Below are 72,089 nucleotides of genomic sequence, written 5' to 3' on the forward strand. Positions count from 1 at the left end.
CAAAATTTCAATGTACATTTAACTGTGAAGGAATTTAAAATTATAACAATAGAAGAGAAATTAGGAGGTACTATTAAAACTTTCAATAAAAAAATCTTAACTGGAATACACTGAATTAAAAACCACAATTGATGAGGATTCTTCCAGGAAGCTTATTTAAACCAAATATATCTAACAGACAAATCTTCAATAGCTGCTGGTGCTATTGGGCAGTTATACTCTTAAATGGGATTCTTTGGATTCATTTAGCAGCAATCCAAATGTATCTTCATTATCATACAGGATATATCTTCCTCTTAACCCAAGTCCTATTGTCCTGAAGTTGCAAAATGTGTGAAATATTTTACTAATGCTTAAATTACAGAGTGAATTGGATATTATACCAGGGAGTTTATGACAAAGTGTCTGAAAGTGCTTGTCAAGGTGCAGGTTGAATCACCAAATGCTTCCTTCCAGCCCTGCATGGATGACTGGCTTACAGAATATCTCCCTGACTGAGGGTTGTCCTCAGTGCAACAGCTCTTAGCATAACAAAAGGAGTTGTGTAGCAGCCAACACGGATTTGTCAAGAACAGATTTCATCAAACTAACCCAGTTCTATTCCATGACAGGATAACAGGACAGAGCAGCAGAGAAGAAGTAGTATCATACATCCTTACTTTAATGGGGATTTTTATACTCTCTCAGGTGTCATTCTCTCAGCTATGCCAGTGAGCAATGGTCTTGGTGAAACTCCTGTTGGATACAATTCTTCTGGGTAAGTGTATCCAAAGAGTATGTGGGAATGACTCTTTGCCGGGATGGAGGGATGTAACAGGTAGAATTCACTAAGGTTTTCCTTGGGCCACAGACCAGGCCTGTTAGATGCATTAAGTGATATAACAAGGACCAAGTGTATTAAATATACAGACTATGAAGCTGAAACTGCTTTGGAAAACACAAAATATCACCAAGATGCCAACAGCGCTCTGGAGACAACCATACATTTTTCCAGTTTATCACAGCAGTCTTTGTGTACTTGCTTAAATTGCATTGGTCTCCAAATGTAGTCTGTTGTCCCTTGATGTTCTTTAGCAGAAGAAAAATGTAGAAATGAAATTATCTGTTTTCGTGTCTATAGCTGTTGGACAGGAAACAGTAATCTTAAATTGGAGATAGATGTCAAGAAAACACTCTAAGATTAGAGACATTAAAGATCTGGAGGATCTAGAGCTTGCATGTTCTTCATTGATTTCAGGTGGCTGAATCTGTCAGGGTGGAGGTCCCAGCTAATCCCTCCTGCTCTGGCCCCACAGAGGTAAGGATGCTCCAAGTCCCTTCCCTGATCCCAGCCATCCAACTGGCTGGTGAGTGTTCCTGGTAGGTGCACACACACATGTACGTGCAGAGTACAAACATGCCTGTCCACATGGATGCACTGCAGTCAGAGCATGCTGCTGGTACCAGTGCCTGTAAAAGGCTCAGATGGTACCATCCTGCTCCTTCTCTCCTTCCTGGAAAGGACTGAAACTTGCAACATATAGACAAAAAATACATGTCTCTTTAGCAACTAACCCTCAATGCCCAGTCTATCTGATTTCTGGCCCATGGAGCTATGAGCTCTTAAGAGCCCAGTCCAGCCACTGGAACTCAGATCTCTTGTCAATGTAGTTTGCTAACATTCTCATGCGCAGTACAGAGACAGTACATCCACATGAAAAATAAGGAAAATCTGATAAATGTCAAGAGTGACATCATAATTGTCAGTTGCAGTAATAATAATTGTCAGTACAGGAGCACTAGACATTATCCTGGAGTCCACTTAAGGTGTCTTTACAGGCAATGTTATCAAACAACTTTACTAGGCAAGAAAATAAAATTTTATCTTATCGCTAAGTCGTGTTTTTCTTTTCAAACTTTATAAAGAAAGCGATACATTATTAAAACCCAGTCAATGTGTTTGGTTTTTTTTTTGTTATCTTTGTACGTGTGTTTACTTGTTTGTTAGCATTTTCCCCTGGTGAAAAGTGTTCCCTAAACTAAGAATAGAGACAAGTGATAGATCTGTGACAGTAATATCCTGATTCCCACATGCTGAATACATATATGGCAGGCTGAACTAATGAAAAGTGTCCCTGCCCACAGCAGGGTGTTTGAACTAGATGATCTCTAAGGCCCCTTCCAAAACAGTCTATGAGTCTATAAAAGGTTTAAGGGCTCTTGTCATTGCAGAGATTTTGTCTTTTGTGTCCTAAGAGTTACAAAAAGTGAGAGCAGAATGAAAACTTACAGCAGGAATCTGCAACTTAATGCCTCAATATTTGGTTTTGTTCCTTAAAATGTCAGTGAAAAAAACTTTTACAGTGAATGAAATAATCAGAACTGACTTGGTGAAATAAATAAAGGAAAAGCAAACCCCTCCTAAGTTTCAGACATTTACCCTCAGACATAGCTTTTCCAAGTTAAAGGAAAAGCAATTTTTTAAGCACTTTTTTTCCACATTTTGGAGTTATGCTTTTCAACCAGTGTCATGGTCTTCTATTATTTTATTTACTAGACACTTTACCTTTCCTTGCTGACATCCTACCACAGAGAAACAAAGGATTTATTTGCTTTTTCCATTTTCTAAGAATATGTGTTTACATACATTGCAGTCCCTTCACCCAGAATTTACTTGCTCGTTCTGGGTGTGGAGAATTTCAGGACAGACACATTTTGCTGAAAGGACAGTGGCAAATGGCTGAATTAATACTTCTGTGGCCATATTCCCCTCTGCAGTATTTGGGTGAGATGGACAGAATTCAGCTAGCTAGGCTGGTTACTAGCACAAAGTGTGTGACAACTTGCACAAAGCTCAGTGGAGTTAGATCAGAGTTAATCTGAAAGCTTCCACAAAGTTTTTTGCTCAATATTTAAAAGTGACCTTTAAAAGGGAATTTCAAACATGTGTGGTTTAGTTCAGGAATACTATAATAAGCACTATACTTAATTTCTGGAAATCCCAACCAACAGTAGTACTTAAACACCCTATTTTAATTTCCACAGAAATAATTTCTATGCTCCTAAGTTACTACTTGCTGCAGACAGGAATGGTTTTCCAGTGAAACCTGGCAGGATGTCAGAATCCTTCTCATTTTGTGTCACCTTTCAGACACTGCTGGGTTACAGACTCAGGGGCAGTGACAGCTCAGGCTGCCCAGCATGAATATGCTCTGAGCACCTCTTACACTGATGTGGTCTTTATTCAGAAAAGGCTTTGGGAAAAGCAACCATAGCGATTACCTGTGTTCAAAAGCCAAGCTGAGGCCCTGCAAAGGAATGTTAGGTACTTGAGCAAGTAATTGCAACATGCCAGTGGGGGCATGTGTTACCCCCACCTGCCTTATTTCCACCCAGGGTGCCCATGGAGCTACTGGTAGTTCAACTTCTGACTCTTTAAGCAATCTAAATACCAACCTGCACATGAGTAGCTTTTAATTTTTCCTCAAAGAATAGAAAATCAAAGTGTTGTCTAAAACCCTGATCCTGCAGTTCAGGACATGATCTTTGATAATAAATATGCAACATAAATATGACTTTCACCTCCCTTCAAACAGTAGTTCATGGACCACCTACCACACAGCCAATGCCCTGGATAAATGAGATTCCTTCATCATTCCATATTGCAATGTGAGCTCTACTGGGAGAGCAGCTGAAAGAGCTTCTTGCTCTCTTGCTCCCACCCCTCCTCCACATCTATCAAACAGTCATATGGTCCCTGGTAGAAACCCAAAAGGAAATAAAGTCATATTTTTGATCAGAGCCAAAACATTGTTTTAGAATAACAGCTGTCAAAACCTGGCCAAAAATCTTGACTTTAACGGTGTATAAAATTTCAGTCTTCAGTGTGTACAATGATTTGTAAAAGGGTCAGTGGCATTGTCTAGGATTATAAGGAAGCACTGCTGAAAGCATTTAAAAGATCAGGGGGGGAAAAGTTCCTTGTCAATCAGCTTCTCAAACATTCAACAATTTTTTCTCCTTTCAGTAGTAAACTGCACTCAGCACAAAAGTCTTTAGTCTACATGCAATTAAGGACAGGGCAAAACTAGGGAAACATGCTGTGCATCAGGCCTGAACTGGAAAGAAAAAAGATTTCAAGCTATGAGTTTTACTAAGGTATGTTCCAGAATTGTTTTTGTTAAAAGACAATAAGGGCATTGTCTCCTCCTCCTCCCCCTCTGCAGGTATTCTACCTTATTCTCTTCTACTTTGTTCAAAAACATTACCAATCCACAGCATATTAAAGGAATCATTGTTAGGTTGTGGACTCTTAATTCTCTTTCCAGACTGATTTTCCCAACCATCACATGTGCCTGGCATTTTTTTCCTGATGTGATCTATATGAGTCCTTCCAAGGCTCCTAGCCAAATGGCCAGCCTTCACTGGGGAGAGGCCACAGCTGCCTGGCCCTCACTGCAAAGACGTGCGCTGGAGCATGCCTGGCACAGCTGTGCTGAGTTTATTCACTGGCAGACATTGAAAGGAACCTTTCTGGCTGCAAAAGGGGCAGGAAGGGTCTATCAATGGATAGAGGTTAACAGACAGAGAAAACTAGGATTACCTCCATGTTTTGATTAGAGTCAGTGGCTTTTCATTTGTTACTTAAAGACTGGAAGAAGCTGGGGAATATATGTACCCCAGCTTTGACAAGGACAAGGTTTGAACCATTGTTTTCATAGTCTGCACCTACAAGGTCTTCAGACTTATGAGTAAGTTTTATACTGACTCACTTGGGATGCGTATGGCACACTATCAAAATTTTTTCACTGTCCAAAGAAAAAGGTTTGCATTTTTATTATTATTATTATGCAATTATTTTGGCTCGGGTGGGGTTAATCTTCTTCACAGGGCTGTGTTTTGGATCTGTGCTGAGTACAGTATAGATAATATAGAGATGTTTCTGTTATTACTGAGCAGGGCTTACACAGCGCCAAGGTCTTCCTGCTGCTCGTACTGCCATGTTGGCGGGGAGGCTGGGGATGCATGGGAGGTTGGGAGGGGACACATCTGGAACAAGTGACCCCAACTGGCCACAGGGATATTCCAGACCATGAACTATCATGCTCAGTGTATAAAGTGAGAAGAAGAAGGAGGAAGTGAGGGATACTTGGGGCCATGTGTTTTGCCTTCTCAAGACTCTACTACGTGTGATAGGACCCTGCTCTCCTTGGAGATAGCTGAACACCTGCCTGCCTATGGAAACAGTGAATTAATTCCTTATTTTGCTTTGCTTTCTGTGCAGCTTTTGCTTTCCCTGTTAAAGTGTCTTTATCTCACCCACAAGTTTTCCCTTCTGATTCTCCCCTTGATCTTTCTGGTGAAAAAGAGAGTGAGTGGCTGTGTGAAGGCTGGTTGCTGGCTAGGGTTAAACCACAGCATAGTATCAGAAAGCTATATGAACCACCCATGAAAGACCTGTCTTTGTTAAGTTCTTGTGTGTCATCTATATCACTGTAGATTTTCTGCGGTTATTCTTGGCAAAAAACTGCAAAGGGCTTGTTTTGTGATAGCAGTGTTGAGGCATTTTCATAAATTGACTCAGTCATATTATGAAACAAACTGTATTTGCAGTATGATTTTTTTCTTTAAAAAAGTGTTTTCAGTGTAATTTGGTTCACAAATGCAAGTTAAAATTTCTACTGGCAACATTTTACAATGCAGACCTGTCTGTGGCCATTTCTCTCAAAAGGGACAAACTGCAAGTTAATGTAGAAACTGCTAGTGCTGCAATCTCAGATTTGAGAACTTGAAAGTGAGGTTGAACTCATGTTTTCTAGTGCTTAATCATCCACTTAGAATTGGAAGAAAAAAACTCCAAACAAAAACCACTTCATCTCTCCAACACTAAAGTAAATGTGGTTGTCTTAAGTGGACTTTCTCAGCACGTAATTGCTCAAAATTTGTAAACAAGCCAGTTGTTGCCATACAAGATGGAAGAGGCTACAGCTCTGTTAAATTCTTTCTGTTGTGATAAAAGGTTTTAACAAGGCAGTAAATTTGTTTCTGTCAGCTAATAATCCTAACCAGATACAATTTTTAATACACAGTTTTATTATATGTAAAGGACAGACCTCTTAAATTAGAAGGTGCCACTTTTACAGCCAATTATTAAAGGCAGTGTGATGTCTTTATTTCTTTGGAAGAGAGTGATCGGCTGTATTAACTGATAACATGTTTTTTATATTTCTCATCTTTTATATAAGTTTAGAAAGTCAAACTTTCTCAGGCAGCAACATGCAACAAAATGAATTATGATTAGAAGTTATCACAGAAGACCTAGCTGGACAGAAAAGCATTTCTTTTCCCCAGTAAAATAATGGGATTAAAAATCCCCTCAATTTTTCCACCCCAATTTTCCATCCTAGTTCTTCATTAAAGGTGATCTCTTGTCCTTTGAAGAAACAAATTCTTCAGAAGCGATGCAAATTGTACAGATGTATTCATATCTGGTAAAAAAAAAAAAAAAAAGCTTTTTTTAAAAATTCAGTCTAAATTAAAAAAAAAACCAACATGGGTGTACATAAGTAATTTGGTGGATAAACTCTTTTTGACAGATCTGGTTTAAATAAAGAATATGAGTCCCTGTAAATTAATCTACAACCACCTTTTTTTTGTTTGTTTGTTTGTTTTTCTTTCACTTTGATGGACTTTGCTTAAACAATCATGTTTAAAGAGTGGAGTAATCTTTTTGGCATAGTGAATAATTTCAACAGTCTGCTTGCAAATTGCCTGAGTGAACTAAATCCAAGTTCACAGAAATAAAACATTATGATAAAAGTTTGCCAATAACTTTATTACCCAAAGGCTGGTTGTACACAGGCTGTTATGGAGCAAATGCTCCACTGAAGATTCAGGTGTGATTCCAACATCTGTGGCCAAACTCCTATGGGGTAGACAGGACAGATGGGGAATTCATGAAAACTCTTGGATTTCTCTCTGTTGTGGTCAGTGATTAATTGAGTGACACCATCAGCGTCAAAGTCCTGGAACTGGGAAGAGGGCTGAGAGGTGAGCAGAGCATTGTAGGCTCTTAATATCTACATGGAGTGAAACACTCCCTATCTGTCCAACTACATGCTATTTTTCAGTCTACTTTTCACCTAATATTCTACCTTCTAGAGAGAGAGAGAGAAGACACTATTCCAGCATAAAAACATAACAGCAAATGTTAGAAGGTCAGGGGTACAATATCTTCAGATGGGTTTGGTGACATAAAATTCTACATGGAACTACAATTCTGAGCTCTGCTCCCATGATTTAAACCATTTTAGTGGCAATGCAGCCTTAAGGACTCCACTCCTCAATTTGATTTCCCATAGTTCTATAGTAAGTATTAAGAATAAGTTGAAGGGGGAAAAAAACCTCTTTTTAGCTCATAAAATTTCACTGAATTGGTGATGCTGAAAAAGAAGCAAAAATAAGGATAGGAAACAAAAGAGGGAGAAAAGCTGAAAATCAAGAGAAAATTAAATACAACCTTCACACCAGATTCCAGCATTTTGTTGCCACTCACAGCATGCATGAATTTCATTATTAGAGACTTTGCTACAAGTAGTATAGTTTTGATAGTCCTAATGGAGTTGCTTACATTTTCTAGTATGTTGTAGTAAAGTGCTGATTCTTATTAGAATCATAGGATAAAATAATTTGGAAAACACTTGTCCTAGGGTGACTTTATGATGCCTGTATCCCCAGTCATCTGTTCTGCTTATGTTGGATATTGATTTCTGTGCTTTTAAAACTAGACCTGAGAGCAAAGGAGGGGGAGAAGGAGAAGTGGTGGAATGTCTGAGGCTGCTGTATTTAAAAACACAGAGATAAGAGCTTCAGCTTTCCATCTTGTGGACTGTGTTTTCTGCAGCATGGACAGACAGTGGGAGAAAGCTGTCCTTTGCTTTTACTTAGTTTTTTAGCTAGCTGAGGCAGAGAAGTTGCCCATACTGTGGCTTTTCTTCCTCTTGGAACTGATCAGCCTTTCTCTGGATGAAAAACCAAGAACACCAGGACCTCATGCCTGTGGCCCATTGGGGCACGGAACGTGGCGATTTCCACAATAGGAGGGACTGAAAAGAGACTGAACTGAACCACACTCCACGAAAAGGACTCCCTCTGAATTTGCCATATCTTCAGAACAGTGAGAGGTTCCATTGTTTAATATTATTCATTTTCTCATGTTTGTGAATACTTTGCTTGTTAAATAAATAGTTTTTTCCACTTTTCTGGAAGGAAATTTTTCCCAAACTGGCTGGGAATTTGGTTTCTAGAAGGGACCCCTTCAGAGATTTCCTCCCTAAATTCACCCTAAACTAAGACAACACCTTAATGACCATCAAGTCTAACCATTAACCAAACACCACCAAGTCCAACACTAAGCTATGTCCCTAAGAACCACATCTACATGTCTTTTAAATACCTACAGGGATAATGACTCCAGCACTTCCTGGGCAACCTGTTTCAGTGCTTGACAAACATGTTGGTGAATTATAGGACAATAGCCAACAGCTGTAGAATTCAGGCTCTGGTTTCACAGAACTTTTTTGTACATTATGAATTTTCAAGATTGAAAGAAAAGATTACCTCTATACCAAGTAAACAGGCTTCCTCTGTGCTCTAGGTCAAATTTCAGCTAAGGTACTGATGATTTCCAAGGCAGATGATCACAATGGAATAGTAGCCATGGAATATACCCACTTACTGGAAAATATCAAATGCTAGAGAGCCCACTCCTCTTTTGTGAGGTTCCAGCCTTCACCCAGAAGCAAGATGAGTATCAGCATCACTTCTTCCTGATAAAGGCTGGTCTAGGCTCAAAAGATGTACAAGCATTCTCTTCAATTGCTCTAGGTGATCATGTTCCAAGGAATCCAGATCAATTCAAGGGAAATAAAGAAGACTGAAGAATAGAGTTATGCAGAAGTAAAATATAAAGAGGTAATCTGATTAAAAGAACAAATCAAAATCCTATATCCTCTAAGAAAATTGCATAAATAGTGAATTGGTGTTCATTATTTGTGACAAAGACCATGCATCAGATCAAGGTCATGTTTTGCTTTGTACACAGTGAAATGGAGAGGACAGAATATGAGAGACGTGGAGAGGACGTATATATAATAATGGAGAGGACGTGGGAAGATGTGGGGAATTCTGCAGTGAGTGCAGGCAAAGAACAAGGAGTGTCCTGGCAGAGAAGATTATTGTTTGTTTCCTTGTCTGCTAAAACTGAGCTTCTGAAAAAAAAAACATAAGCTGTCTGAAAACATGATCTAAGTAGAATATCAAATTGAGGAGAGGTGGAGAAAAAGTCTTATGAGATAACATGCTTCAAGCACTTAAGAACTTTTCTTTTTAGTTTGGAATTTGGCTTTAAGTTCCATAGAAGAGTGCAAAGTAAAACACGTTTCTGAAATGCATTGTATTTCCCTTTGATTCATACAGAAGGCCATTGTCTATGGGTTTCTGGTCTCCTAAGGAATGGGGACAAATCTCACTTTAGGGGGAATTTCTAATTCCAAGAAATAGAATAATTAAAAACTTTGCCTGGCTACTCAAGCCCTTTAAGAGTAGACTAGACAGACTGTTGATTTTACAGCTTCAGTTTCAGATCAGATGCCTGGGTTTGAGCAGGGTCATTAAAAAGCCACACCACACCATTTGCAGAATCTAAAAGGAATGACTCCCAAAAGCAAAACCTAAAGGGCCACATGGGGCAAGGCTAGTACAGGCTGGTTTGGGAACCTGGTAGGTGCCTGTACTCCAGCTTCATCCCACATTCTGACTGCATATTTCAACACTTAAATTTCACAGAATATGAAAAAAGTTGAGTTGAAAGGGACATTTTTAAAGTTATCTAGTCTTCCCTGCAATGAGTGTGGCTTATGCTTTTTATCCAAAGATTGCTTAATAAAAAATCCATGGGAACAGGGATGAGGATACAGTCCCAAGAGAGTGCCTTTCATACTAGAGAGTGAGAAACAGGCCCCTGCTCACTTTGCTAGCTCATTCTGTATCCCCATGAATCTTACATTTCTGATTGCAAAATGGTCTAGATTTTTTTTTTTTTTTTTTTTTGTAACATCCCGTGTAGGTTTCCAGCGTGATCTTACTCTTAAATGTCCTGTGGCTTTCTTGTCTACTATCTGGAGTACAACTAAGCCAATTTTTTGCTACCCAAAGCTAAAGATTGTATTTTTTTTCTCTCAGCTGTACTTTATTTCCAGCTCCAATCATCACATAGTACACATTCAGAACAAATTTAACTGATGCCCTGCATGTACACAGTATCTTCCTCTGAGATGTTGTTGAAGTTGAGCTTTTATCTGTCAGTTTTCATCTATTATTTGGTAGTTAAGAGAGATACATACAGGATTTCTTGTATAAATTATTGAATTTGTATTGGGTGAGTCTTAGAACTTTAGGTTGGAGATGTTAAATAGGCTAGAGTTATCACTGCTGGCTTTCCTCAGCAGATGTGCAGTCTCGCAACAGTTATATTTAGATTTTGACAGACAGCTTCAGCAAAATTTGTTGCTCTTTTTGGGGGTTTAACAACTATTATGTGGTTTGCAAAATTATGCGAAGCTCCCATAGTGTGTTGAAGTTGGGGGCCCTTCTCTCTGAAATTAAGCAACCATAAAATCTAAAATCAGAGAGATTTTTGGGTCTGGAAATGAACCGATATTTTATCAAGCCTTTTTACAAGAACAGGAAAAGAAAACTCTTGCTTTTCAATTTTCCTTTCTATCCCAAACCCTCATTAGCTGCAGAGCAATACTGCTTAAGCTTCTGAGCTCAGAGTTTCCAGTTTGGTTTTGGCAGATCTGGCCTAAAATACTCTGTATCTTACTCCCTGATCATGCATGGAAAGGGTAGGTGGATACTTTGTAAACTGAGAAGCCAGAAAGCTGATATAACAGAATCCTCCTGTGATTTCCTGGTGCCATGTGGCAATACTGATGAAAACAGGTTTTGCACCTAAGAGGTGCACAAAAAGAAACCCACTGCCATGAGCTTGTGGGGATGCTTGAACCTCCACAGTGCCATACAAACACAGTTGTGTGTCTTCTGGCAGAGAGCTGTTCTAAGCCAAATCCATTCAGAAAGCTCCTTAAGTGAGATGTGGCATGTCTGCTTCAGCGCAGACATGCCCTAAAGTAAAAAGTGCTCAACTAGAAAGATTAAAATGTGGAAGCAGGAGAAGACGAGAGTTCTTGGGTTCAATGTTCTCTTAATTAAACCACCAGCAGAGTCTCTTCAAGGGCCAAGCATCCTAAGATTCAACATATTCCTGTACAGTATGAGCATTTCATTCCCTTGGTATTAATAATACAAATGTTTTCATGAGACCTACTAAAGTACGTTTTTTCTTTCTTTCTTTTCTTTCTTTCTTTCTTTCTTTCTTTCTTTCTTTCTTTCTTTCTTTCTTTCTTTCTTTCTTTCTTTCTTTTTCTTTCTTTCTTTCTTTCTTTCTTTTTTTCTTTCTTTCTTTCTCTCTCTCTTTCTCTCTTTCTTTCTTTCTTTCTTTCTTTCTTTCTTTCTTTCTTTCTTTCTTTCTTTCTTTCTGCCTTTTAGAATGGGACAGTTCAGGTACTAGAGCTGTGCTGTGCTGTATGAAAACAAATGATAGACTATTCCTATGAAGGAGAAGAATTTCTTTTGAGGAATTAATACCTGGAAATCAGATAATTAAGATGATTGCTCCAGTCACAGCAGGACCAGATATGTCTTCATAAGCACTTTGTCACTTGCCTTTTATTGAGTATTTTTTTTGTTTTTTTCTTTGTAAATATGGGCACGACTCCTTGTCATCCCACTGAGGAATGAAAATGAGCTTTGAAACCTTTACAATTTTCAGGAAATTAATGTCTTGATTTTGGTCTCCTTTTTTCTTCTAGTCTCTGTGGGAAAGCTATACCTATCTTTTCCTATTAACAATGCCATCAATACCCAAAAAAGTCTAGAAAACTGCATTCTAATTCAAGCTGATATTTTTGCATACATATTTTTCTATTCTGCATATATTTTCTGTCTCTTCCAAGTCATAGGGGCCCAAGATTGGTTCTAGAGAAAAGGTAATGAAAAGCTTATGGACTGAGTGAATAGTCCTTGAACAAAGATATAAGGAGAGAGAGAAAACACATATGTTTAAAATGTTTTCCTGGACATTGATGCAGCTACACATAACTGAAAGGAGGAATTTCATGATGTTAGAGGAATTTATGCAAGTTCTAGTCCCAGTATAGATGAAAAAAGGCTAACACTGCTCAAAAGTATATTCTCTTAATTAATGTTCATTTCAAGAAAGAAAAGTTTCAATCCTATTTGATGTTATTATGATTACTTTGAAAACTTTCAGGTCAGACTATGAGGAAAAGAGTCACTACTTGGATTCCAAAGGCCTCCTTAAAAAATTCTCCTTCAGGATGCACACTTGAACTAAGGGAGAACACTTAATGACAGTAAGACAAAAAGTCACACTTTTACCACAAAGGGATAGGTTCTTCTGACTTGCTCTGTGTACTGAATCACTTCATGGGATCTACTGTTGCCAAGTTTTGCTTACATGCTCATTAAATAAGCATGTTTTGTCTTGCATTAATATTTTAAGGTAGCATTTGCTCTGCTGCAAGAGCCATGCAGTCAGTTTTGCTTTCTTGTAGCCTATCCAATAATATTATAGGTCTCCAATTTTTTTCTTGACTAAAATTCATGGGGTGGGATTTTGGGAGCCATAATAGACCATGCAGTAATGCTCTGATCTTTTGCTTAGCAGGAATACTGTGTAGCAATTTTTTATAGCTGGAACCTGTCACTATTGAGAAGGGAAATCTGCTCTTATGCATTAGCAGTGATTTTGAAAAAACATAATTTTTATGAGATGTATTTGATCTTTGTGTGTGTATCTACTACTACTGCAGCATTTTATTCAGGCTCAAAGAAATAATTCTGGCCTATTTTTTCTCAACCTGTGAAATTTTTTCAGAACATTTAGCTTGGAAGGAAAGCTTTATGACAGTTAAAAACCAAGTTTGAAGCTGAAACAGCCTTATACCTGGACCTCATCAACTCTAATATGTAGGGGAAAAAATATACCAGCTGTCTAACAGATTTTGGGGGGAAAAAATGATAATGAGAACTACTGTGGCACTAAAAGAGAACCTGGACCATTAGTTTATCTTTCTGTGAAGAACAAGTCTTCAGTTTAGCAAATAGGATACATCTGAGACATTTTGACATATAGTTAGCTAAGCAACACAAAATAATAGTAGTAACAAATTCATTAATAAACAGTAAAATGCCATAATATTCTCCAGGGGTTGCTTTGCAGCTCCCAGTTACCAGTGCACATACAGGAATGGTATCTCTAATCTGAGGTTGTCTCTGAGTACTTTGTCACCATCATGGACTGGTGCTCTGTTTTTTCTTTGTACTGTAATCAGACATAAGGGTAGCAATTATTATTTTCAGCTGTAAGATGTGTAAAATAAACAATATTAGCACCTAGGTAAAGTTCACAGAAAAGCTGGGATTACACATATAATTCCAGGGAGGACTTAACATTTGGGGCTCTCCAAAGAAGAAAATCAGTCAATAAAAGGACAAATGACTCAACAGGACTAAGATTATAATTTTTACTTCAACGGTGAATAAGAAAAGAGACAAGGAGCAAAAAAATAAGCATTCTTCTAAACCACCAGAGCTTGTATATGTGATTCTAAAGACCCTTTCTTTTTACTGTGTTTGGTAGAAATGCTATGGAACATATGACCTTTTACATACTCATATGGAGAAAGATGAGTTCCTGCAAACAAAACAAAGACATTTTCAATGAAATTAAAAGAGAGACTGTCAATTTTGAGAAATCCCAGTCCAATGTTTACTCCTCTGGAAAAAATCTAGACATCAATTTATTTTATTAATAGTATTTTTAAATATATATTAGAAAAAAATAATATTTTTCATGTTATAGGAGAAGGCAGTTGTTACTTAAAACTAGACTTAATTCTACTTTACTGCAGAAAGTGAAACAGGCCAAGTGGGACTCTGGAATCAGCACACAACATTTTCCATGAAAGTTCATCTGAATTTTTTAATAAAATCATTAGAGGTATCAGTTAGCCTTTTTGTTTTTTCTGTCACTTGTGTGGTCAAATGCAACTCTGGCATAAGTCCAGTTAATTTATAAGGTGTTCCATTAGCATGGACTGCTTTGCTTTTAGCTAATTTGGGGTTTATTAAAGAGGGACGAGACAAAGGGCTGACCACTCAGTGTTAAATTTCCTGAATTATAGTTGGGTTCAAGATTTGTTTTCATCACAAATTATTCAGATACACCATTCTTTCTTTCAAGTCGATTCAACTACTTGTCTGGTTTAGTGAATCTCAAAGATTTTTTTTCTTTTAGATAGAGAAGATATTGACAAAGTTGGGCCCCAAAAAGAGCTAATTTCTGTGTTCATGTCTCTGAATCTTATCAGAGGACACCAAGTCCACACTTTTATTGGGTTCCTTTATCTCTGAACACATTTACTATGCATGAGCTTTGTTTCATTCTGCTTGAATAAATAGAACCCTTCTCTCTCATGTGCAAACACACTAATGAGTAATTGAGCACCCATAACTACTACATCAGCCTTGAAGGAAATCTTTGACACAGTGGTATAGCTCATATATTACTGTACTGTGGGTTGTGGGCACTGTTATTGGAGCTATTAGTACTGAAAAACTTTTCTTAATTTATGTCAAGTCCTTGAAGTTTGTCAGCTTCAGAGATACCAAACAACCTCATAGTTATTATTTCACATTGGCAGAAACATGGAAAAAACATATGTATATGTTTGCTGAAGTTTCATCAGTGCACAAAAATAAGTGCATTTAAGGAAGTCAAATTTGTGTGCTTAAAGTTGTAAAGCCAGCTTCCCAAAACATAGGCATTGCAAGTGATTATATTAACAGGCTTCTCTCCTAAACTTTATGTTTATTTAAAAAAATTTCACCAGTCTTTCAGAAACATCAAATGAGTTAGCAAGATTCACTAAAATTCAGTGCCTAGGGTCTTCCTGTAGAAAAGGTGAATACATCTCTAGTTCAGAGGTGTTTTACTAGTCTGCTCTGGTTTGGTTACCAGATGGAATTAAATCTGAGTGACAGTCTGCCCATTCATTCAACTTTTAAACTCCCAGGAATCCTATGTTTTATTTAACTTACCTATATAAAAATATAGACTACAACAGAAACAAACAAGACAGTCTGTATATTGCAGGGCAATATTTGGTGATACAAAGAAAATAACTATAAAACCCAAGTGTATATAACTATATACCCAAGTGTATAATATCATGAAGTAAATCTCTTTCCTTATCTTCCTTTCAGTCAAATTGTTTAGACCCTGGGATACATGGAATAACTTCACCTGTATAAAGTCACTAAAAATAATCTAATGTGATCTAAATCTATGATTCATAAGTAGATTTTCCAAACTTTGTTTTAATATCCACTTCTCCCTCTGTCCCATGTTTCTGGGAGAGGAAATCACATGTTCTAATTTTACTTTCACAAAGGAGTGGATTAGGGCCAAAACTGAGGTTCTTTCACTGGCATTCTTGTTTGAACCAATATGGATTTTACATCTGAACGTTGGAATTTGTGGCTAGTTTTGGTGTTTGCTCATTTCAGTTGCTCTCCCCCAACTGTTAGCTGCTCAATAGTTTGCTGAGGATCTGGAACCACAGCCGAGATTAAAGATCTTTGTATCTCACTTTTACACACATGCTCTCATCCACACACTTGAGCATGTCTTGAAAACCAAATGCATTATTTGCAGTGTGCCAAAAAGAATTGGTGCTTGGCAAGCTTCAGCATCCTTTTTTTTTTATTTTCCATACCTGATCCTGGCATGCTTAAAACCCTGGAAAGTCACAATTTACATTCAACATAGGAGTACTGGATGACTGAGCAGCCGAGCCATACAACAGGATATCCAGCTATTGAGTGCTGCTGTCACAGGTGGCCAGCAGTGCAGCTGCAAAGAGCTTCCTGCCAGGAGGGCAGAGTGGGTCCACAGGAAGAAATGTTCCTTTCCTCTTCCAATCTGTTTTCAACTATAGAGGAAGGCCAAGGCTCACACTCCTACAGTGGATGTGCCTACGCAGCATTTTTCAGCCAGAGCAGAATCTGAGCTAACTTTTCTAACAAAAACTGCCCGAAGTGGAGCAGATCATTCACAGGGCTTCAAACAGTGGGGAGCCCTACCTTTACCACATAGAGGCTCTTGAGAAACATTTTATCTTGATTCTATTACTGCTGTGCATAATCGTATCATCATTTTATATCTCACTTAGGAGCAGTCAGTGATGTGCAAGAACAGGACAACAAAAGGAGAAACTACCTTCCTCTGGAGATAGCACAAGTAGGCAATTCATATATTTCCTCTTTCGTCCCACAATCAGCCATAAAAATGCTTAAAAGAGCAAAATTGCTTCCAATCAATTGTGGATTTTTACTGTAAGAAAAGGAAGGAGACAGATGACTTCAGTCTGTGAATTTTACAAGCTAACGCTGCAAATCCTGCACACTAAAATCCTGGTTAACTAAAGGCAATGAAAAAGGAAGAGTGTGTTTGTTTGTAGCAGTGTTAACAGAAACATGCATAAATAAGTAAGTTCACTGTATTCTGAGGAAACCTGAGCTTCTTCCTTAGGAGTTCTTGTGCTGGAGAAGCACCAAGAACAGAGATTGTGTAAGGAAGGGCAGGTTTCTGAATACTGTTAGTAAGGTAAAACTTTTATTGAGACTAAATGAGAACAGTTAAACAAATGTCAGACAAGAAGTTGAGCATTTTCAGTGAATATATGTAGGGCTCATCTATCTAAAATGAAGAGCAATTGCAAATTTCTTTAAAACTGGGACATTGATGCCAGTCTGAAAGACCAGTGAGATTACAGAAATAAAAATTGACTGATGTCAGGAGATTTCCTAGCTCACATCCTACAAACTCTTGTACTGCTGAAGACATGAACTCTTATCCCCAAGAGGTCCTGTAGTCTACTGTACTCATAAGTGTCTACTCTGTTTCAGACTAAACTTCAATTTTTAGGCTGTTGATCTGGGACTCTCAAACTTATACTGCAAAAAATTTTTGTTCTCCAAAAGGTGAATTATCTATACCCCAGAATAGCTCATATTAATCTGCCAGGGTACTTGGAAAAGTGACACACAGTCATTATTTCTAAAAAGGCTGTAATTAAGACCAGTTATTCCAAGACACCATCTGGGAATACAAAAAATATCTTAATGGACTTACTGAGCATAATCAATTTCTTTCATGATTAAAGGGCTCCCATCTCAACATTTATCACATTCATCACTGGAAAAATCTAAAAATGCCTACTGGTGAGGGCAGATTCCTAAAGGACTCATGGAACTGAAAATGACACAAACCTGGATGTCTTACCTTACTATACTAGAACTCTGTCTGTTAAAAAACTAATTTAAATAAATAAATCGTCAAATATTTTGACATGGCTGCTCTGAAAATTGTATTTTTAAAGGTGGATGCCGAGACCCCAAGTATAAGATAAAATACATTAAGTAATTTACAGTGTAAACACTACAGAAAACAGAGGAATTACTTTTCAATTGATATTAATGTACCTGAGAGAAAGATCTAAACCTTAGAAGTCCAGCATAAGGTAACAGTGTACATGAACAAAATGCATAAGACTAATTCCTACATTCTTCAATGCTCTCTCTACTGCAATTTTAGAGAACAATGTTCCCTAAAGATTATTAACTAGAAACTCCTTTAAAATACAATCTCCCACTTCCTCTGAGATATAAGTAGCCACTGGCTTTCCCTTTGATTTGATAGCTACTAGGTACCTTCCAGCTAGTTTTAGCTTGTCATATACAAATTAGCACTGTAAGTCTGAGAGTAAGCTGCTTCTTCTCTCATCTTCACATCTTAGATGTCAGACAAGTAGATGAGGAAAGCAGGCTAGAACTATGACATTTCAGGCTAGGACTATTTCAAATTGCATGTCTTACAAGCGGTTGTGTTATAACTGACATTTTTTAGCACTGGCAATTTTGAAGCTTGCACCATGCAAACTTCAAAATTACAATGAAACTCAGTTATGCAAATAATGTTGGAATTGTGAGACAGAGACTGTCTGCAAAGACCCAGACTGGGGACAAGTCTGTGACTATTCACTGAGTTAGCACTCAGTTCAGCCTAGCTCCAAAGCATGTGCTTCAATTCCACTGACATCAGATGGTATTACACTGGGTTTAAAGCACCCTTCAGACGTGGAAAATGTTTCTCTGAAATTAATTATCAGGTTGGATAGTCATAATCCACTTTGATTTAACTATAAAGTTGTTGAAATTGGTGGATCTACATACCCACGTGTTTTTCAGATTTGCAGCCTTGCTGTTTCCTTAGTGATATAAAATGACAATGAACAGACAACACCTGCGTGTCTGGCATAGCCAGTTTTGTCCTCATTATTGTTTCTGTATGACCAAGGACAGATTTTAGAAACAGCTAGGTTTAAAATCAGTCTTCAGTAGACATCGGATTATATCTTTATATTGGGAAAAGAAGGCATCCACTTCACAGTATTCTTTATTATTTTGCCTTTTTTTTTTTAACCTCTTTTTTCTTCTAGAAACCAACAGTATTTTAATAGAAGAACAGATAATTCTTGCTCAGTAAGGGAAATAAAGAGGAATAATAAGGATGTTTTCTTTTGTGTGAAAAATTGGTAATGGTAATTAGTTTAGTCAAGGTGCACTTAGCACAGTAGAGCATGAAAATGCAAATATATGCAACCTAGTTCACCATTCTGTGACTCTTAGTCATCACATAAATTATTTGGAAAAAAAGGTTTCACAGATATCAAATGTATTTCATACTAAGACACTGGATCAATAAGCACATGAAACATTGTAAACTAGCATCTCAAAGCTCCCCACATTTTGAAAGCCAAATTAATCCACTCCATAAATACTATTAAATGTCTTTAGTATATCACCAGAAAAATAATCTTTCTTATAAGTTTTTGCAGATTTTATTAATTTGATACAAATCAAGAAAAACAAACCAGTATGGTAATTATTCATATTCTCTATGACACAGCCATGAACCTTTTTTGCAGATTTAATTAACCTTTAGTGTCACTTTGGAAAGATAGTAGAATATAATGACTCCCTGAAAACATCTTCTCAGGAAGTCTACTGGGAATTAACAAAGCCTGCTCATCTGAAATTATTAGAATTGGCAGTCTATCAGCACTGCTTGATTTTAAGATTGCTGGACAATTTTCCTTATAAAGCTCTTTGTTTCATTTCAGAAAAAAAATATAGAAATTTGATTGAAGACATTTTCTTGTCTGCATACAAGTTATGAGTTCAACATACAGACTGAGAGAGTGAGTATCATCTGTTGACTCCTTGCCTATCAACTATGGAAACTGATACTGATGCAAGCTACTAAAAACACACTAATGATGCCCACCACAGATGTGAAAACCTGATGATTTTTCATTTTTTGATGAGCCTCAAAATACAGATAAATTAATCAAACAATGTAATTACTTTTTTTCCTTGGTACTCCAAATATAACCCTTATAAATTTGGACACACTGCATTTAACTGAATCAGAATTACAAGATTATCTCTGGTAACATGTTCTGGGCCAGTGGGAGCTGAGTTTTGCCAGCTGGCTTTACTGCTGGGATTAATTCCTATCCTGAGCAACACGGTGCATTTTGCAAGTATTTAGAAAAGTCTGGCTAAAAAGCCTTCTTAAAGTGGTAGTTCACACAGACTAGATAAGGGCCCATGATGTTGAAGGATACTACTTGCCTATGAACTCTATGATTTATTTTCTCTCAGTGTGGAAATTGTCATGAAAAGCAACATGCAGTAAAATATCTCCTACAGAAATAGAGTTTCTCCAAAATTTTTTGTGCCCACATTTCTGAATACTCCTTTAAAGTGATCTTACATTGCTCAATAGTCGTTAGAATGTCAGATGGATATAATTTTCCCATGATGGAAACAGGGATATTATAATTTACCTTAACAGGTTTCAATTATTTTGATTTTTCTGCTTTGCTTTGCCCTAAAAACATTACCTTGAAAAGTGTCCAGATTTGGCTCTTTCAGTACATATTTAACTATTCGTAACTTTCCAGAGAGCCTGACATTTTTCATCAAGGGTTGCAAAAACCTGCAGTCAGTATGATTATGTTACTTTTTATTGGTTTTATTCATTGAATTTTAGCAGAGAAACAGGCACCGTGTATCACTTCCGGTAACTAAATGACAATCAAATGAATGATCAGTTTAGTGCTGGAACACAATATGACCAGATCCAACTGAGTTTTTAAATTCCTGAGAACAGTGTAAGGCAATTCTCCCCCTGAGGGTCTAAGAAAATAAAATGTGTGTGAGGAAATGCTGTAATAAACTGGTAATATATTTCCAGAGGGGATACATAGGAATTTTCCATACATCCTCCTAGGATGGCAGTAAACCAGACTCAAGAGCAGAATGGAAGACATTTCCACAATGAAAAAAAAAAAAAAAAAAAAAAAAAGAATTAGCTGCAGAGCAAGGACAGAGGCCCAAGCTCCCAGCATGATTTTCTGTTGGGTGATGCTGTCAGTTGTGCCCAGGGAGCTGCCCAGATTTGATGACTGATGTTGGCACAGAAGGAAGTTTAAAGCTCTACCAGTCTAGTAGAGATAGATTGATGGGCATTTACTCATCTCACTCTCAGAGAATATAATGCAATCTACATCTACATTGCATATTTATTGGGTCAGTAAGCCACTCCACTTACACAGAAATTGCTGCTGGTCACCAGAAAAGGCGACTTTTATTTTTCTTTCTTTTTTCTCTTTCTCCTTTCCTTTCCTTTCCTTTCCTTTCCTTTCCTTTCCTTTCCTTTCCTTTCCTTTCCTTTCCTTTCCTTTCCTTTCCTTTCCTTTCCTTTCCTTTCCTTTCCTTTCCTTTCCTTTCCTTTCCTTTCCTTTCCTTTCCTTTCCTTTCCTTTCCTTTCCTTTCCTTTCCTTTCCTTTCCTTTCCTTCTTCCTTCCCTTCCCTTCCCTTCCCTTCCCTTCCCTTCCCTTCCCTTCCCTTCCCTTCCCTTCCCTTCCCTTCCCTTCCCTTCCCTTCCCTTCCCTTCCCTTCCCTTCCCTTCCCTTCCCTTCCCTTCCCTTCCCTTCCCTTCCCTTCCCTTCCCTTCCCTTCCCTTCCCTTCCCTTCCCTTCCCTTCCCTTCCCTTCCCTTCCCTTCCCTTCCCTTCCCTTCCCTTCCCTTCCCTTCCCTTCCCTTCCCTTCCCTTCCCTTCCCTTCCCTTCCCTTCCCTTCCCTTCCCTTCCCTTCCCTTCCCTTCCCTTCCCTTCCCTTCCCTTCCCTTCCCTTCCCTCCCCTTCCCTCCCCTCCCCTCCCCTCCCCTCCCCTCCCCTCCCCTCCTCTCCTCTCCTCTCCTCTCCTCTCCTCTCCTCTCCTCTCCTCTCCTCTCCTCTCCTCTCCTCTCCTCTCCTCTCCTCTCCTCTCCTCTCCTCTCCTCTCCTCTCCTCTCCTCTCCTCTCCTCTCCTCTCCTCTCCTCTCCTCTCCTCTCCTCTCCTCTCCTCTCCTCTCCTCTCCTCTCCTCTCCTCTCCTCTCCTCTCCTCTCCTCTCCTCTCCTCTCCTCTCCTCTCCTCTCCTCTCCTCTCCTCTCCTCTCCTCTCCTCTCCTCTCCTCTCCTCTCCTCTCCTCTCCTCTCCTCTCCTCTCCTCTCCTCTCCTCTCCTCTCCTCTCCTCTCCTCTCCTCTCCTCTCCTCTCCTCTCCTCTCCTCTCCTCTCCTCTCCTCTCCTCTCCTCTCCTCTCCTCTCCTCTCCTCTCCTCTCCTCTCCTCTCCTCTCCTCTCCTCTCCTCTCCTCTCCTCTCCTCTCCTCTCCTCTCCTCTCCTCTCCTCTCCTCTCCTCTCCTCTCCTCTCCTCTCCTCTCCTCTCCTCTCCTCTCCTCTCCTCTCCTCTCCTCTCCTCTCCTCTCCTCTCCTCTCCTCTCCTCTCCTCGTTGCTCTTTGGGGTGTTTTGGTTTTTTTTCCTAGTGTTTCCAGCTTTAATTTACACTCTAGTGAACTTAAAGAGACACAAACCAAGAGTCATCTTGTTTAGTTTGCTTTCCATAACTTGTTCAATTGACAAATCAAGATATATTTAACACTAGTATAATTGTTCCCCTTTTCCCCATAGCCTCCTGACTGGAGCATTTGGGATACAGGAAATATCTACTCAGATTCCCTCTTTGCTGGAGGGGATTTGGACACTCAGACCTCATCACAGTCTCCAGAACTAGTACACTCTGAAGAGGTGAGAGAAGGGAAGCATTCTTCTTTATACTTTTGCATGGTTTTTACTCACACAGTTTTCATTCCTATTTTGCTTCGTCTTTTGAGGCAAGTGATTCTCCTTACATACTGCATATAAGTGCTACTATGCTGGACATGCAGTTCTTAGCTGGATTTAATGCCAAATACCACTATGGAGTACAGAAGAAAAAGTGAAACAAAGACATTTTATTTCCTTCAGCACATGTTCCTTCAGATTTCTAAACACTGAGACATATGACATAGGTAATCACTGCAAAACTAATTGTATGCTATTAACAATGGCAGCACAATTCTTGTTCAGATGTGCTTCAAGTATTTGCTGGTGAAGTTGCCATATGTTGAACCATGTCTGTCTTTGCAGTTGGTTACCAGTGCTATTTTGCTAATTTAGGAAGAAAAAAACCCACAAACTCAAGGATTTTTACAGAAAGCCCTGGGATATGAGCTCAGAGATCGACTGGAAGGTTGAAAATTCTCTGCAGCACGTAAAAGGGAAATGGTCCATTAGCTTTGAGACATTACTATTCAAAGGGAGAGAGCAGATGAATGCTTGAGTTGTATAAAAACTTAAAACTGTTGAAGAAAAAACCATGATGTTTATTTCTGACAAAGTAGCAATTATAACTAACATGAATAGAAATTAGAGTAATACCACTTGCTACCAGTTGAGTTCCTTTGAATTTGCTATTAACATATTAGTAGATGTGATGATAGTTATAATGTCTATCAGTACATACAGCTGCTAAATTTTTTATGAATTAAAAGCTTTTCACTACTGTTTAAGTGGAAGACAACATTATTTACTGATTAAAAACACATCTTCAGTTGTTATGTTCTTGTGGCTTTTGGTTCTTTTATATCCTTTAATTATGTCATGATATTGTCCCATATATTAAGTAAAGAATTTATTTTCATGATTACATTATTTTAAAAGGACAATAAAAATGCCACTTCACATGCTTAAACAAGGCACACAGTCATTATGTTAATAAGACATTGAGTCAGAAGTTATTAATATTGCCTTTTCTGAGATTAAAAATTGGATTAAAGAATCAAAGCAACAAATCACTGGGGAATAATAAAATATGTGTTTAACTAACAGCTACTAGAATTATATAGTGCAACCCTATCCAAGTCAGGAATTTCCAAAAGAAATTCCCAACCCATCTATCTCCTCCAAAAGCTGTAGGTCAATTGCATTAAGAGGTGTGAGCAGACCAAATTAATCATCTTTACATGTACCACTTTTAAACTATAAACAAATCATTTTCCTGTACCTCAGTAGCATTGTTCAGTTTATCATTTCTTGTAAATGATCACCCCAAAGCTTCCTAAAATTGTTGAATCACTCTGGCTGAGACCCTTGAACTGTGACATGTGGATTAATTCCAGCTAGTGATATGTAACTGTAGTGGCATCTTTGCACATGATCCTCAAAGAGGCATGTAAGTTATTTGCACTACTGTTTTTTCCACATAGGGCTTTATGTTAAAATGTCTAAAATTAAATATGCACATTATTATATTTAAAAACACAAATTACCCTTAGATGTCTTTGATCAAGGTGGTTGCTTTCAAGGAGAGGTAGAGATTTTCCCTTGAACCTACTGTCAAGCTCCCAGTATTTATTATTGCTAATATTTAATCCCATCAGTATACGCTAAACATACTTTGTGAGAAACTTTGAAGAAGTGGCACATGCCACAAAGACAAAGTATTTTCTCTAAAATATTTTCTATATTTGATATTTGTGTTGTGAGAATATTTTTTAAAGCAATCATTGTTTTATGGTTTTCATGTTTTATGTCCTCCTAAAAGAAGATAATTGAAGCCAGAATCCACCAACATGATCACTAGGAATGTGAATTAATATTTGCCGAAAAAGTAAAGAAATATTGCAAAATGTTTCTACTTCTCCATTGCTGACTTCCACACATACTCTCTGAGGGAGATATGGAGAGCAATTCTTACAAAGACAACAAATACAGAATACTTGACAAGATACTTGTTCCTTCATTTGTATTCATATTTGATTATGATAGATTTGAAAAGAAATATTATGATGATATCTTACCTCTGTTTAATTCTAATATGATGAAAGTCTGCATTGTTTTTTTTTTCTTAATTACTTTTATCAACAATTCTGTTATTTTTAGAAAGGGTATGCACAAATGTAGGGAAACTCTACCATATTTTCTACCATAAATTCTCTTGATAAAAGAAAGTTGGGAAGAAATCCAACACACATTCACTTAGCATTTCTATGTAAATCAACAATGACAGACACTGATTTTTTTTTTATATGTGACATCATGCAGAAAGATTAATTTTACCTGGAATACAACCAAAAACCCCTGGGATGCTTATCAGCCATCTTCAGTGGAGGAAATGATAATTTCTTTTTATGCAAAACAAGCAAATATCAGTTGTTTTCACAGCTCTGACCTAAGGTCTCTCCTGCTGTATCTTACAGTGCTTTTCATCTGTTTTACTAGACCAAACAGCAGGTGTGAGGCAACTGAAAACAATGGCAAACTGAATTATTTCTTTCACTTCCATGAGAATTTCTCTGATGTGCATTCTTGGAGAGGAATTAGTTCAAGGTCAGCGTTACTGTCATGTTAAGAGGTTGTTTGCCACAGATGAACATTTGTCAAGATTGTGCAAATACTAAACTGCCAAAGATGTGCAAGGATAAAAGAAAAGCAACCAGCAGACCTGAAAGAAATTACCCTGATATTATACAGAGCTGATAATTTTGAAGTTAAATTTTACATCTTTACTGCTAGGAGGCAGGAAAGCCTGGTTGCTAAAATATTCGAGACAATCTTGCATGTATTGAAGGTGCAATACAACTCGCCATGCATTCACAATTCTGTTGGTGAACAGGCTGCAAAAGCATGAAAAGTTTCAGGCTGTGCAAGGAGGAACCCAGCCACACAGTGTTCTGCTTTTAGAAATGCTCTGAATGGCTTAAAAACATAGAGGATCTCTGGTGAGGGAAAGATGGAGCATGATGCTCTTGACCACAGGGTACACAGGTGGTTGAGCTCTTGTGTTCTGCCCGTTCCACTCTCCATGTGTGACTGCATAAGGAGGGTGGGATGTGTACAGTTGTACTCAGAAGTCGAGTGAGGTGCCTGTCTAATCAACGTGGATGTGCTTGGGCTGGATCTCAGCTCATTCATGTCCAAATTATGAGTCAGAGAGCTAGCATAGTGTTGAACCATGTGGAGATCTACAGGTAAAATGAGCCAGGCTAGGGATGTCCCAGATCAAAAGGAGTGGCAAGAACAAAGAAGGAAAAAAAAAAAAAAAAAGGAAGAAAGAGCAAAACACCACTCCCCCCCACCATTCTTGTAAATTGCAATGTAGATCTAACATACCTGCTGACCAAAAAACCTTGCACTACATCATGTAGATACATGAAATGTATTACAGTTTTATTGCCTTCTGCCTGAGTCACAGTCTTCTTCTGTGTTGCATATGATATTCTCATCCTGTCTTTTTGGGTCCAACAGATTTGCAGGCTAAGTAGATTTTCAGACCATTTTTTGGACCTCTAGAAAAATGTATGAGAGATTTTCATCTGTTAGAGGAAGCAGAGTGGGAGTAAAACATTCATGTACCCACAGATGAAGATGTCAGATGTACCCATCACTGAAAATAAATGCTGGACACAGAGCACTAGAGCAAATATTTCCATGTTTGAGGAACAGAAAATACAGTTTTGGTTTGTTTTGATTTTCAGGTATTATTTAACTAATTTATAAAACAGTCAGTGGGTGCTGAGTTCATGAACTGCTTTGTGCCCTGCTTTGCAACATTTACTTTTTAGCCTGTGGGTTTTCATTTAGCTCTGGTTCCATTCTGCTGTTTTTCAAATGTAGTCCAGATGACTGTCCACTGCAGACTGTTAACTAAAGAGCCAATAAAACACAGTGTTTAGTCAAGTTGAGCCATTTCCATTAATCAGACTGCATAATCTTCCACTAACAAAGTAATGCTGATTTTATAGACTACTTACATAAAGCCTAATAATTCCCCATTCAGCTTAAGCTAACATATACTTTAGAATGGATTATGTTCCCATAGTTAAAAAGAGAAAATGGTGGTATTTTCAACATAATTGATACTGACAAGAATTAACAGTTCCTTTCCATTTGCCTTTATTCCAAGGATTACTGTATAAATGAATTGCTTTCACATTATATAGCTGAGCTGGCTCAAACATTCTGACTCAAGAAATCCATTTGTGCTAGTCTTGAATCTGTTTCTCATAGACAGAAAGACAGAAAGACACTGAAGTTTCTATCTGTCTGTGTCTGGCTAAAGCAATTCAGTACTGTTCATCTGTCATATTTATCATAAAATTTTGGCAAGTTCTTTGTTATTATTTGCTCTTCTTTTATCTTTCTTTCATTAATTTTCAATAAATTATTTGAGAAAAAACAATATTTTGCTCTCCATCTCTCCAGCAATTTTCTATTAGATGATATCAAGATATATTTACAAACTGAATAAAACAACTTCCCTAGCTATCATTCGTATGTGTTGCACTACAGGCATCAAAATAACCAGAAAGTTCAGATGGCTTTATTATGTATAAGTTCTAAATCTTAATAATAATAATGATGATAAGAATAATATCTGCAAACTTAAACCCTCTCAGTTACAGTGTGTCTTATGCTTGCATTTACAGACCTATATATACTTTGGCCTAAAATCTCATGGGCAAGAAATAGAATGTACCAATTTAATTTTCTCACCATTGTCTTTACAAATACATGTATACAGTTATATAATGGACATAAGTATTATTTAAATGTAATTTTAATTTCTTAACTTTCATTGCAGTGGCATTTGAAAATAGCCATGGATCAATTGACTATTTTTCCAGATGTCATGTGAAGTTAGGATACCTTTTTGTATTTTTTGGAAGTTTATCACTTCCATTATTTATTTAAATTTCTCATATGTGTCTTCAAGCATGTAGACTTATTCTGACATTATGTTAGGCATCTCCCTGGGATTGCTGGATTTCTTCTCAGGGATATGTGCAATGCTGCTAAAGAAAACAGGTTTATTACCGATATACTTCATCTCTACAGGGAGCCATAACTTGATCGAGAAACTAAAAAATATTGAAATAGGCAATAGCTCTGCAATGGCTGACAGAATGACATATATAACAAGATTTCTCATTATCTTCCTCAGACTTTGCCCATCTCTTGTGTATCCACACACTACTTTCTTGTTCGCATTTCCCTGAGAAGTAGATTGAAATTGTTTTCACCCTCTCTCTCTCTCTCTCTCTCTCTCTATATATATATATATATATGTATTTGTCCAAATAAAGGAATTTGCAAAAAGTCAAATATTGCCCTTTAGTTTTTCTTTGCTAGGTGAAATCTCAGCTTCTTAACATTCCTTACCCAAAGCTGGGTACAGTATTTTAGACATGGCTTCACCAGTTTCAAGTATTATTAGCTACAGGGAAAATAATTTCTAAAAATTATTCTTATACTAGAGAAATATTAGTCGTTGTATAAAAGTTGAGAACCTATTATCTTATAAAAGGCTTAATGAGAGATGAAACACAGCTCTTTCAGCTTGCACTTGCAATAAACTTTCCCCCAGGCAATTTAACATCTAAATATTTCATTTCACAAGCAATACAAGAACTGCTGTAGAAACTGTATGGGACACATGAAGTTCAGTGGGGTAAAGAGTCATCTCCATGTTCTCCCTACCATACTCCAGGCTACCTCAGGTTGTGTTGGCTGAATATGCCACTAGACCATTCTTGAAGTTTAGCAAGATTAGCTTTGCTCCACACAGGATTAAAAACTCAAGTATATTAGGCCGATTTGATGCAAGTTTAAAAGATTGAACCTACTGAATAATTTGGGTGTTATTATAGTATACATGGAGCTTCAGATAATGAACATTATCTGTGCCATCTTTGTTCATTTTAGAACTGTGGTCACTTGCTGTGCTCTTCCAAAGCTTCTTTTGTGTCATCCCAATATGAGAGATTGCATTTTTTACACCTGGGATGGTTTTTTTTTTTGTTATGCCAGATTAGGTTTTGACCCATTTATAAACATTTTTTACATGTGTTAAATACATTTCTTATGGCTTAACTTTTACTCAGTGATGTCTTTCAGAAGGAAGACTTAATCCACTACTTTAGATTGACTGCTGTGTTCAGTACATGCTATTTTAGTACAGTGTGTTCAAACCTAATGCTCAGCTGTATGCTGTTTTAATGAAAGCTTTGAGGTTCTTTGGAAAAAGAATCTGAAGTGCTGTGTACAAAATAAATCTGTTCTTGACATATTTCAGAATTATGTGAATACATACTTGATCTCAGGAGGTGAAAAGGAAAACTCCAATATTACACAGACAGTTGAATAGTTATGCAACTGTTGAAATAGGTGTAAAGGAAACAAATCTTGAGAAAGTCTTAGTGATAACATTGAAATATTAAGCCATGACTTATCACTAATATTCCACTGCTTTTGAACATTGTTTATCACTTCCATTAATGCTTTTCTGAAACTTCATAGTTCAGGTTTATTTTTCTGTGTTATTTTGTTTATCTTCAAGTTACTGATGTCTAGATAACTGGTTTGGATGGTATTAGTAGGAAATATTTTTTCCCCGAGAAGAAGAGAAATAAGATAAATAAGAAGAGTAGGCAGACAGGTGTCCCCTTTCTCTCCCTTATTCCCCTCAACCCCCCATCCTTTCTCTCCATTAAGGAAAAAAATATACTTAATATTTATGAAAAAGTTGTACAAGTAATATTTATTTTCCACACAGTTCTGAAAGCAAAATGAGAAAGTTTCAGGACTGCTAGCTTTTTATAGCAACATTAGATGGTGTGTACATCTGAACTTCTAGTAATTATTTCTTGACTTTTAGACTCCACTATGTTTAACTGAGAATATAGTCATTCTACTGAACAAGTGTTCTAAATTGTCTTTCTTTTAGGTGACACATCACCCATAGATTAATACCTGGTACATATCTTGGTGGGGTAGAAAAGGGTGAACAAAAGTTCTCTCATCTGCTGAGTTGGATGATTCCAAAAGAATTGCTCATAATAGTGAAAACACAGTGAATAAGGAGTGAGAGGTTTGGATAGTTTCTGGGTTTTTTTGTTTGTTTGTTTGGGTTTTTTGTTTTTGCTTTTTTTTTTTTGGGGGGGGATTGGTTATTTATTTGTTTTCTTTTCCTTTATTCTAAAAATTTAGACTTGCTTTCTACTTTTTTTAACAGGGAAAAAATCCAATTTGTGACCTCCTTGTAAAAATGTGGTAAGGTCCCTTGATACTTATGAAAAAACATCTACTAATGCTGGAAAGTCAAAACACTGTAAAGAGAATCTAGAAGAGAAAAAATCATTTAAGATCAATAGCCTTTACAAAATCCAATCCAGCATGAGAAAAGTATTGAATTACCTTGGAAGAAACTCTATAAAATCCTGGTATGAACTGTAAGTTCTCCTTATTGAGCAATAAATTGGTACAATGCTCAGAACTGAGACAAAACAAGCAACTATATCAATCTACTGCATTCATTTGTAACCTAATCTACCAATACTGCTCCTGGCTATCTGTTGATATGAGAAAATGTGACAACAGAATGCAGACAGAATACTTGGGCATGGTTAGCTAAGTATGTCAAATTTTATACTATAAGATATCATAGATGTGCTTTGGATGTGCTTTGGGCTGTGCATGACCCAGAGACTGAACTTAAGAGCTTGTCTCAACAGTTGTGTTTATTGGTAGTAGTATTAATATTAATATTAATTCTTTTAACAGCAAAATGGAGATTTCAACAAAGCTTTTATTTTTTTTTTTTCCCCCAAACCTGTAGCTATCTCCATTTTCAGTTTATTTTGAATTAAGTCCATTTTGCCGAGGAGAATTAATTACATGCCAGGAATACTTAATATATGTATTGTTGATGCTTTGCTTTCTTACCAGACTTTTGATTTGCTGCTGACAAAAACAGAATCATAGGAGCAGCAGGAGCTTCTGCCTGTGACTTACATTTTTTAGTCCTTTTCCATGGTAAAAATATATATAAAACATCAGTTTATCTATCAAAACTACATAAAAAAAATAATAGTCTAGCTGGATGTTTAATTTCACCCTTTTCTAAGCTGCAGCAAGGAGCTCCCACTTTTCTGTCAGGACACGTATTCAAAACCCATGCAATCAAAATAAGATCATCTTCCAAAATCCACATTTCCCTTTGGAAATGGCTGGGACATTCTTAACTAGTAATCATTACTCAGGCATGATGTATTTTAAATGATCATGCTTAAAATATACAGGGAACACCCTCACCCACGGAGCGTAATCTTCCTCCTGCCAATGCTACCTAGCCAGAAATGGACTTCTTCCCTGCAGCCAATTCAAACAGTCATAGAGCTGGTGGTTGTGTTTTCAGCCAAGATTAAATTGACCGAAGTGTTTAAAGAAAGCTAAGCTTGTATACAAAAGCATTTGGACAGAGTGTCAGCAAAGTCAAATGCTGACATAAGCAGACAGCTGGCTACCCAAAGGCTGTCTCTGAAGTTCAGTTCTATCTTATTTAAAACAGCTCCTATTTTGAAATTGAAGCATTCTCAGAACAATACTTATTAGATGCTAATTTTAATTAATTTAGAGCAAAAGGAAAGCTCTTGGTCTACATGTGAGGAAAAGCTGTGTCCCATATTTTTACTTCCTACCTACCATGTACATTAGAATTTATTTTGATTGACCAAAATAACCATAGCTAAAATCATAGTCAGTATCAGATTTTTAGCCTTAAAAATTTTGCTACTGAACAAGAAACTAGAAGAACATTTTTCTCATTCCCTGATAAATTGCTTTTGAATTTTATGCATAGCTTATTTTTAACAGTTTTATTTTAGCATATAAATAATAGCTGAATTCTATGGCAATTAAATTCTACCCTTCAAATAAAACTAGTTTAATAATAGCTCTCCGCAAGTAGCGGTTCAGGCACTGTGTTTTGGTGGGATGAGGAAGGCATACCTGTAATGTTGAAAAAAAGGCATGCAGTCGGTGGAGTAATATTATCTAGCATGTATCTCATGTAAAGCCAGAACTAAGGTCACACCTAAAGCCTCTTCATAGCCACTGTGGCTTTGGTATGCCAGCATACAGGTAAGGCTTTGCAGGGGATGGTGGCATGGGATCAGTACAAGAAGAGACAGAAGGAATAAAATATTGCCCAGTAACAGAAAATGACAGGGTGGAACTGGAGTGAACAAAGTCATTTCACAGGGATGTTTGATGAGGAAACTCAACAGCTTTACAAGCATCCTGAGGCTATGTGGCTAGTGGACAGGCAGTTTGTCCAGAGCTAAAAATCCCTGAGATCTCAGGGGGATGGAGCTACACACTTGAAGTTCATACTTACAGAATTCATATTCAGCTGTAGTCTTAGAGCTTTAAATTCAGCTGGAGAAAGGCAATTTTCCCCATAGCCTTACCTTCCCCATTACAGCATAAATGAGGCAATAAAGATTTAACACATTCCATAATTAACTCAGAGGTCAGTAGCAGTCTGAAATGAGTGAAGTGAGATGGACACTAAATGATGGGGCTTTATAGTTATTACTAACTTGATTTGTAAGAAATGACTAAACATGACTCAGGACCATGAAAGTGATCTATAGCTTCATAAAGCAGTGTATTGACACAAGGGAACAATAAAAGTCTTTCCACATGAAAGATGACACCTAACGAATATGATGACTGGTGTTTCTTCTATAAGTCCTGCAGCTTCAGTGAATATACTCTGTTTATAACACAGGTAAATGAAGATACATATTGATAAAGCTCTAAATAAAGTTATATCTTTTAAAATGCTGCTGTGATGTACGTGCAGGTTTATCATTCTGTACAACTCCTGTACAGTATCTGGGACTGGAGAGAAGCGAGACCCCTCCATACAGTGACCTGTAGCTACTTTTTGGTAGCTTTTATGGTTTTATTGCTCAAATAAAAAAAAAATGGAAGACTTTTTTTATATAAGAGGGTGCTAAGAGAACACAAAATATCTGAACCAAATTATCAGAGCACAAAGTCTCTTTAGCAGGACAAAGAAAGGATGATCATATTTATGAGCAAGTCTAGATGTACACATATTTAAATTTTCTAGATGTGAGACAGCATTATATTGTTCTGACAATGTAGACATGATGGGGAAGAATCAGTGTGAAAGAGCACAAAAAATAAGTGTATATAGGGTGTTGCTCTCTTTCAACATGTAACAGAGATATTAAAGCTTTTAAGGATAAAAAAAAACCCACAATATTTTTCAACATTTTAGTTATTTAAATAAATACAATTTATTTAAAACATTGAAATTTTTTCTGTTAATATCTACTCTAAGAATTAACATCACCCACAAAATTTTGTTGGTGAATGACACTTAAAATATTCTAAATGCAGTGCTACCTCAAAATAGATTACAAAAGACAGCCATACACTAAAGCCACATAATTTGTCTCCTAAATATATCAATACATTAAAAGAATCTATGAAATACTGACCATGCTTATGACCATGCAATACTGGCGTGCTTGAATTCACAAAGTAGAAAAATGGTAACAAATTGAATACTATGTTGCTTTAACTCAATTTCTCTCCAGAGACTGTAAATCTAGTACAGCCACTATTTCATTACTTCTAGACTGTTCCTTCTGCTAGGCTTCTGTACCTTTTTTTTTTTTGTAATATCTGATTACCTCTGTAACATAGGGTGTAAAATTGGATATGAGTGTCCCACTTTTTAGACTGTAATTCTACATGTATGTGCCTGGAATGATTTCCTCTGTCTTATTTTCTGTCTCCCTACACACGCTTTCTGATGCTCTCCTGTTTGACTGCAGGAATACATTATGCTGACAGTTTTGTGGCTCTGTTTATTGTGTTTGTGATCCCAGGTCCTTTCCCTGTTTTCTGCCAAATATGCCAATTTAATATACACTGTCTCTGACTGCTTTTAACCCCAATGCTCTTAACCTTGCATTTACATATTTTTAAAAAGACAAAAACATAGAGATCTCCCTCCTTCTGTCAAGCTAAATACACAGTGTGGATTTTCACATGATAGTAATAATAGTAATTATATTTAGCAGTCATCAAATAACACTGCAGATCTGATCAAGTCAGTGTAATACTTCACACAGCAAGGACTTGTTTTGGGGTAAAAAAAAACAAGGCCTTATAATAATTTTGATAGAATTTATACATAATTTAATGGTGTACACACAGCTGTTCATTGGGTTAAATGACATTGAGCATACACAGAACAGAGGAGTATCTTTAGATCCTGAGAGGATTAACTGTAGGCTGTGCCTATCCAAAACTGAAGATCACCTCTCTAAAATTTTACATTATTTTCTACCCTGTACAAAGGGTATTGCCCTTTAGTAATATCTAGAATCAACTGTCCTGTTGCTTTCACTTTTCTTCTTTCTCCTTGCTCATAAACATCATGATTCTGTTGCAGGACCTCTCTAGAAAACAAAGAAGGAAGGGATGCAATCCCAGTGCGTGTATCAGGGGTGTGAAACTGAAGAAACAGCACATTCAAGAAGGTGCTTTTGTATTTTTGAAATAAATATGGTGCTATAAAAAAAAAATAACTGATTTGCAAGAAAAGGAGAGTAGACAAGCTGTTTCTCTGGGTATTGGGCAACACTTTTACATCATATCCTCATTCACACAGAATTATAAAATCCTATTCTTCGGGTCAGAGATGCCAAACTTTCTCTGGATAAAGTGTATATGAATATTGTCCATGCTTTTTTTCAGCTATCAGCATTGCAAACTCTTGAAAATTTGTACCAATGGCTACGATAGCAATGCAATGAATGACACTTAGCTACTTTCCAGCTACAGTTGTCCTGAAGATCTCCATATTTCAATGCAAAAGACTGTAACAGACCCCTCTGCATTGGACATAGTCTCTGCTTCTTGAGTATCTCATTACCTCACAGATTTTGTCCAGGACACTGACCATCCTCCTTCACTCCCCTGGATCTGCTTCAGCCTCCAAAACTGTTGGCTGGATTGGCAACAAGCTCTGCTAATTTTAAAAGGTGATGTAGCTGTGATGTCCACCACACTGCACTGCTCATTGGACAAGTCAGCATTCCTACAGACATTTTAAACTAGATCCAAATCACTTCTGTGAAGCCTAAAGGATACCTGTGAGCTTGAGGGGCCAGTGTAGCTCAGTGTGGCATCACAGGGAGTGATGTGTGGTGACAGAAAAGTGGCCACAGCACTGGCCTCATGCAGTTTCAGAAGAGATGCTCCCCAGCAAGGAGAGAGCAGCAAGAGAGGCACTGGAGACCAGTTGGATGTCAGGGAGAAGCACAGACCAGTTTCAGAAGAGAGCAAAAAGCTATCAGAGATGGGGGACACCATGGCCTCTAACTGCACATTCACAGGCTTTTTTAACTAGAATGACTGATGTTTAAAGCACAGGGTGCCTCAGGAAACACTCTATGTCTGAAAAACTACAAAACCAACAGAAACCCATGTATTGTAATGACATCAGAGAAATACTCAATCCCATCTCAGTCATACAGCTTTTTAGGCCAGCTTTACAAAAGGCAATGAACTGGATGGGGCTGCATAATTGCTATTAATTATTTGGGAAATGGATGGAAGTTCAGCTTAGTTTCACCTCTCCAAACACACTGTTGATTGAAATAAATTAACACCATGGCTGCTTGTGCCTACAGCTTGTTTTTAAAAATCACTGCCAAGTGGCAGTAGGAAGAAAACATGTAATGTTTCTGTCAACATTGAAGGAAGAGCACTTGACTCAGAAATAAGGACTACTTGCCTCAGGGCAGCCTCTGGGGTGGAAAGAAATAATGAAAATAGATGCAGACCTGATCAAAACGCTTAACCTCCAAAGTGAGTATCTTGCACGCTTTTTTTATTCTGAAAGTCATATTTGCTGGGCCAAGTTATGGTGAGCCCTTATGCTTCCCCATGTATCTACACAGGTACAATCCATAGCTTCCCAATAGCAAATTCAGGTCACTTAAATTCCAAGCTACATTGGTGACCATTCAGGTCAAATCAAGGCCTTGAAGAAGTCTAGACAAACACAGCCAGCTCAGGTCCCAAGTTGTGTATCTGTTTTAGACAGGTTCTTCATAAATTTGGCAGGAATTTCAGGCAAAGTGATGTGGCATGTCTATGCATCTTCAGGAGAGAAGCTGAAGGCTAGGACAGACCTAGCATACAGCATATAGCAACCCATCCCTAAAACAGACACAACTTAGAAGGGTCACACTGCAGCAGTGGATTTTTTTATCGGTTTCCTCCATGGAAATATGAGAGATGAGTCTTGGACAAAGGCTCACACATGCAGGATTCCTTCACAGACCAAGCCAATGGCTGTGGAACTGGAGAAGTTCAGTGTAAGTCTTCTGTCCCCTATCCTTCTGATCCTGTGTGTGCTTAGAGGGGCCTCAAGAACACAGCTCCCTGGCATCAATATTTTGTGCTGTACCCAACCATTTATTCCTAAATCTGAAAGTAGCCTTGAGGTTGATTTCATGTCTGCTTTCTTATTTAGCAAATGAGACTGTGCATCACTGGCAGTATTCACTTTAGGATCCAGTCATGAACAACCAATGCAGATAAGAGCACATCAGATATCTCATCAGTTCAGTAATTAGACTCAAGATGGATTTTGTTTCTGCTTGCAGTTAGAATTTTCTTTTTTCTAAATTTCACAGATGAGCAGAAAATGGAAAACACATTTTAGAACCATGTTTTGTCAAAAAAATGTTTTCTTCATTTTTTAAATCAAATTTCTTCTTGGTCAAGATTTTCCAAGTAAACATGAGAAATTATTTGGCCAAATTAATCCCGAGTGTATCTTAGCTTCTTGCACTGAAGGATTTAGCACAGAGCCAAGAAGTTCAGGATGTCGGAAGAAAATGTTTTCAGAGTTACTAAATTACAGTCTCCATAGTGATTTTCTTGCCATATGTTAAACAAGCAAGAAGACAAAACACATTGGGGAAGATTCTCCTCTTGCAAAAATAAGCAGAATTATAATGGAACAAACTTTCGCTCACTTGTGTGTAGACGTTGTTTCAGTGAAGAATAGATTATACCCTGACAAAATAGCTTCGGTTTTATGTGGTGAGGCATCTCACAGTAATTGTGAGAGGGCATGTAAGGAAAGGTGTCTAGAGAAAGGGACAGAAGTAGGAGACAGGGGGAGTGAGAGCCATGGCAAGAGGTAGAGAGAAGGAGGGGGTTTAGGCTGTTTTTTTCTATGGAACATAAAGTTGTTTAAAGCTGGAGTTCAAAAGTGCATAAGGTTTCAAATAAAGCCTTGCTGCTGACATTTTAAAGGACTTTTCTTAAATTATGGCAACTGCAAGCACCACCTGCCTCCCTTGTATAACAGAAATACTAACATTTATGTAGCTTACTGGAATATTTTGAAGGTCAATTACTTGCTATTAACATAGAATTTTAAATATCCAAGCAATAATAAAGTTATATATGCTTATATTTATTTCACAAGTCAATAATAATGTTTTATAAGGACTGCTAGTATAGTCCAAAAACTCTACAAATATATTTAATACTAACTATATATTGAAACATAGTTTTTATATTGAAGAAAATAGGATTAAGATGCTTTGAAAAGTTCTTCTTTAGAGATCTGCAGCTGGAAAGAAATAAGAGAGGTGAAGCTTTTACATGTGTACTTTATTTTATGTGATGTATTTTAATTGTATGTACATTAGCATGTATTGCATTTGTTACAATGGACTCCAGGGTACCTCACAATACTTTGAGAATTCCTAAAGAAAGCTTGAACTTTCAATCTTTTAGTCATCATACTGAAAGTTATGTAGAATACTTAAGATGACTACCCAAAGTATTCAGGCTTTGGAAAACAGGCATCTATTTTCAGAAAAGCCTGTCAGGAAGTTGGTGTCTTTCTTATGTTCTGTTTTGTATTGTTGCAGTATGATGAATTAATTATTTGGATTAGTGAGTTATTTACAGAAAACCAAAATTTTGCTTGGGTAATAAATAATGAGTGAAGAACAAAAACAAGAAAAGGAACAGAAAATATAATTAATGTTCTGGGAGCATACATATAGGGTTTTCATACTAACACCTGTTGGAGGAAAAAAAATGTCTGTGCAGATTCAAGACATGGCCTGAAACACTACTGAGACCCTCAAAATACGAATCAGGATTTTTCTTTTGCTATTATTTTCTTTCTAAGACAGCAATTTTTCCAGTTTGCCTTTACCTCATAATGCATACCTCCTGGAAGGAGTAAAGGAAGGAAGGAAGGGAGGGGGAGAAGAAGGAAGGGTTTGCATTATTTTTCATGAATACTAGTGCAAAGGAGAAGAAACTTCTCAGAAGTCATTGGGACTGTGCTGCAATAAGCAGTTTTGAGGTCATGGTCACTTTAAGGAAATATCTGGCTTGAACTCATACAAAATATGTTTTTGTATCTCACCCCTAGTTTTCCCAATCCCACCCCAAGTGGATTGGGAAAACTAGAGTCTGATTAGGTTTTTGCCTTGGTTATAGGAACTGTCTGCTTAGATCTGGCTGTGTTAACAGCTGAGGTAAGGACATGTGAGTACTCAGAAAACACGTACAAGAGAAAAGCATCTCAGGCAGCCTCTCAAACTACTGCCTCCCTGGATTTTGAACAGTTTTCCTATTATGTGGTAGATTTGTGTTGTCTTCAACCTCTCCTGTAATTTTAACTATCTGTACTGCAAACTAAACAGCTTGTTTATGCAGTTAAATTTTGCACTAGATTAGTACAATGGATGCTTGGCATATGGATTGGCAGCGTGGGGAGGGGAAACCAAGTTTTAGGCTGCACTAAGCTCTTCCAACTAATATGCAGAAAAGAGTTTGGAAAATTAATTGTGAAGCCACAGTCTTGGGGCTTAGGGTACAGAATGCTCTTCAACTGGTTTGGTTTACAACATTCAGAGAAAAATCTCTGGAGTTTTCCAGCTTCTGGAAATGTTGAAAATGCCTGTGAATGGCTTTGCTTACAGTATATCACAACTTTTCAAACTGCAGATATAAAGTCACAAGGGGGTGACAGTAAAAGAAATAGCATTGGTAAGGTATGGTATTTAGAGCCTCATCTAGGTACAGCTAGCAGAAAGAATTAAAAAATATATATATTTAATGTTATGATATTCAAGCCAAGTAATCAGGGTTCAGACTCTCACAGCTCTAGGAATACCACAAAACTGGTTAGAGTTCATGTCCAAAATTACTACAGTACAATACTAATTGGAAGCATACCACACCCAGGGAGTATGCAGGAGAAATATGAACAACAGTAATGAAAGAATACCATGTTTAGCCTAAATAGTTGCTATATGGGAATACATTTTTGTAACACTGCAAGATATTATCCCACTTTCATGTCTTAATAGCTAAACATAGACAGCTGTTACTGACAAAACCAATATTCTTCAGAAACGTTATTGTGTCTTTGTTCATATATTTTTTAACCAAGTTATTTACATCCTGAAATAGTTCTTTTGCTAAGTCCAATTTATGCTTGCATAAGCATGCTGATGAAAAGCACTCACATGATGATACATGGAAAATATTTATTTAGAGTTAGTTAGACTAGAAAAAGCATTACCTACTCAGAGCAGAGGATGGTGGGAGTAACAGAATTCCTACAGACATCAAATTGCTTCTGTCTGTACTAGAAAAGGAAGAGTGCAGACATTCAAGGTACTTTTTACCATAGTAATCAGTCCCTGCATCCTCTTTTTTTCCTGCCATGGTCATGTAAATGAGACTCCAACTCCCATTGCAGGAGGAAGTGGGTGGGGCAGAGTTCACCCTCTGCATTCTAGACATGGGTCTCTAGCAACATTGCAGCAGGTATGGGAGAAAGGTGGTGTTGGTTGCAAAGAATAGATTAAAGGAGGAAACCTTCTGCCTCTCACAAGATCCTACAGCCATGTTTAGCCCTTGTAAGCCTCTAAACCTGTATATTGGGTTAGAAACCCCAGGTTTTCTTGTGAGCAAATATTATCTATATTATTTGCTGAGTCTGTGCTTATTTTTCCTTTCAATATTGGTATTATATTACCAATGAGAAGTAAAGGTGGAGAGCATAGCCATATCAGATTCCCTTTCACTGGGTCCCAGAGTGTTTTTTTTTAAAAAATATGAAAATTTGGGTTAAATGTTATTACCAATAACCTTGCTCTCTTTGAGTTCACAAGTTTGCAAACTGGTGCACATTTTTCAGAGCAATCATGTCCTAAAAAGAGTTTAGTCAAGCCCAGTGAAACTGACAAGGTAAATAGAAAGAAAACTTAAATTATCTGTTTCACAAGTCTTTAAGTATGTTAATTCACCCATTGGCTCAAGTATATTAATAATATTCTGTGTACTCCTAGATTCAGAATACCTTATTCCAGAAAAACAAATCTCAGTGAAAAACAGTAATAGATTTTGCAGCTTTTAAAATGATTTCATTTTTTAATAAAGCTTTCAATACCTAAATCAATGGTTATAATGTGATCAAAATTGATTACAAAAAAAAAACCAAAAAAAACCACAGACACAGACATAGTAAAAATATAACTTGTAGTGTGAATTTACTCATATGACTGAAGCAGTAAATATAACTGAAACAAACTGATGGTGTTCAAATCCAAATGGAGCAGATTATGTGATTTTACAAGCATTTTGAATATTGTCACCTAATTTTGGTCTAGGTCTCCCCCCTTCCCTTTAATTTCTATGCAGAAGCTTCAGCTCCAGAATTGTATGTGCCAGTTAATGACTGTAATATTTTTCTAGCAGAGGTCACCTAGGGTTTGGTTGAAGTCAGATGACTGCATACTTCCTACATAGGCTGTGAGATGGCTAGATAAGAGCTTGTTCATAGACCAGAGTGTATGCACAAAGATAGCTTGCAAAAAGACCCAGGAAGGCCTTTCCCCATCATTGTGCTACTCTTTGGTTAACAATACATCCATGAAAACAATTTAACTCGACTTATTCAGGGATCACCATTTTAAAGCAACTGCACATGGCAGATAACCTCTATGCAAGTGCAAGGTAACCTAAAAGGGGCTTAAAATAAGCTATGATCTTGCTCACATCTTCTTCACACTTAAAAAAAAAGTCAGTTTAGGAATCAGGAGTAGCTTCCTTCACAGTTTCTGCCTTCTCAGTATTCTGTTCACAGTTCACACAACTGCTTCCAGGATCCCAGCAAATGTATAGCTGATCCAGTTCAGACACAATTGCCCCTTGCAAACTGGAATAGTTCTCAAGAGCTTTGGATAGTTGGCTAATTTCTGCTGAGAATAACACTGCTTACTCTTTCTTTACAGTCTATTTATACTCCCACTTTTTTTTAAGTTTAAGAGACTTCTACTCCCTAGCACTCCCAAAGACAGATGCCCTGCAATATTCAGCCCAGTATGTTTCTGATTTAACTTTGCCTTCCTTTATTTTCAAAATGAATAGTTTATCTGCTTTTCACCCATGAGAACATTTTTGCAGTAATTTCTCACTTCATTTTGTTCTGCTAAGGGGCTCAATGCTCTCAGGTTAAAACAAAAGGTGAATGAGTCCATTTGAAAGGTTGTTTAAATACTGCCTTCTTGCATTTCACATTCTAAAGTGACCTTCTGCATTGTTTACAAAGATAATTACGTGAAAGAAAGTAGAAACAACATTTTCATTAACACACTTCAGTAAGATAAATACAGCTTATTTCTGTGGTTTGTGTATTATAATTTTCCATGTGTTGCCTCTTTGCCACTTGTGCTAAAAAAACAACAGAAAAAAAAGCTTCCTGATTTGCACTGGTGGAATGATAAGGTGATATCTCTATGCAGAGGTTATTTGTTAACTCCTTTTAGGTCTTACAGTTGTCATGCAAGGTGAGTGTATCTGTTCTTGTATTTTGCTCTGCACTCAAATAGACCTTAGAAGCATTTATCAGAAACAAAATCACTAGATTTATCACCAGGACCTTCTTTACCCATTGAGCACATATTTCTGTAGAAGTATTGTTAGAGACTTACATTACTATATTTCTTGCTACACTGGGAGTCCAAAAGCACGAACACATTAGTCTGATGAGCTCGGGTATAGTTTCCTGAATCAATAGTACTTCTTCAGCGGAGACCTAGTAACAGACAATTGCATAATGAAGCTGTCTGTCTTTATTTACACAATGTATTACTGTATTCAGCAGGCCAGAAAGAATAGTTCTGTGTAGCAGCTGTCATTGTGTTTTTTTGCTTATCTCTGTCCTGTCTGCCAATGCTATAATTCACCAGCTGACACCCGTCTTGGCAGAGACTCAGCGCGGTGACTCGGTGCCAGAGTGACAACGGGGCTCTGAACTATGACACAATTCATCCCCAGCCCAGTCAGCAGCAGTGTGCACTTCTGGCATTTTATTTTTTTTATTTTTTTTTTTTTTTAAGTTCTGCAGACATAGGGGTACAAAGCAAGCAACCAAGCTCTGGGGGAGCAGCTCTGGTTCTGTCATACAAACCATGCTGGAGTGCAACGGGAAAGAAGGCAGGGTCACTTGTGAAGAGTGATGGATACCCAGCAGACACTCTGAATGGGCTGGTTTTGAGAAATCAGGAGGGGAGGAGGTCAGACTGCAAAGACAGCATTCAAGGCACTCTGTCACAAGAATTAAGGTACAATGTTGGGTGTTTCTGACCCTGCCTTTGTTCAGAAGGGCAGAAGCTCAATGACTCCAGTGAGAGTGTTGACTGCATCAGGGGTGAAGATGGGGAAGAAAGCACAAGTAAAAATTCTTGCACACTTTTGTAAATGAAACATGGAAATCTGACGCTTTTTTTTAAATCAAAATTTCCAATAACACTATTCCCTAACATTCTAGTCCTGTTCTGTGAATATTCATAGGAAATAAAAATATATGATTATACTGATAAAAAAAAACTTTTTTCCCCTTGTTTGGGGTATGTTATGCCAAAATTTCTTTCTGTATCTGTTCCTCAAAGGATGTAAAGCTACAACAACTGTCAATTGTATATTCATAGACTTGTCTGAGTGAGAAAGTTGCACTTCAGCCAGTATATAATTCACATGGAATGTTATTTCAGTTTAAGAAGGAATGTTGTTTCAGTTTAAGAAGCACATTTGTTAATCAGACGAAATCAATCAGAAACATAAAATCTTGAAACCGAAAATTCACCTCCAGGTAGGTCTGTGATTCAAAATTTACGATAAGATTTCCTCATTCAAGGAGCACCCTGGTTTCGTGAAAGAATCTGAGGTGGATCATGCTTTCATTGTCAGAAATCCTAGGATGAATCATAATAGTGACCAAAGTAACTGTGATTTTTTTCCTCTGGGCATTCTAAGTCCTTTATGTGAAGGAGGAGCAGGAAAAGAAAGGAGATAGAGAAAAAAGAAAAGGAGGAGAAGGAGAAGGAGAAGGAGAAGGAGAAGGAGAAGGAGAAGGAGAAGGAGAAGGAGAAGGAGAAGGAGAAGGAGAAGGAGAAGGAGAAGGAGAAGGGAAAAATTTAATTAAATTAGAGTGATCAGGACAGTCAGAAGAGTGCAACCCTAATCCTAGAGGCATTTTTTGTACCAGGACATGTTTGATTACATTTAGAACTGTTATGAGAGGAGGGAAGTAAATGCAGCAGGATGTCATTACCCTGAAGAACTTCCATTGTGTTGCATCCTGATAGGCTTCCAATGCCAAGTGCACAACAGCATCCAGGTACCCAAGCATGATTCAGGGGAAAAAGGTTACAGTGAAAGGGGTGACATAAGGCTGGTGACCCATCACTAGAGGGGTTCCACAGGACTTCAACTGGTGCTCTTCAAATTCTTCATAAATTACTTGGATGAAGGGCTGGAAGGGACACTGAGCAAGTTTGCAGATGATACAAGAACAGAAATGTCAAAAAAGGGTTCACACAGATGCAAAATAGTGATTGTGGGGGATCCGTCTTATGCCTTTCATAAACATTTCCTATAACTAACTCCTGGGAAAAGAGATACTCCTTAAATACAGGAAAACGTGTTAGATGGCATCTTACCTGTAGGTGAGAGGAGTTTCCTAATTTTAAATGTGAGTTGGCTCTGCATACAAATATGTTTGAGGGAGGACGAAGAGTGACAAGATCACAGCAGACTAACCCTAATCATTGGCACTTTCACTGGCAGAGGAAATTAAATAACTGAATTAATCTAAACCTTTAAAGCAAGCTGTGGCTAGTATGTGGTCAGCACCTATTAAATGGTTACATATTATGTTCTCCAGAACTGACCCTTTTTGTATAAATGCTGTGAGACTTCTTCAGTCTAAATGATCCTTTCTGAGGATATCAGTTAAACTGTTCAGCCTGGACATCAAAGTTGGATGAAACCAGAATTATCCTATCACCTGGAGAAAACATGGAGATCCATGAGAATGCTGCATCTAGAATCTGGTTCCTTGAGAAAAATTAATAACATCCTTAAATGTGTTGAATGCCCTGGTCCCCCTGCCCAGCATCAAATCTTAGGATTTTATTTACTGTAGATATTTGGTATTGATTTATTTTGTCTAGAACAATTTCTGACATCTCAGTTAAGTGTAAAAGGTGGCTTAGTTTCTGTTCCTTGTCAGCACATTTATTTTTGGAGACTTATGGAAAGTGATATTGCTCATGTGCTGGTATATGTAGGGCAGTTGCCACCAAGGCCTCTGACCTTACGAATGTAACAATTATATGAGACACAGCACCTGCAGTAAAAACAACACAAACAGAAAAATATAAGCATCAAACTGTAATGAATGGGACAATAAAGTGACTGCATGGAAAATTATTGTATAGTCTTGCTTGTCATCTTAACAGTCCTGTATTCACATAGTCTAACATGCTTAGTAATGGAAGAATAAACTGGGGAAAATCAAGACAAGAATCACATAATTGCACTAGAGTTGGCAATATATTATCAAAATTGCTCTTTTATACTTAAAAAATTACTCTTTATGATTTGAAAAATACCCCCCCCACATCTTTTATTTTCAGAATTAGAGGATTTTTATGTCAATTTCAGCACAGTCTAGTTAAAATTAAACTTCACACTTACTAGATCTCTTTGCTACTCATTCTCATTTGTAATAAAGTTGAACTGAAACTGAACCAAAAGGATTGGAAAATTCTGTTCCTTCTCCATTTTGGTGATACTTCCTAGTAGTAACAGCAAATAAAACAGTCAGATGCCAGGAGAGAGACCTGGAAACCATCAAAAGAATCTAGAGGGGAAAAAATAACAGTGGAACAGGAACATTTGAAATAGAGGGTTTCCCTGGCACACACAGCTACTCAGTGACTCCCAACATTGTTTTACTCTCCCAAAGGCACAGAGCCCAGTGTCTGTGGCAGAATTCTGTAGAAATAGTGACTCCCACCAAGCCAAGGAGAAAGAAAGAAAGAAAGAAAGAAAGAAAGAAAGAAAGAAAGAAAGAAAGAAAGAAAGAAAGAAAGAAAGAAAGAAAGAAAGAAAGAAAGAAAGAAAGAAAGAAGGGGAAAAAAATAGAAAAATACTATCCTGATGGTTTTTGCATTATAGGCCACATTGGAAATTTTAATTATTGAAATGAATTATTGAAGGACATATGGAAATGCTTGGGAAAATGAAAATGAAGATGAGAGGAAACAGTCATGAAGAATCAATCATTCTGACACTATATATATGTGTATATATATACACACATATAACTCTTATTGTTGCCAACAGAAAATGACCAGGGAGTCAGCAACTCAAGTAGAGGATGAAGAATGGAAAGAGAGAAGAAAGGAAAGCTTAAAAAGATGCTATTGGAATGAACACAAGTATGTGGTTTAAAAGCGTGTTTGGGAGAGGAACAAAAAGACTCAGCATAGGATGCTCTTGGTGTGAAGAGAAAGACACTTCCACATGGGAACTGAACAGTGAAATCTTGCAGGAAGTAAGTGAAACAAGTTCAGATGCCAGACTTTTTCTTTCTTCCATTCCTATTCCTAAGGTAAGAGGAAATAGCTAATAATTAGTATGCAAGGCTTTCTGTGCTCAGGGAACTGTACAAAGCTGAGACACATACATGGGAGGAGATGGCATGACAGAATACAAGCCAAAGAATTTATTCAAAAGCAAATTGCATGGTAAAAGGGTTGAGTGAAGGAACCTCTAGGTTTATTTTAATTACTTTACTCTCATAAGGACAGACTTTGGGAATAAGCAGAGACCTGAACAAGACCTGAACTACAAAATCCGAGAGCCAAAGATATTGTGATTCAGTGTTACTGAGATATTGGGGCATCGAGTCGTGCTTCAGCCCAGCTGAACAAGCCCTGGCTTGTGTAAGCCCTAGGTTAAACATTTCAATTTCACTCTGCAGTAGTCCAGTTATTCACTCAAGCAACTGCACCCAAGCAGTTGAATTGACTAAAATCAAGAAGTATCAGCCATTTGCTTTTGATCTGCTCTGAACATTAACAGTAGAGATGATTAAATATCCTCATATCCAGGACTAAAAGCTGAATAATCTAGATGTATATTTTCTCTCATATTCCCTTGCAACAGACCAGTGATTTTTGCCTTTAAAGATTGTTGAAAAAAGATTTCAAATCATTCCATATCCAAAGACGTATCTGCATCTCTACTCTGAGATCTCATGAGACAAAAAAACTTATATGGACATTTTCTGATATGCTATGTTTTGTCTGATTAATTCTTAGACATCTTAGACAGTAGTATGGAAATGCCTTTCATGTTAGTCTAATTTCCCTCCTCATGGGCTACAATTTCATAATCCCATATTGCTATTTATGATGCACATATGCTTCTGAAAATGGATTCCTGGACCTTAGTGAGAGGTGACAAGGCAGAAAGAAATGTGTCAGATTCTCAGCAAATGAAAAAGAGTGCTTTTTGCTTATTTTAGTTAACTCTCTGGCTTGGATAATGTAAAAGTAACACGGGACTGAGACCACAGCTGTGGTCTGAGGCTCAGGCTCAGATGTCCATCTGTATTTAGGTGATTCATTGACCGACTCAGTTATATAACTTCCCCAGGTAAGGTGTCTAGGCAATCAGCCAGTATAGTCAAGAGTCTTAAACTCTAAATTACTGATTAACTATTAATTTACAGCTATTTAGGTTGAGAGTGATCTTGGACGAGTACAGAATTAAGTTTAATTTCAAGTACGCAGAGCTGTAGTGAGATGTCTAACTGTTCTTTCCCCAAACCTTGCAGATGAGCCAAAAATATACCATTCCCTGTGGAAGGGGTTGCTATGCTATTATATTCTGTTCAGCTCCATCTTGTTCTGTGATTATTACCTTAATACTTGAAACCATTCAGCTGCTCTATATGACAACCATACCTGTAATTTATCTTGTCTTCCTAAGGGAAAAAGGACAGATAAGGTTATTTTAGTTTTGGGATGTGAGTTTATAGCAGAGAGGTTAGAGGGAGAAAGAGGCTATTGAAAGCAGTTTTTAAAAGACTTATGTTCCTCATGGAGTATATTCTAGTCTCTGAGAAATTTTTTTGCCTTGGAAAAGTGTATTTTACTATGGATTTTGCTCTTTCAAAAGAATAAAAATCTACAGCTTCTAATTTTAGTGAATTTTAGTATGCCTTGGACCTCTAGAATGCTTAAAAGAAAGCAGTGTGCTCTTTGAACTTGATTCAGTACCTTCTTTGAAGCCAATACAAACAAGAGAGGATGCGACTGACTGCATCCTTCTTCTGAGTCTTGAGAAATGCATGTTGCATTCTGTACTCAGCATAGTGGCACAGCTGCATTCTCAGATCTGCCTTGCTTTTGCTAAGATGAGGAATCAAAAAGAAATCTGGAAATGAAGTAAGAATTTATAAAACTGCAGATGATAAGCAGTATTAGTTGCATAAACAAAGTTTTGCTGAATATAAAAAGCACTACAAAATACATATGAGTAGGTTTTTTACCAAATGAAGCTATAATGTGGCTACATATTCTTTCTGCAGGACTTCACATACTCCCCTCTGAGGATCTGAAAGAAGGAAAAACATGACTGTTGAGACCAAGTGTCTGGAATCCAGCTTCCTTCACTTGCTGACTGTCTGCCTCCAAAGCCCACAGCTTCACTGGGCCTGGCTGCAATCTGTCCTGTGCCAAGAACAAAATTATGAAAATCGGAAATATGGTTCAGTTCCTCTCTACAGGCAGTACCAGGCTGCCATGCGTTCAGTCTATGAAGAATATATCTTCCCTGCACCATGCTGGGAATACAATACTCACCCTGTTCATGTGCACAATTGTTGTGAATAAACAAGGTTTAAAGACTTACAGACAAAGACATGATGTCTTTGTCTGACATGATGTCAACAACCCAGCTCTAGAGAGCATGAAAAAAAACTATCAAAGACTTTCTTATAAGACTCTATAAGCAAGCTTCCTACAGAAGCCTTCCATAAATACAGCAAGTATATAAACAAAAAAAACCCTAAAATTCACATATTTAGCTCATGCTACTTAATACTTAGCTAAAAATTAACTCTTCTTTCTTTGACTTCATAATGTGCTAAATGCTTTCTCCTATGCAAGTAGCTGACTGTTAAGTATTTGCATACAGAAAACTTTCCTAAATCAAATAGGTTTAAAAATATGAACTGGAAGTTCTTGATAAATTCCATCAAGCTTAACCCCTAGTATTTGTTGTTTTACTGAAATATTTGCACGATAAATTAATGTTTTAAAAGTTTGAACATCTGCAAAAACAAACTGAACATTGTTTTTAGATTTTCTTCTGAATGATTCTTTGATTAGCTTTCCAATGAAGAACCTCGCTGGGAGTATAAGTAGGTATCTTTCTCTTTCCATCAAGCTCTCTATGTTTGGTTATTTACTTCTGCAGCTGTTCATGTTAAGAACTGCAAAGATTCACAGGGATCTGTGAGTGTGTGGTAGGTAATAAATCTGCCAAAGATTATCAAAGTTTGTGTATTTTAACATACTGTGATGTGACCTTAATCTCTCTAAGTCTTAAGAAAAAGAAACTCTGTCTCTTTATAAAAGATCAATTATGTACATGAAGATAATGCTGTTTGAGACTTAATTCTTATGTCGAACCTTATTTTTGCTGATGAATTCTTGGCACGGACTACAGAAAGGTCAAACAGGAGATATGTCTTTGCATTGTACAATCAGACAAAACGAGATATTTTCAATGTTGCAGAACTGCCTCTTGAGAATCCTTTTCAAAATTTTAAAATGATAACTAACACATGTAAATGAAAAGTATCCTTTTCAAAATTACTAACACTTGCCACAAGCAATAATATTTGTGTTTGTTTGCATTATTGAAAGGATACTCAGATATGCATTATTTTGTTCTTTTCTGATCCTAGGCTTAGTGTAGAGTTTTTACTGCCTTCATGTTTTACAAAATAGTGATGATAAATCTTAAATCCCTGCATAGTGCTAAAAAACAGGGAAAACAATCCTTCAGGAGATTAAAAAGAAATGAGAAAATTTCTCCATGGCTCCATATAGTGTATTTTAAAGTTTAAAGGCAAGTTGGTCCAAGATTAATTTAGAATGTGTCTCCACTTATCTTCACTGTAAATTCTGACTATATCATGGCTTTCATCATGGTAGTTAATCTGCAGAAAAATAGTTAGAAATTGACATTAATTGTACTAGAAATATGTAGTTCTCTTGTTCAATATTATGAGATACTGATTCTTTTTGTATGACCTAGCTCTTTTCCAAGTGCACGGTCAAATCTGATCTGTGTCATATCACATGACAGAAACATCATAGATGTGTCATGAGACATGACAAAATGACTCTGTCAATTGGGGTTTTTCTCCTCTCTCTGGAGGAGATGAATATTGGAACTTGCATCTCTGCATCTCCCTTTTTTTCAATATTTTATATGTATCTCATGATTTTAAGTCAATAACTGTCACTTTTATTTTTAAACATTTATAAATGTGCATTTAGTTTGGTGGTATTTTTGTGCAGTATTGAGCATTATCCCACATCTTATTGAAAATATGATAAATTCTTATTTAAAAATTACTTCTATCACTATTAGCTTACTAATAATGTATATCTAATATAGTCTGTCCTTGAAATCTACTGAACTTGTTACATCATGTCTTTAATTAAGCTAAGAAATTCAAATGCAAACAGATATTTCTCCTTTATCTATGGTTCACTTCTTATGAAAAAAGGAAAAATATTTCCAAGTAATGTGCAGGGCAAAAAGGGAAATCTTATTTCTGCTAAGGCTTTGCGGGTACTCAGCCACTGTTACTAGAAAGACACCATAAGAGTTTGATATCAAATTATCATTGTGTTTTATTCATATAATATTTCAAGCATGAACTGTATCCATTTCAAGGATAGAGGGTTTGTACTTAAAATTCACAATTTCAATAGAAACAAGTCTTTTGTTTCAGTCATAGATTGCATTAGAAAAGTAGTTTCCAGATCCAGATCTGCATGCTTCCAAAGATTGAGTTCAACCATTTTGTTCCTTTTGTTTTTATTTTTTCCTGCAGGCTTCCCTATAGCCCAAACATGTACAGTTTCTTATCTCTGATTACTGCTGATGATGACTCCTAAGTCAAAACTGACTGTATTTCTCTCTTTTATTTTGGTAGGACTATTCAGATCAAAATACCTGTTCTCCATTTCACCAAGAAGTTTTGAAGTTATAAGACAGACAATGTTATAAGAAAGACAAGTCTTGGGTAAAACTCGTAATACATTCCACTTCTTGCTGAATTAGGCAAACTGATCTTGCATTTGAAGATATGCAACTTACATGTAGAAACCAGTAAGCATATGCGATCTTACTTGTTTTCAAGCCTATTCCTCAGGTTAATACTTTGACATAAATGGCCTCTACATGTTAATCAGGTACTATTTTTTCTGATTTATTCCCTAAAGATGGATGAAATAAAGATAAAAGGGAAACATTCTCATACCACTGTTTAGATTCCACAAAACTACCCTTGAAGCAGAACTTGTAGATGTATGTGTCTCTTCATATTTCACTTCTGTGCATCTCTGTATTTTACTCCTGAAATTAAAAACACCAAATATTTCTTGTGTTGTACATCTGGTTGAACATTTTCGTCTTGAACTCTCAGTGAACTACTCCACTGGAGCTGCCCAAAACTGAGCAGAATTTAGAAATGAGTGCACCTTTAATCTACAGATCTTCTGCCTAATGGAATGGAAATAGAAATCAAAGACTATTCCACTGTTTGCAAATAAATGGGTGTTCATATAGAGAGAGTTCATGGCATCTGTTGCAGGTAGAGTGAAAGAGATCTCACAGGAGAGACTTGAAAAAGACACAAAGGAATATTTAATGTCCAGAGTTAAAGGGCTTAGGTGATTCTCTGCTCCACAGAAATACTGATAGTAAAATGGACATGGTCCTCATGTGAGTTTCTGAGTCTTAAATCAGGTGTGTGAATCAATGACATGTCCTATATCTGAGGCAAATAAGCAATATAAGCAAATAAGGCACCACTAGTGTTTAGAATAGTCAGATAAAGGCACTCTTAATGCAGAAAAACAAAATTTTGAAGAATAAGTTCTACAGGTATTTGCCTCAGGACTACTCTGACATACCACTATGAAGTTGAAATTTAGAATTTGAGTCACTTATTTCATGTGCCTACGAGGTATTATTTCATACTAAAATGGCAATAGCCATCTTCTGATTCATAAAAGCACTTAAAGTCCTTTACCAGGGAGTGGGAGATCACATTTCCACAACTCCTTTGTCCACCAAAAGACTAAAGGGAGTTTTCAGCATTTCGATCTTGAAATTGCGCCTTACTTGCCACCAGGGAATTAGGAACTGTCTCTAGTTTATGTTTAAGAAAAATAAACTTCATTTAACTCTTACAACTTGAAGGATCATTTCACTGTTTGTGAAAAGTGTGGTTGGATTGTTTCCATCAGTGAAAAGCAAATCTGCCATTTCTTAATCTGCAAGGAAATGTGTCAACTGAGTAGCATGAATGCTTGTGCACAACACTGAGCCTTTAAGCTGCTGCTACATCCTAGTGCCTTAGCAGTTTCTTTAGTGAAGTAAAAAAGCATTAGAAAACAGACAAAAATAATTCAATTTAAGATCTCTATAAAATAGTTGTTCTTTGTTCACTGGAAGCCAATGTTTCTCATTGTTTAATGGTAAGAAGTGGGGCTTTTTCATGTATAATGCTTTTCTCATGCTAGCTTCAGCCCTACAAGTGTCTGCAACGCTCTAACTCATATTTGTGTGAATATCTAGAATAAATTGCAGAGACCCTCTTGGACAGCCTGCAGGCAATTGATCCTGTTTCAAAACAACTGATGTGTGAAACAGATATCTATTACAGACTAGGAGCTTAATCTTGACTTTTCATAACCTCTTGTAAATCAGAAAGAACGCTGTTGTGACATTTAATGCATCTAGCTACTATGTTATTGTCATATTTTTACTTAGCATTTGTAATCCAGTAGTCCTAGAGGCACTGTGGGGATCTGAATTGCACTAAACTAAACATTCTGCAAACAGAATTATGGTCTCTACTGAAACAGCATGTAGTTAGAATACTTGTCTCCCAGGAGACACTGGAAAACTAAACTGAATTAACTCAATGTGTGAAATTAAACCATGTTTGTAAAATATACCAAGTCCTGCAGGTTCCTCCTTAGAAAAAAGTCTGCTACTGTTCACTACTGTTTAAATAATGAAGGAGTTAAGTGCAACATTTTTGGGTGTTCCTTTTACAGTATCCAGATGAATGCAGGTGAATGTAAATTCAGCTAGAATCCCACCAAAAGATAAAGTAGGTCACTGTTTGGATTGTGAGACTGCAAAACCTGAACTTAGAAAGATATGTGGGAAGACTATAACAAGAGGTAAACAATTAAAATCAGAGCCTTCTGCCTTCAGTATGTTGACTCCCCTGCTTATTCTCTGTATGGGATCTTTGCATGTATATAACATCTTTGGGATAATCTGGTATGGATTTACTGACAGAGTCAAGATGTGTGAGAGCCTCTTACTAGCATCCCCCAGCAGGACAACCTGCTCTGAGTTGCTGATCATCCATGGGTCCCAGCCAAACAGCCTCAGGGCATGCTCAGAGCACGTGAGCCCTCTCCATGTGGTTAGAATAAGCCAGACATACACAAAGTGCAAGTGATTAATGCTATGCTCAATATGCACTTCACATAAAAGAAGTCCAGTGCATCCCAAAGGTGTTAGACTCTCAGAGCTGCAGAGTGTCATTTTCTTCCCAGATATACTGAATGAAGTAAGGGAACCACATTAGTGTGAATGTGGTTATAGCCTGGCGTAGAATCCTGGCCTGCATCCAAAGCAGCATGGCCAGCACGGTGAGGGAGGGCATTCTGACCCTCTGCTCTGCTCTTGGGACACTCCACCTGGAGCATTGCATCCAGTTCTGGAGCCACTAAGCTAAGAAGGACATGGAATTGTTGGAGCAAGTCCAGAGGAGTTGATAAGAGGACTGGAGCACCTCCTCTAGGAAGACAGGCTAAGGATGTTGGAGCTGGAGAAGAGAATGTTGTGTGGAGTCTTCATAACAGCCTTCCAGTATCTGAAGAGGAAGTCAGAGACAGACTCTTTGTTAGAAATTGTAATGATAGGACAAGGAGTAACGGGTAAATTTTAGTGATAGGACAAAGAGTAACAGATAAAAATTGAAAGAGGGGAAATTTAAGTTGGAAATACAGAAGAAATTCTTTCTGTGAAGGTGGTGAAGCATAGGAACAGGTTGCCCAAAGAGACTGTGGGCACCTCAACCTTGGCAGTGTTCAAACCCTGGGACCAGATTATCTTTAAGGTCCCCTCCAATCCCTTAACATTCTATGAGTCTATGGATCCCCCATCGGCTGTGTTGTGTCTACTCCTGCTAAATGTCTTTACAAGAAGATGTACCTTGTTCTAAGCTGCTAAAACAGTCCTCCAAGTATCCTTACAGAGTCCTCTGTATATTTTCAAATATTCAGAGATGTTGTTCACACAAATGATAGTAGGACTACCATCTGTCTAGATTTGTATGCCAAGTTGTGAGTACATTTGCCATGGGTGTAATCGATAGATAGAAAAATAGAGAGATAGAGAGATAGGTAGAGAGATAGATAGATAGATAGATAGATAGATAGATAGATAGATAGATAGATAGATTTAGAATTGCAATGGTAGTCAGGCAAGTGGGGTGCTTGAAAATACTACTTTTATGAGAAACTATGATAAACCTGCATTAAAAGGTGGTCCAGAGTAGTAAAGGCATTAACAGATATGACATAATGAAGAGAAACAGAGCCTAATGAGGTACTTGAAGAATTCAGTGGAAGTCCTTTATCTCATTTCAGTGTGATGTGGAACAATCCCAAAATACAGATAACCACAGATAATAATGGCTATATTTATTTATTAGGGAAAAAAAAATCCAACAAAAACCACAAAAACAAACAGCAAAACAGAAAGAGGAAAAACAGGAGAAATCAAAGTTTCAAGAAATCTCATAAAGACACTGGAGATGTGTTCAGAGAGCCTTATCACTAAGTAACCATGTAACACTGCATAAATATATTTCCTGGTATTTGTTGGATCTGGGGCTGTATGTACTTTGCATACGTACTGCAAAATCTTTTCTGAAATAGCCAAAGTTTTTCTCATCTGTAATCTATAAACTTTTCCCAGCTTTCATATCTCAGTTCATAGAAGATCAAGACAGTAATACTTCTTTTTTTTTTTTTTGTGTCCATATTTTGCTGAAGTTAATATTAGACCACAGAGTTGCCTGGTGGCTTTAAAAACCTAGTCAAATACATTCAAAAAACAAGATAGCAAATGACAGTTACTCAGTTAGATATCACTGAGTTAGATAATGCTACAGACTGAGATCGCTGCCTAGATAACCCAGGATAATCAGGCAAGGGCATGATTTTTTTAAGATTCATAAAACTTAGGGCATGGCCAAAGACACTAAATACATGTGCATGTGCAATATGCATGCCTTGACACATACAAGGGCTTATTCCCACTTAGTTGATATCTATAGGATGAGTTTGTCTCATGGTTTAAGTAGACTTCTCCTATTTTAAGTCTAGTAAACCATTTTCTTCATCTTCCTCATCCTATGTTTTTTTCTGTTTTACCCAGTTACCAAAGGGAGATTTTGATTTCTGAATGCCTAGAAAAATAAGAATAGCATGGTAAAGGAGATTTTGTAAAACATGAGAGTAATGTTCTAACTGGAGATACTTTTCAAGAGAAAAGATGTTGACAGCTTTAACTTCTATTAATGGAAAGAAATCAAAACCTTGTCAGTGTGGTATGAAATCATGTGCATGTTTCTGTTTCAGTGACTGAGATTTTAAAAATCTTATGTTTGGAAGAAGTGAAGGCAGTGAGGAAGATTCTACATACTTCCATGAAACAAAGCTAATATCTAGTCATCATATAAACAGCATAAAATATTTTGTTTCTTTATTTGTCTGACATGTCTCCCCAACAATAGCCTGGGGCCTAAATGAATTTTTATAGTCTCAAAGAAACAGTTTCTTGTATAGGTCAAAGATTAAATGAACTCTTACATCAGTTTCAGTACTCTGCAATTTTACATCTTATATTACTTGCATTATGGAAGCCTAACTTCAAAATAAAGACCAACGATTTACCACTACTAGTAAGTAATTATGGGAAAGCATACATGCACTGTGGTGTGAGGAATCTGCTAAAGCAAAGTGGAAAAATCACAGTTCATCTGACTAAACAAAATGGTAGGTTTTCCACCAAATCCACAAACATGTATTCAAACAGTTCACAACTTCAGCTCAACACACTTCAAACACTTTTTGAGCATGATGAATTCATTGGCTAAAGGAAAAAGTGTTAAATTAAAAGGAAAAAAAATTGCATTGTAGGCAGAGACAAAATGCTTCTCTTTTATAAATGGAAAGCAACAGAAGAGTAGAACCAGATGCATGAAAATTATTAAACAAAAAACAAAGGGTGTCAGACAACTAGTGAACTGCTTATAGCTTATATAATTAAACCTATGCCCCAATAAAAATTGTACAATAAGAAGGACATCTTTATATGCATGAATAGAGCTTTCTATTTGTTGTAACTTTTTAATATGTTCAGACAAATTAGTTAACTAATCAATATATCACTCATCAGAGTGAATCTTGGCTAAAATTTGCACCACCCAGGAAAATTGTGAGAGCACTGCAGTGAAGGAAGAAAGGTCATGACTGTCAATTTTCCTTGTCCTTGAACTTCCTTGTGGTTCAAGTGTACACTGTATGTGTATATATACTTATATATACATAGATACATATATATATATATATATATATATATATATATACACATATATATATAAAAGTGAAATTCCATCCCTAAACTGATTGTATTCCTACATATCAGGGATTAGATGGATTTAAAATTAAAATAATTATCTGAACATAGACGCTCTTAGTGCATGCAGAGGAAAAGAAAGTCAATCCAGGGGTCAGTTTATAAATGAAACCCCTTATATATCTCATAAAATTCTTTAGGAGAAGCCCTAAAACCTTGCTCATTTTAAAATGGTTTTGGTTCTACATTGTTTGCACAGCACACGTCTTTCTGTTTAAGAATGAGCTGATCTCCCTGACAAAACTGAAAGAAATCACAATCTACAGGCATTGCCTGGTTAAGGATCAAAACTGCTGGGAATCACTTTCTCTTTGAGAAACTCTTACAAATTCCAGTCTGAATGCTGGAAAACTCATGCTTCAATTCAGATGAGTTGATATATCATGAACCCTGCTGAAGAATCTGTCAGTTTTGGACTGTAATAGAAATGAGCACAAGGGAAATTTTATCCAGATCTGTGGGGCTTTTCTCACTTTCTGTATATTCTGTCATTTGACTCATTCTAAAGGCTATCTGTTGATTGACATACACAGATGTACTCCTCTCCTCCATGTTTTTACTTATCTTGTTCCAAGTTGCAAATAATCATCCATTTTGCCCTGCAAAATGTCAGTTTCTCCTCACACTACAATAAAAGCAAAACAAAGAGAAAAAGTTTTCTGGATTCTTTCTTTTCCAAAGTCTTGAAAAAATGACACTTAAAAGGCAGAATGGTATACACCACACAAAGAGCAAAAAAATTTCTCACTTTTATTCATTTCACTTCTTCAAAATCTGCATCACTCCAAAAGGGTGAATTTTCACCTTGGACTTCCATTTACATAATTAACCTTTTTCACTTACAATATTTTCTCTTGCATCTGGTGTCTGTGCCTATGCCAGCCATAAGAAACATGCATGTCATTAGTGATTTAAGCGTTCAGTTTATAACTGGTTTGTAATTTTGGGGGTAAATGGTTGCTACGTAGGTATCATTGCTGAATTCATGCCTTGCTGGCACTTGTTGTTCATCCTCTTTTAACTGCAGGTTCTGCAAAAGGCAAAATTTCTCACAGAATCCCTACTTATATTGTATCTTTTCTGGAAGACTCAAGCAGCATGAATTGCTAGTAGACAGTAAAGAATCCTTTGTTTAATTCATTAACATGAAATGGAGATTATCTCTCTAAATTACAGTGATTGATGTTTGTTACAATTTCTTTAAGCACAGCCAAGATGTTCATGGCGTTTTTACAATTTTTTAGTAACTTGACTAAGATGTGTTTTGCATTTAAAAAGTCTTTAAAAGCTGCAATGCTTCATCATTTAACATTTTTTTCATGCTACGTAGAGCTACTAGGATAAATGTTCCATGTTGCAAACAGGGATTTGGCCATGTGTTCCTCATTATCTTCAATGAGATTCAGACTTTGAATATTTATATGTATGTGTACACCTACTGCTGTGTTTCACTGGAGCTGCTGCTCTCTGAGGATCAAGAATACTTATTTCTACCTGGAAATCTGCTAGCACTACTTGATTTTTCTGAACAACATGAGGCAAATTTTGATCCGCCAGCGATTTCACTGCACGTGTCCTTATTCACTCTTCATGTGTACTTCTATAAGGAAGTTTATTTTGAGCATTTTGGGAATGAATGCTCATTTTTCAAGCAAACAACTGCTAAAATAATAGTCATTCACATGTATTAATAGTTCTAGTTTAAAAAAAAAGAGCTATGCAAACACTGCTATTGGAGCCAGGAAATTGATCAAGCACCATGAACAAAGAATGATGGATTTTCACGCAAAGTCACTATCAAAGAACTTGTGGAGAAGTTTCTTTGCTGCCTGTGAAATTATGCAGCAGAATAATTATGAACATGAAGACTAATTTTGCACAAACTGAAAGCAGAACAAGCTGCCTTCTGCTACGTTTTCCAAGAAAGCTGACAGGTGAAGTGCAGAGCATGCTGAGAGATAATTGTGTTAAATTTTTCTGCGTTTGCTAAGCAACATCAGTCAGAGTTTTTCATTATATGACTTTGTACTATTCAATGGATGGAAAGGCAATTCAAGAATAAAAACCACTGCATTTTATCATCACTGGTGGTCAATAAAAACTGACCTCTCAAATTGACGTCAAGTACCTCAAGTCCACATACCTGGAGATGGGCTCAAAAATCTACCTTGATTAATTTGATGAAAATGCATTTAATTTTTTTTAATTGCTTAGGTTTCAAAAACTACTAAATTTAAGCAGAAAATACAGGATACAGAAATACAGACTTATATACAGAAAATTCTGTGCCTCCAGAGAAGCAAATTAAATTATTGAAGAAACACTGTCTCTTACTTTATAACAGTATCTTTGTAAGGTAAGTCCTTTCCTTTCCTTCTATTTTGCAAGTATCTAATTTCCTTGTTATGAGTAAGGCTCAGCTATGAGCCTGTTCTTTGTTCTCAGAGTATTTTACATCCCTCCTGGATGTTGACCCTGACCCTTCCAGCAGCAGCCAGGACAAGGCTCATGAGTAGCTCTCTTCTCAGCTGCTCACTTTCATGTATGACCATCCTTTTGGGGAAGAAAATTTTCCTGATGTCCAAGCTAAGCCTCCATTGGCACAACTTGAAGCCCTTTCCAGTCATCCTGACACTTATTAACTGGGAACAGGGAATGATTCCTTCCTCACTACAGCTTCCTTTCAAGCAACAAGGTGTGCCCCGAGCCTCCTTTTCTCCAGGCTAAAACAACCCCAGCTCCCACAGCTGCTCCTCACAGGACTTCTGCTCCAGACCCTTCACCAGCTTCATTGTCCTTCTCCAGACTCATTCCAGTGCCTCATGGTCCTTCTTGTATGGGACCCAGAACCAAACACAGGATTTGAGGTGTGGCATCACCAGTGCCAAGGACAGAGGGAGAGTCAAGGGACATGGCACAGTAATGCTGTCAGTAATGTGTTTTGCCCCTGAAGTTTCTTCAGCAACATTCACAGAGCATGCTAGGCAGTGAGGAATTACATATTTTAGTCTGGGGAAGCCAAGGTACTCCCTTCCCCCTCAGGTAAAACCACAACGGTTTCCTGTTTATTTGAGGAATTTGCCTTCACTGGCTGAATTTCTCCCCCTTCTCGTCGGCTCAGATATACAAACTACCATGTGTATCTACAATGTAAATCAGACATGGTATTTGGTTTTCACTTGTGTTTTTCCCATCCTGTTTTCTGCAGCAGAACCATCTATGGCTGCATCTACTACTACGCAGTCTTGCATCAATCACACAAACATTTAGATTATTTACTGCACTGGCTGAATACTAAGTCAGGAAGGGAAACAATCTCCCTGTAACACTGACAGCAGACACCACATTCTTGAGAAAGATTAAGTTTTAAAAGGAATTTTTCTTCACACAAACCCAGATATCTATAATGAAGAAGGAATACTTGTTCATTCTCTATCCAGAGCAAGAACTGCCATTCACCACAAAGACACCAGTGTTGCAGACAATTTAATTTTAAATGTTCCCTAGAGAATTTTCTTGAAAACAGTTTTTTTTTATTACTATATCCACATTTTCCTGTAGAGTGTGCTAGGCTTTATATATAGACACTTGATCTGAGTCATTACACCTTCTGACACTATTAAACCATCAACTGTTTAATATATATATATATATATTTAATCTGTTTCCTGTATTTGAATTTATGCAGGTCTTTTTTATTTTACAAAACAATTAATAAATGCTCAGCAATAGGTTTAGAGTAGCCCTATATACTTCTGTATTCACAGCTCACAAACTTACTTGAAAATATTCCCTAGGTTTTGATAATAATTCTATAAATTTTATTAGGATTCTTAATGCAATCACTATGTTTACATATTGCATATCAAAATTAAATAAAACAGTTAAACTACTTTTGGCCTTACTACAGACACACCACACTAAAAATTAACTATAAAGGTTTAAGTCTTAGATAGATTAAAGCAGTTAATCACATGCATAATCTCATAGAATTTATCTATTCAACACATAATTAAGACCTTTCCTGGACCAGATCTTCAGATTGTAATCAGAAAAAGATGAAGAAATTTAAATGGGCTTTTTGGGGTTGGTTTTGGAGTTTGTTTGCGTGTTTTTGCTGGATTTTGTTGTTTTCCATTACTTTCAGGAGCTGTTTCTGGGGAAGGGTTGCTTGTTTGGGTTTTTTTGGTTTGGTTTGGTTTGATTTGATTTATATTTAAGATGAGTATGACTCACCCTTTTTAATATTGTATTTAAATATGTTTCTGTCTTGTATCTTATACTTTTTGTAGTCATGTTGTACTTAAAGGCATACCTCAAAAACTGAGAACTATTGTAAGCAATCTATAAAAACAAGTGGACTGATCAGAGAAACCATGAGCTGGGCCATTGTAGAGCCCATTCGGATTGATTTCTTCACCACTTCAAAGTCATCAACTTCATCTATTAAAAATTTCAGTATTTCCTTAAATTTGTAAAGAGAGGAAAATTTGAAAAGTCGAATGTATAATTTTTAAAAAAGATTAATTTTTTAATTTTTTAATTTTTTAATTTAGTTTCCACTCTTTAAGTGAATAACTTCCACATAAATTTACACTATGTTTTGAAAATACTAAAAACTGTTAAGTGACTTTCTTCACAGTTGGACTTCTTGTATGTATTAAAAGGCGTACTCCAATACTGAGGCTGCAAAATCACAAATCGCTCAAGAACAAATACTCTGACGCTTTCACATCAGCAAAATTTGTCCTAATTTTCTTATGATAATTACTATTTGATATCAACATTGCAGTTCAAGCGAAAATGTTATATCCAAAATGTATATCTTCTATTACTTCAATATACTTAAGATATCCAGGCACTTTAAAAAAAAAAAAACCAAGTAACATTTTAAAAATTCAGTAGGAGGAAAAGGTTTCTGTGTGTTTTCACTTCCTAGAAATTTAAGTTAATATAAAGCATATTTCCATGCCCATGAATGTCATCACAGTCAAGATTTAAGTACATTCTTTGCAACAGAAGCCAATCTGAATCATTTGAACTTTTATTAGTGGAAAATTTATAGCTGAAGTCAAATGATTGAATGCAAACACAGATTGCAGAGACATTCCAACTGCATGTGACTTCCCTCCACATGTTTAAGAAATGCCATCACAGTTTTCTCTACTAATTTGGTGGTCATAATATCACTTGGACTAAAATTACCATGGCAGCCTGGTCCTTTTTCATTGCAGAATGGTTGCTTTACTTATTTATTAAATATGTTCTAAAGAAATTACCATTACCTTTAAACAAACAAAAAAATTAAAAAAGCATGGAGATAAGCACTTCTTGTTTTTATCTGTTTTCCAGCTCAGGATTTTACTTGTGCTTCAAAACCAGGAGGAAGCATCTGTCCTAGCATACTGTAACTTCAAACATGAATTAACTAGTACAAATTCAAGCATTCTATTTCTGATTGACTACGGAAATGTGTTTTGGAATTAAGTTGCCAACAGTCAGTAATGTATTGGCTTTAGATGACATTCAAATTTTCCCAAGAATACCAGAGTCCTTTCCTAATTAGCCAATATTTTATTATTTAATATAGCATACAGCCATTTATTTTTATGCACAAATCATTCAGTAGCAATGAAGATTTTTAAGATCATTTTACCCAGGTTTTATCTTCTGAAACCTTTATCACACAGTTGCTTCCACAAGTTGCTATAAATTAAACACAGGGAAACTCTTACAGTAGATAGGCTGTGCAGAGGAATGTTCTTCCTCATGGAGAAACCCTGCTTTGTAGAAATTTCTTCTTTGATTATTAGGAGCTTCAGAATTAGACCCATATGACTGACAAACACTGTGTGGCCATTCCTAACACCTTTTGCAACAAGGGGAAATTTTTTTCATCTTTGTTACATCAGTCATAAACTGATCTTTTCTTTTTTGGGTCATTTTTCTGACTTCACTAAAATGAGTGAGAGAAGACTCTCTTTCATTTAGAGATTATACTATACAGCATGTCAAATATATTTAAGACTTTTTCCCAACATGGAATTGAATCTAGAATTGAAGCCAGGTAAAAGAGAAAGAATCCTGGATGATAAACATATGTATTTATGTCTAAATGGATAGCAATTACAAAAAGAAGCATAGCTATTATCAGCAATAGTGTGGCCAGCAAAGCTATGGTAGTGATCATCCATCTGTACTCGGCACTGGTGAGGTCACACCTTGAATCATGTGTTCATTTCTGGGTCCCTGACTAGATTGAGGCACTGGACCAAGTCCAGCAGAGGACAATGAAGCTGGTGAAGGGTCTGGACTACAAGTCTTATAAGGCACGTCTGAGGGAGCTGAGCTTGAACCAGAAGAAAAAGAGGTTCAGAGGGAACCTTACTTCTCTCTCCAACTACCTGAAAGGAGGTTGTGGCAAGGAGGGGGTCAATTCCTTGTCCCATGTAAGAAGCGATAGGATGAGATGAAATGGCCTTACATTGTGCCTGTGGAGGTTTATATGGTATATTAGGAAAAATTTCTTTCCTAGAAACGTGATGAATCATTGGAATGGATTGCTCAGGAAAGTGGTGAAACCACCATCCCTGGAGGCATTTGAAAGACGTGTAGATAGGATGCTTAGGGGCAAGGTTTATTGGTGAATTTTTAACATTGGGTAAATGGTTGGACTTAATGATCCTAATTAGAGGTATTTTCCAAATGAAAAAATCATATGATTCTCTTACTGTGACTGTGGAACAGAAAAAAAATAACACAGTTAATATATGGATTGGTTTGCAGGATGGAGATTGCTTAGTAGAGGTTAGATGCTTTACTTAGCTGTTGAGTAAGCAGGGTGTGGTAACTTCTCCAGTATTTGAAAAATATTTGATACATAAAATAGAGGTATCTTTTTCAATTGATGCAATATATTCATTGCAAGATGCATAAAGGCAAAAATCAATAAAATGACTGACGTGTCTGCCTGTAGGTAAGCAAAGAAAAAGGGATTAACTGACCAAAAAAATACATCTTACATGAAAACATGTACAGCAGAGTTGGTCACAGGTTTTTACTCAGTGGAAAGAAATAAACACACCTAGAATTTGCTTCACCCTATTGTAAAACAGATGTCAGAAATAGGCAACATGTTCTGAAAATTCCTTTTAAGCCTTGAATAACAAGATTTTGTATATAAATATAAATATAAATCAATGGTCATTTGTGGTGAATCTCATTTTCCCTTAGAGTGCAGAAGTTAGGTTTGTTGACTTGTGCTTTTCCTGGCTCTTGCTGAGATCTGAATTTAAAAGTGCACAAATAGTAGGAGAAATGTCATGTTTACAATTATTTTCAGCTTGGTGAGGAACAGGAAGTGACAGAAATAGTATTCTGGGATGATATTGTAGCAAAGAGTTCTTAGACATTATTCCTCATGCTTTGTCACAAATGCCTTATATTATGGTTTTGTGAGTTTGCAGAGTGGGTGAAATCTGTGGAATCCATCCATTCTGTTTCTTCCATTAAAACAATAAAGATTTCCTTCGACAGGAACAAGATCCAGAAAGGAAGAAACACACTTAGAAAACAAAACTTACATTAAGAATGCTTTGCTAGAAATATTTATACTTTACTCCTGGAAATTATACAAAATACAACTTCACAGTGGTATCACTTGAATCAAAGGGTCTCTGCATGCTAAGATATTGAATGGAGTTCTAAGGTTATCCTTTCTGATAAATTTTGTTTAAAAGCTCTTGACACATGTTGAAATCTGTGTCTTCCAAAAGTCAAACAAAAACTGGCCTTTCTAAAAATTGCATGAAGTTCAGCAAACCAATATTTTATAAGGCTGAAGCAGTACACAAAGGGCACAAGGAGGATCTCTTGCTAACTCCCCAAAAATTGTTTTATCTTTTTATCATGTAGCCTACTATAATTCTCTTAATGAGGGTGTGTGAAACATACTTTCAGTCACTTTGGTTAAGTGGAAACCTTATGGCATGGCAGGAATATCAGCCAACCTGTAGCCCAGGTTCTTCTAGCAAGATTTTGAGATTCTAGATGGGCCTGCTGGGATCACTTAGCTCAAGTGGGAATTGACCTCAGCTGGATGCCGAGGTACTCACCAAAGCCATTTTATGACTCCCCTCCACACATGGGCAGAGGAGTAAAAATATGGTGAAGACTTAATGGGTTGAGATGAGGACCAGCAGAAATCACTCACCAATTACCACCATGGACAAAACAGACTCAAGGATATTAACTGAATTTATTACTAACATAATCTGAGGAGGTTAATGAGAAGTCTTAACAAACACCTCCTGCCCTCCTCAACCCTTTCACAGCTTTGTATCTTTTGCCCCAGCAGCACAAGAAGAAAGGGAAGGGAGGCCATGGTCAGTTCATCACAAGTTGTTCCTGCTGCCACTCAGGGAAGAGTCCTTCCCCTACTCCAGTGTGGGGTCTCTACTACAGGAGACAGTCTCCCATGAACTGTTCAGACATGAGCCCATCCAACAGCCAGTGTTTCTCCACAAACTGCTGCAGTGTGGGTCACTCTTTCATGCGGTGCAGTCCTTCAAGGACAGGCTACTTCAACGTGGGTCCCCCATAAGTTCACAAGTCCTACAAGGAAACCTGTTCCAGCATGGACTCCTCTCTCAATGGTTCTGCAGGTCCCTGCCAGGACTTTGCTCTAACTTGGACATCCCATGAGGTCACAGCCTCCTCTCAGGCATCCACCCGCTCCAGTGTGGGTCTCCTCCAAGGGTTGAGGATGGGTTTTTGCAGCCCTGTGGTTCTCCATGGGCTGCAGGGACATATCTGCTTCACCATGGGCTGCACCACGGGATGTGGGGGAACCTCAGCTCTGGTGCCCAAAGCACTTCCTCCCACTCCTTCTCCATTGACCTTGGTGTCTGCAGGGCAATTCCTGTCACATATTTGCACTACACTCTTCTCTAGCTGCAATTAAAACTGTGTGATACCTTTTTTTTTTTACCTTCTTAAATATGTATAGGTATAACACCTATCACAAAAGTGTCACCACCATTTTTAAGTGGCACAACCTTGGCACACCTGTCTTGGAGCTGCAAGGCATTGGTCCTGCTGAACACTGAGGAAATTTCAAGCAACTTCTCACAGAAGTCACCCCTACAGCCACCCTCCACTACCAAAATCTGATAATGCAAATGAAATTTACTGGGATACATGTATTTCTTGCTTTCATGAATGTTTGGTTTTGATTCTGATGTAGTAAACAAAAATATGCCTTAAGTTGTCATGTCAGAGAAAAAAAAACTCATCATCTAAAGCTGCTCTCTTGCCACCTGCTGAGAAAATTGCCTCTTTTCCACTATACCTACTGAACTCCTTGTGGGAAAATGCCTTAATATGCTGAAGTAAAAGTAGTAATTGTTTCCTATTTAAACTTTTGAAGTTAACCTGTTGTGCCCTCAGAGTGGGTTGGAGAGCTCATGTTGTCAGCCAGGACTGTGCAGGGCACTGGTAGCCTCAGGGGATTCATGGTGACAAGTAGCAGGAGTGGAAAACTCTCAGCAAAACTGAGCCTGGAAGAGGACAGCTGTTCTCAACCTACTCCAGGCAGGGGGTCTGCTAACAGCAGACAGACAGGCTGAACCTGGGTGGGATGTTTGTCTCTTCAACAGCACACACGCTAACCTGTGAATTTCTGAGTCAATGGGAACACCACAAGGCACCCTGCATGAAGAAAAGTCTTATTTATTTAGCTAAAAGTGCAAGGTCCCATCTTGTTCCCTTTAGTCTTCTCCCCCCACTAAAATTTCTATTGACTGGCAGAATTTGTGCAATTAAAAAGTATTTGGGAAACAGAAATGCTGATTTTTGTGGATGGATTTTAAATGAAATGTTTTTATTTTGTTATTATTTTTTTCTCTTTTGCATTTTCATGTTAACAGCTGAAACAGCATTTGCACTGGAAGACCTGAATACTTTTGGGATGGTTCTGGCACGTAAGTTCATGTGTCTGTCATTGGCTCTCTGTGTCTGTCATTGGCTCTCTGTGTCTGTCATTGTTTATGAGATGGCCATCAGTAACCTCAGAAATAGGTCTGCACGACCAGGCCAACCAAATCAGATAAAGCTTTGACAATTCTCCCAGGTCTTCCTTCTCAAGAAGCAAAGCTGGTGTGTTTCAGAACCATAGCAAAAAAAAAAAAAAAAAAAAAATTCTACACAATTTTATAGTGAATTAAGTGACTGAAAAAAGAAAAAAATAAGTGTATAAATTAATTTAATTAGATTTTCCCCCTGTGTCCCTGATTATCCATTCAAATATCTTCTACTGTTGCTTGTTAAAACTCATATCATACAAAACCAAAGTTAATTTCTGGATACTCAGCTTCTCTTTCCACATCACTCACAACACAGATACTCTTTAAGTGACTTCTGACTTCAGATCTTTTTTATTTCTTTCTAACAGCCCCTTCTTTTTTCATCAAACATTAGAAAGACTGATGCTCTTTCTGTGAAGAACAGATTTCTGGCTTAGCTTTCATGGCCCAGAGTGAGAACTACCTCATCACTGGGGTTTGTTCACAGAAATGTTATACTTCAAAGTGATGATACTTTTTAGAAAGAATTTTAAGCTGATGGGTCTTGTAATTATGACATGTATGATGTCCCACAAGTCATTATTTTTCTTCTGAACCAGAATCCAAGTAAATTTATGTTACTTTATTTATGTGGCTTTGTGGGCATTGTATGAATGACAGGCATTTGAATTTCTAAAACCACTATATTTAATTAACACATCTGTTGGGAAGTTTGGAAGGGGTTGGAAGCTGAATGATTAATGTTTTACCACTAAATATGATTATGATTGATGAAAATTAGCAAATTTTGGCTGCAGAGGTTTTCAACAGATTGTTCTCGAATTGAGAAGTTTGGGTTTAAGGTGTAGCATTTCAGCACATACGTCACAGGCACAGATAATTTTTTGAAGGTGTGATTCCACCACTTCCTATGGACAGGCAGGAGTTCAGCCATTCCTAGGAAAGCAAAGGTCAATTGTGCACAGCAGTGTCTTGGGAAAACAAATGGCATCAATCTGAATATCCATCTATTCCTTCTTCCCCAGCTTTATATGCTGGCATGCTATACTTATGTATATGTGTATGTATAATATTCACACATATACATATATATATATGTCTTGTTTGTCTGTTTGCTTGTTATCTCTTTCTGGCCCTCTGCTTTGGAAATGATCTTTTATTAAGATGGGCTATGTTTTTCCTTTTTTAACATTAAAATTAGTCTTACAAAAATCTTCAAGCATAAACTAAGTATTTTTTAGGGTTTATTTGCCTGTAATAAAGATTCTAAGGCTTGAATGATTATAATTGCAGGCCTATAGACCAACAAAGAAAAAAAAAAAACAGAAAAAAGTTAGAAAAAGTCTTTTCACTTTACAGACTTAATATTTCAAGAGTCTGAAGATCCACTTGATAAAGCTGGAGTTTCTCTTTTTTTCTCTCCCAAAGCCTTGGGCCACAGTGCTGTTGGCTCTTAGAAATCAAAACAGGTTTCACATCCACTTCTCTGTGCTAAGCCAGCTCAATTACAACCCTGAACAACAGTCACAACTGAGTATCTCACAAGTAGAACACAAGCTGATTACTTTGAAAGCAGCAATTAGACAAACCTTTTTTTTTTCTTTTTTGACAAGTGGTGTTCACAGTTTCTCACATTCTTCTTTTACTTCCCCCAGACATCTATGCTTTGGTGCACATATAAGGAGAGAGGAAACTATTTTTTCCTTTTTGATATGTTACCATTTTTTTCAGACAGAGACCTATATATGATCACAGGTACACTAGGAAAACCCTAGAAAATCAGCAAGTAGAATGTAAATAGCTGACCTTCAAGATCATAAAGCAAACCTAGGCAGCTCCTTTTTCATCAATTGGATTCTGTTTTCTCAATAAAACGTTGAGGTTTATTTGTTCTGGGATCAATGCACTTATGATTAAACATGAGGAGAGAGGAATTATTATTTCTCCTCATTCAGGAGTTTCTCACATTATTATTATTTTGATTTTTTCCTTGCTGTCTTCATTATAATCTCTGGCAAACTAATACTCTTGCACCTTGACTTTGTTGCTGTGGTACTTGCAGCTACAACTAGGCAATGATTGCCCATTGACACATGGTGAACTGAGATGCTGAAAGATGCTTTAGTGCTACAGTGCTGTGCACTGGGACAACCAACAAGGTGACTTACCTCCCTAGACCTGGGCATGTCTGAGGAGGAATTCCACCAGCACATGGTGGCTTGGCTGTTAAAAGACCCTGGGTATGGGCAGGACCTGAACACTGCTCCCCACTGTGGGGTGTGAGCCTTAGTCCACAAAGAAGTCTTATGTCCTCTCCTGAAGGAGAATATTTGAACATTACATTTGAGAAAAAAACAGCACAGGGTATAGGAAAGCAGAAAATGAAAAGAGGACAGAACAAAAGGAATATATATTTTTCTTTTAAAAGCAACCATGGGGGAAGTGTTGCCCCGCAGATTTATGAAAAAATACAATCCACAAGTGTGTTTCCAGGGCTCATTCTGTGATTTCTGACCCACATTTCCCAACTTTTTAAGATGTTGAGGCATAGATTCAACAATGAGACCACATGTCCCAGCTGAACAGCTAGATTACAAAATAATTTGTGTCAAGACAGATCCAGGAATGCCTTTCTGAAACTGCCATGAAAAATGGATGAATAATGGGAAAATCTATTCAAGTGCCACATTCAGTCTTTACAAACAATATAATTTTGACGTGATAAAAAAGTTCATGCAAATGGTCAAACTAAGTATAATAGAATCTACTCAAAGCAAGTGGTTGAATAGGTAGCATACTGAATGCATTGCTTCAATGTACTTCATACTCTATATTGATATTTGTAGGATTGGTATGAAAGACAGTGAACATTTCCCTCTTAAAAAGGTTTTTCACTACTTTCTGTAACAGTAACTTGTTATATTAGGACTCAAATTAAGACACAGAATAAGTTGTAATTATTACACCCTGCAAAGCCACCCAGAGATGTTTGTTTTCTGAGTCTTCATACTTAGACATGTTTATGGAAATTATGTTACTCGTAAATGAAATTATATGTGTGTGTACAGAGGAAGTGTTCAGGCTGTTATAGCAAAGTGGATTGTTGCTTCATTTTATGATGCTATTGAAGCAGAGAGTTCTAAGTAGTACTTCTTGTACAATAATAATAAGAAAGTCACAGAATTGTAAATGACTGAGCAAACTATTGTCTCCAGAAAGCTACATAATATTAGTCCCACAATTATGTACCTTCTCTAAGTCTTCACTCTAGAAAAAATTCCTTCAAAGATAACACTTAGAGTTTTCTAGGAGAATTAAATATGTTAGGAGCACCTAATTTGTTTTCTCAAACTGTACTTGCCCTTTTCAGGATGTGAAAACTGAGATTGACAATAATTTTTGGTAATTAAATGAGCTACAGAAAGTACAGAATAGATTAAGTGGAGAATAACAGTTTGTGATTTGTTTTCAAAACGCAGTGTACCTTCAATTTCTTTTCTGCACGCTATAAATCCCCCATATAAATTATGTCATGTTGTGGCTACCACATAAGAATAAAAATGCGTGACACTACAATGACACCACCTAGTATCACCACATTTATAATGACTTGCATATTTCTTATTGTAAAATTAATTTTAAACTTCTCATATATTTTTTAATAAAATACATTCACCTCAAGATCTGGAACTCTGCTTTTTTAAGGAACCCTTTATAACCCAGATAACTCTGTTTGAAGCAAAAATACATGTATTTGGCAAGACAGTATATTTTCAATGGACTTGGTTGTGGCCTTGTTACAAGTTCTGGGGAGGAGCAGCCTATATAGCCCTAGAAGCCAAGAACCTAAAAGGAAGGGATCTATGGGGAAAATATAAAAGCATAGCCAGATTCTTAGCTCCTCTTATCTGAATTGGGAAAAAATAAAAATTAGATTTTCCATGTACGAAGCCAGCAGAAAACTGCAGCATTCTTCCCTTGGCTCAGGGAATGCTGATGCCTGGTTGGAAGGCACTCAGTCATCTCTGTGCGGGACCTCTCCTCTTGCTTCAAGACCCCAGGGAGGGCTTCCTATTGTGTTCCCCATCCAGCTTAGGGCAGGAGGAGCTGGAGACGAGGAAGAGATGAAGGAAGAAAAAAGAAAAGGTTGAAAGGATGGAAGGACAGAAGGAAGGGAGGAAAAAAGGAAGGGAAAAAGGCCCTGGCATTCCTAGCCATCTGCCTTGCAAGTAAAACACAGGCATTTCCAGAAGCTGAGCGAGGCAAAGATAGAGTAATTATGACTATTGCTTTCTTTAAAACTCCCTCTCTCTTTACTTTGTCAAGCACTTTACAAAGTGTTCCCTGGATATTACACCCAAGGATTTTTAATATCAGAATCTTTCTGATAATTGCAAACATTTTCTATTGAGTCATCCAGAAGTATCATTTTTAGTATGAGAAGAAAAGAAATATAACAACTGTTAGCTCCATCACGATATATACAAGCTGTATTTACAGAAGCTGTGAGAGTCTTCAGCAGCAAAAAAGAGGGTTAGAAGAAAGAATCCTCTCATGAGAGAAATCTCTCATGAGACATTCACATACCATCATTATTTCTTGAAATGATCATTCTAATTGCACAGCTGTTGTCCTCTGGGTTGCAGATTAGGACAAGAATAATCTAGGCTCACCTCTAAGTTTATAACCCTCTGCATTACATTTGGTGAGAACTCCACCCCTGAGGAATAAAAAAACCTTAATTTTTAAGATTAAATATGTAAATAATAATGCCAATAAAGATCCAAATTTCTATACAGATGACTTAACCTTTTGGATTTTGTGCCAGCTGTGACTATGCCTCTGTAAAGAATACAGCCATTGAAATTGAAATCCTGTTGTACAAATTACAGATGATTCCTGGGGGCATGGCTACTGATAAGGCTGATAGTTTCTCGTTTGTTTTCTAAATCATGTAATAGGAGAGGAGAAGCAACTAGTTAATAACAACTCCACAGTTATATCTAATATATTCTCTATTCAAAACCATCTCTAAGTACTCTTGATTTTAAAGCAGTTCATTATACACTGAACAAGCTGAGTCAACAGAAGCCAAATTGGGAAATACAGCTTTAGCGCCTATTTGTAATTACTTTAGACATTCAGACAACAAAGGATGCTAAATTATTTCTCTTTGACTGTATCATAAAAAAGAGAGTCAAAAGGAGCCAGAGCAGGTTAGTGTATTACATTGAATGATTTTCATGGGGAGAAACAGTCATTGTGCAACAGGCTACTGAGACATCTGCATGTCAAAAATTCATTGCTGAATACACTCTTTCTCAGTGAAACCTCTGGTAACCTTGTCTTCACCTGAGCTGTTATTATGTCTCCAAGCTGAAAAAAGCTTTTCCTTTGGGATGCAGAAGCTTGGGTACCTCAATATTAGCTTTCAATTTTAAGTAAAAGAGTTAGCTTGTTTACTTAGCTATTCCCAGGCTGTGTTCACTGGAATAGGTGAGAAAGATGTGTTATCTCCTTCATCATCCATGCAGTATCATCTTCACAGGTACGCAGTAATTAGTGCCCATAGAGCTTGCTGATTAATATCTAATCTGAAAGCTTCTCATGATGACTCACCTCACACTCAGCATAATGCAAGTATTCCTGTGTAAATGAAAGGGCTTGGCATAGACAAAGTTATGTGAACTGATTCAAAGAATACTGAATGTTCCATGTTTATGGATTTCCACTTAAACAAAGGACAAAAGTACAAACTCAGGAATAACTTTGAGATCTTAGGATCACACTAGTAGAATTGAGGGGGTTTAGTCTAAAACTCATTATGTCTTTATCCCTCCCTGACACTTATGTTCCAGATGCCTAAGATCAACACATGCCATCAGTATTTAACACTTTAATCACTCAAGAACACAAGTTCTGCAGATCCTTAGCAGCTCAGTGGTTAGTGCACCAATGGCTAGCTCATGTTTAACTACTACTTTGTATGTACAAAAAAGTAATTCCACTGCCAGACTTATCTGAGAAGCTTGTTCTCATAACTGCTGGGAATCCA

This window comes from Lonchura striata, chromosome 3, assembly GCF_050655825.1.
Source record: "Lonchura striata isolate lonStrDom1 chromosome 3, ASM5065582v1, whole genome shotgun sequence".
NCBI lineage: Eukaryota > Metazoa > Chordata > Aves > Passeriformes > Estrildidae > Lonchura > Lonchura striata.